We start from the raw sequence: 64400 nt of genomic DNA, 5'->3' as shown, positions 1-64400 counted from the left end.
CATGAGAAGACTGCCCTCTTATCCCATGATGGCTTACTTTTCAAAAGTCAATTTAAATTAAGTACATTTTTTTAATTTTTTTTTTTTTTTAGAAATCTAGATCTGTTATATGTTTTGGTGTAACTTGCATTTTCCTTACTTTAAATTTGCATAATCCTAACAAAACATTTACTTTATTCATATCTCTTTTATATATCTCATTGGACCTGACACCCCCCCTGTAAATTCGAACACCCCCCCTAATTTCAATTCCTGGGGAAGCCACTGGAAAGGACCTCAACCCAGTTCATGGCTGTGGGAGAGTAATGTTTCCCAGTCTGCTTCTAATGGCCCTGGGCTGCTCCAAACTATCTTGCAGGTGGATGTCTGCAGTTGAGCTGACTCTGTGTGAACAAGTAGCGACCCCCTTGCTCATGAGGAAGAACTGACAGCTCCATAACATGAGGCGCTGTGTTCAGTGACCTAATCTCAGATTTGACAGTGATTTATTGTGACCTTATTACTCAATTTCCTCTCTTGTAAAATGGTGAAATGAGCTACCTTACTATCTTCCATAACTACATGTTATGCTGAAAAGTACTGGAGACTGCATGAGTTATAAACCTTGTTGAGATTGATGGGTGTGAACAGACACTTCAATTAACATAACTGTAAGAATAAGTTAATCACAAGTCCCTCCCTAAGACAAGACAAAAGGAGTATGTGAGCCCACCCAGCAGCTTTGGACTGAATGGCTGGAGGGGCTTTGTTCAATATTGATTGGGTAAGGATTGTGGGGGATTGTGAGTGGGCAACCCTCAAAGAATCAGAGAGCAAGACAGGAGCAGCTGAAAGCAAGGTGTGTGTTTGGTTTTGTTCAGGAAGAAAGTAGAAGAAGAAAACTACAACAAAGACTGGGCAGAATAACTAACTATAGAAATGTTAATGAAAATAATGGTCACAAATGGACTGCTAATAGCTCCATCTCCAGCCAAGGGTGTTTGAGAAGGAACTGAGGGGGGTTAGTCTGTGTATGCTGGCTAGCCTTGTGGCAGGGCACGAGGAGAGACAGCTCACGTGTGGGCCTAATGGATGCTGTTGCTGAAGTTGTCCAATCAGCAGCACAGGAACACAAGCACACCTACAGTGTCAGACCCATAGGGACACTAGCCAAAGAAGAATTATTCCTTACACCAGGGATCGGCAACCTTTGACACGCGGCTCGCCAGGGTAGGCACCCTGGTGGGCCGGGCGGGTTTGCTTACCTGCTGCATTCGCAGGTTCAGCAGATCGTGGCTCCCACTGGCCACGGTTCACCACTCCAGGCCAATGGAGGCGGCAGGAAGCAGCGCAGGCCAAGGGATGTGTGTAGGATGTTCAGAAAATTGGGTCACTTACGCCTCTGTTTATGTAACTGCTGAATTTGGTCCAGAGACTTCTAGAGTAAGCAGGTAAAATTTCTATGGACCTGAATTTGGCTCCAAGGGTATGTCTACACTGGAAGCTGGGCGTGTCAGGCTCCTGAAGACGCACTTGTGCTAGCTCTTGTCAAGCCAGCATGCTAACAAAATATTGTAGCTGCAGTAGTATGGGCAATGGCGGGAGGGGCTAGCAGCCCAGAGTACAAACCTGTTCAGACTGGACCCCATGCATCTGTTCTTTGTGTGGCTAGCCCAAGCCTCTGCCTGCACCACTGTGGGTGCCTGGATATTTTTAGTACGCTAGCTGGATGTGAGCTGACATTAGTATGTCTCCTCAAGCTGGGAATCACACCTCCAACTCCAAGTGTAGACATATCCCGAATGTTAATCTCTTGCTTTGCACACACAAGAATGAAATCTGCTTCAGCACATTGTCCCCTTGGAATGAGGGTACAAGTCTCGTAAACTGTACACCCTGAAAGGGCTTAGTTGAAACAAAGTGCTAGATAATAGCTATCTGAATTGTACATGTTTACTTACATTTAAACCATGCCAGTTAACCCAATCAGTGCTCTGGCTGTTTCAGCTGCTCACGCAAAAGCCACAATGAGCAAGACAATAGACCTTCAAGATGCTGAAACGGCATTGGAGTTGGTCCAGGTTGCTTCCTTCAAGAAGGTGAAATGGTAGTATTCTAATACAATTAACTTTTAGTTTAGAAATTAGATGGAATGACTAGAAATTTTTAAATTATCTTAAAGGTCTTGGAGAACCAGAAAAAAAAGAAAAGTAAATAGAGAACGTGGATGAGGAGTCAAGCCAAGAAGCGCTTAGTCAATGTGGCATCAGATAAAACCAAAACAAACAACAACAAAAAGCCCTAGCTTCTGTGGAGCAGGTTAATTTTCTTAATGTTCTCTTGAAGGACAAGCTCCAGACATAAGAAAAGTCATGAACTGAAAGCACTTCAGGACTCCTACTTTTCACCCGTAAAGATTGTACCCAGCTAGGTGAGCTGGAACAATTTGTACAGTGTGGGGGCTGAGAGCCATTGAACCAAACTGCAAACCCTGTATATAACAGAAACCATTCGAAGCCAGGGGATACTGCAGCACTCCAGCACCCCTAGTTCCAGCACCTATGTACCGAATCAAGTGTGTAATAATCTTAATAAAATATATCCAGTTGTTTTCTTCCTTTTTTAAAGTCATGAGCCAGTGTGGGATGTCTAGTTTACTCATGCCTGATCTGTACATTAACGGTAACACCTTGATGTGTCTTGGATGGTGTCAAGCATCAGAGTGGTAGCCGTGTTAGTCTGGATCTGTAAAAGCAGCAAAGAATCCTGTGGCACCTTATAGACTAACAGACGTTTTGGAGCATGAGCTTTCGTGGATGCATCCGATGAAGTGGATATTCACCCACGAAAGCTCATGCTCCAAAACGTCTGTTAGTCTATAAGGTGCCACAGGATTCTTTGCTGCTTTTACCTTGTTGTGTGTTTACTGACAAAGTATTAATTAACAGCTTGAAATGTGGTCACTTCCTTCCAAGATTTGTTTTAGCTCATCTAAAAACTTAAAATGTTTCACTAAACACGATAGACCCAGTGCTAGAACTTCTGTAGGGAAATTTTCATTCTGAGACAACATGAGTTAGGTCTTTGAGAAGGCTATATAAGGCCAGATCTTGATATATCTTCAGTGCTGGTTTTACTAGAAATGGTCATATTGCAGTTCAACTTCATCCCGTCAAATCAGAACTCCAAGGCAAGTTCCTGTTGACAGTGAAGACATTCCCAAAATGCAGCACTTTAATCATCCAACCCAGGTATGTTTTTTTTTTAATTCCCCACCCTATTTGTATAGAAAAATAGTATCACAACAGTTGGTTAAGCTCTGAATTGTGTGTTTTGATTGTTATCCCTCCTGGTAAAAAAGCACCTCTAGTCTCCTAATTTTATGCAGTCTTCATTGATTGCTATTTGAAGTCAGCGGAACTTAGTGTATGATTAAGTGTTTGATTGAATGGGGCCTTGGTCAGCGGAGTACTAGATACCTTAAGCTTTCTTGCTCTAATGATAGAGCTAGTCATGTTAGAGTTCGGGTGTCACTTTTATTTACAGGCCTCTTAAGAATAAATTGGATAAACTTCTGACTTAAAAAAATATTATGTCTGAAGTCCCACATCTTGTAGTTTGTTTAAAATTATGGAAGGCTGTTTGTTTACAACATTCCATTCTTAAATATTTTTAGCCAGAGCTAGTTGAAGCATATAAAATCATAAGACTTTTTTGTGTGTCTGCTGTTACATAAATCCATGCAAATCCACTCTAAATATTGTAACAGTTGGGGTGGTTTTGACTATTTACATGCAAATTGATCAGTGAGGTGCCTCAGACAAGGGAAGTTTATTTCAAGTCAGATACAATACGATACAGATATATATTTTCAATCCACCCTGCATATTGCCTCCAATCACCCTTATTAGTTTTTCCTGACTGGTCTCTGTAGTCTTCAGCTCCAACACAGGCTAATAGAAAATGGCTAAAAATGCTTTAAAAATATTAGCTGTGTTTTCAGACAATGTTGTTGAAATGCCTTGATCACAGAGCCGATGGGGAAATGGTAACTATTTTACACACAAAAAAATCTAAAGAAATGAAAATTTTTGGATTATGATTTTTGAGTAGAATTTTTCATTTTTCAATTGTTCAGGGCAGTAAGTTCTGTTTTTTAGTAATTTGTCAGTTTTCAACATTTTCCATCTTTTTTTTTTGACAAGTTGTATTTGCTATTATGTTAATACTTTTTTTCAAGTGCTTGGTATCTAAAATTAATGTGAAATGTGTATTGGTGAATTGCCTACAGAGCTGCAAAATCTCTTGGCACATTCTTTGTAGAAAGTTACCCCTCTGGGCACTGTACATCCAAATCTACATGATCCAGTAGATCACTAATTTCTAGTGCTCAATCTGATTAGGCCCAGAGATGAAGGATGTCCTAATAGCTGGAGTGCTAGCCTGGAACTGGAGAGACCAAAGTTCAGATCCTCTTCTACCAAAGTCTTCCTGTGTGACCTTGGTTTAGTTGTTCAGCTCTGTTTGCCTCAGTTTCACATCTATAACATGGGGATAATGCTTTCCTACCTCGAGGGGTTGTGAGGATACATTGAGATTGTGAGGTGCCCAAATACTGCCATAGTGGGAGTCATATAAATACCGTAGACACAAGACCTAGTACTGCTGATGTGCTGTGTTGCCCTATTACGAATATTGTTTTATGGAACTTCCCAGGGTCTCTGTATCCATCTGTCTCTTGCCTTATATTGAGACTGTCCCTACCCCAAGGAGTTTAATCATGTTCTGTGTTTGTACACCACATAGCACATTGGGGTCCTGATCCATGACTGTGGCTCCTAGGTGCTACGGTAATATAAATTAAATATAAGAAATTTCAAATGATGTGGAATTTAGCATAAATCCTGTTTCCTGATGTAGGATGTATATTTGATACAATAAAAATAAATAACAGCCTTGTGTAGGATGCAGGTAACTGGCAAAGTAAAATGAAGAATGTCTATCGCTGAAGGACATATGAAAGACCATTTTGATCTAAAAAAAAAATTAAATACAAACATATTCCAGGAGCTATAGTGAATATGCTGAATAATAGTAATTGTCTGAGCATGTCAGTGTTTAAAATTTATTTAAAGAATTACAGGTGATACTATCACTAATACACACCATCATTAACACACTATTTGAAAATATAGTCAGAGATGTGTTTTCTGTGAAGCAAGTACTCTGGAACTTGAGTGTTCTAAAAAGTCTGTCCTTTTTCTTTAAAACTGTTCTCACTTTTGCTGGACGTAAAGAGGTTAAAGCAGCTCTTCTGAAAACATTGAGAGCAACTTGCTCACAATATATCCCTGTTCCTCAGTTTGTTCACTCTATAAAGAGTGGAAATAATCAGCCTTTTGAATCTAAGGAAGTGTGGCATCTCTTGGACAAGATGCAAAAAGACAGTCAAGTCATGGTGTCAGATAATGTTGAATTTATCATTTAGTGCTTAGCTACTGTTATGTACTCAGATCTTTGATGTTAGTCTTGTTTTGAATGTTTTGTATAATAAAAATATGCAGCTGCCAGCAACATCTCATGAATCAGTTCATGAAAAGGCACCAGGAGCACTTAGTAAGTGTGTATATTTACTTGGATTTGTATGCCAAGTTGAGGTGCCAGCAGCACAATGAGACAGTGTCTCATTGTTGTCTTGGTAAAATAGATAATCTAGTCTGTCTTTGTTCTGTATATCTTCTTCATGTTCAGGAAGACTTAAAGCGAATGTCAGACATCTCACACAATGACACATTTCCATGTACAATGAGTAGAAGTCTTAGGCCTACCAATTTCAGACACTTTATTGGTCTTGTCATAGTGCACAGACTTTATCTAAGATGATGCTTAATTCTTCATTCTTAACAGATTTTAGCAGGATGGCTAAGATGAATGATAACTGTAAAATAATTGTGTGGTTGAGGCATCCAGGTGACTTCAAACACTGATCTCTTGGTCATTGGTTTTTATGTCTCAGATTTCATTCATTTTATGTCACAGATGTCTATTCTGTTAAATGAAGAAAATGCATATTATCACTAAGGGAAATGCCAAAACTTGAATGACTCTAGAAACACAAGCAACATTAAACAGTGTAATTTGAGTGCAGATCAAGAGAAGGTAAGAGAAAGAAATTTTAGGGGGAAGCAAATCTTTGTCAGTATGCTGTTGGAAGACTCATACTGCATTATTGCTGGTCTCTACATTTACAGGGTACTTCCGTGCCTTGCTATGGATGCTGGGATTAGCCAGTTCTTCATCCTCGCTGTATTTTGAGGTTTCATCTTGTTGATCAGATTGGAATAAAGAGTTTTCTCAGTTTTAGACTACATATGTAGAACTCCCTGCCTCAAGAAGACTGCCAGAGACCCTGTTTTATTCAAGGTTCAGTGAAGGCCACCTGATTTGGTGATTCTGGTTTTTAAAACCGTTTTAACCTGCTCTTTTCTTTATTGTTAATTATTTTTATTATTTTAACACATTATATCAAAAAACGTTTATTTTCAAAAGGAACAGCCATTGGGCAGAGATGCTTGTCGTCCTGTGCAGTAACCGAGATGTTTTAAGATTATCATTTAATAAAAATAGTAGAAAATGCAGTAGCAGATCAGATGTTTTAAGTTTTTGGCAATGACTGAGGACAGAGGAGATGAGGACAGTTACCAGTTGGAAATCCGGTTTACACAGGGCCGGCGCTTCCATTTAGGTGGCCTACGCAATCGCCTAGGGCGCCAGGATTATTGGGGGGCGGCAGGCGGCTCCAGTGGACCTGTCGCAGTCGTGCCTGCGGAGGGTCCCCTGGTCCCGCGGCTCCAGTGGAGCTGCTGCAGGCATTCCTGCGGACGGTCCACTGCTCCCGCGGCCTCCGGTGGACCAATGGAGCCCCAGGACCAGCGCACGGGGCGTTGAAATGGCCGTGCGCCTAGGGCACTAAAAACGCTAGTGCCAGTCCTGGGTTTACAACAGTGAGAGACAGTGAGAGGGTTGTGTGTGTGTAATATATAATCCTGGCTTCAATGGAGTCTGTGGCAAAACCGCCATTAACTTCAATGAGGTGAGGATTTCACCCATCACGACTCAATGTGTTTTCCTTCACTTTTTAGGTTAACTTTAATTGCTACTTTACACAGGGATGAGTTGGAATCAAATAACTTTAACGGTGGATATCTGAAAAACATTCTCTTATCATAGAATGGTGTATACCTTCGGGGGAAGCCGTATACACATTTTTTGGATGTGTAATACAGAAAGTCGGTGTGTGTGTGCATGCACACGTGTACATACACAGCCTGTGGCAGTGAGCTGCCCAGCCTGGGTTCACAGACCCAGGCTTGCACTAGCACACTAAAATAGCTGCACAGACGGCACTTTGAAATTGCAGCTTGGACTCTGGAGCCCACCCCACTCCCTCAGCTAGAGCTTGGGCAGGGAAGTCTGAGTCACAACTTCAAAATGCTGTCTATACCGCTCTTTTCAGCATGCTTGCGTGAGTCTGTCTACACAGGGTGGAAGGCTTACCATTGTGGGTGTGTAGGCATACTGATACAGGTTATATAAGCTACTGGCATTAGCTGCAGGGATTGGCTTTAGATATCAATACTATTTAGAGTGGAGGAAAGGAAGTATCCCTTCAGATAAAGGGATTGAAACCTTGCCACCTTGTTTAGTAAGTTCCAGGCTTTTTATTTTATCTTTAAGTATCAAGCCAGAGTGTCCTGGACATCATCTTTTTTCCCTGACATTTGTTCAGCTCCTGTTCATTAAGTTCACTTTTCTTAACGTAACTATATCACCTATTCAGCACACAATTCTTTTGCAAAAAGGCCTTGTTTAGAAAATACCCGAGTCTTTTAACTAAAAAGACAATACTTACGTTTTCTAAAATCCAAGCTTCTTTGTTTTTTATAATTTCTTGCTGGTATTTCTTCCTCATGCAACATATGCTTATAATAGTGACAAGCAGCATAATGACAAACACAGCAATCGTTGCAGAAACAGCTATTATCATATTTTCTTTAGTTGAGCCTCTCTTCTCACACTTTTCTCCCATATACCACCAGTCATCACCTGCGGGACATCTATAAAATAAGAGCAACACCTATTCAACAGCTAACAAAAATTAAAGAAAGATACACTTCTGTAAACTCTAGGTTTGTTATTAGCATACACGAAACCTTCCTGATACAATCAAACTCTGAATTAAAGTTGCTCTGTGGGGTATTCCCCTCTGTATATACACACTACTTGACCTGCCACCTTGCTGCTGTTGCCCTTTCCTCTCCTGTTCCAGATGGAGCCACTCTAGTTGAGAGCCTTCTAGGGAAAGTCTAAAGGCCAGACTGGTTGATCATTCTGATTACTTTAGCCATTGTCTTGGTTGTATGTGGCCCTATTTAAAAAAAAAAAAAAAAAAAACCACTGAAAGGGCACCACCTATGAGGAGAATTCAGTGTCCTTGGACCTCTCCACCCTCTGGCTGCTGTTTAGCTCTTCTTTTCCCCCTTGAACTGATGGCATTCCTGGTAATACAAAATTAATTTTCTACTCCTGGAAACTGGTGCTACTACCAGCAGAGCTGTTATTCGGTTTGCCTGTGTTACTGTTAATTCATCATACTGACCTGCTTCAGTTCTGCCCCCCTGCCATGCTCATCTCCTCTCTGTTGCACTTCTGTTTCCTTCAGCCAATCACTTCAAAAGAGTGTGTGGATGGGAGCAGAGGGTTATCAACAAAAGCAGCTCAACCAACCCACCTGGTGGAACCATCCAGATGCCTTACTCTATCCTTACAATTCAAAAGAACTCAATTAGCATGTTCGAGCAACCCTCTTCTTCTGCACCCTCACCTCTCCCTCATTATCAATTAATCTCATCTATCAATTTTTAAACTGGAAGACAATCAGGACAGGAACTATGGGCCAAATTCTCAGGTCTGACCAAGTAGTGTTTGGCACAGGAGCTGGGGCCAAGGAAGCAAAGTACTCCCAATTCTGTGTCTGGCCCAACTGAAGATGCTTCAGTCATGTCCCCTTTCCTTGGCCAGGCCTCCTCACCCAGTAGCTGAGTGGGATGTTGGTGTAGGGCTGCCACCTGGGGATTTTCCTTATGCTCGGGCAATGACAAAACAAATTGGAAAGACTCAAACAGAGCTGGACAAATCCCACCAAAAAGTAGAAATTGCTTTCTGTTCTAAAGAACTACTTCCTTCTCCTTAGCCAGGGCTGCTGGTGTCCCCAGGAGATATAAGTTCCAGCACATGGAGCAGGTGTTCCTGAGGTCGTTATGGAAAAATATTACTGTAAATTTATAATACTACTGAGTTTACAACTGCCACTTTCCTTCTTATCCATAAGCCTGGCAGCCCTGTAGGCTGCAGTTTGTGGCTGTCTGGCCCCTTTAAACTCCCTGTCTATTAAATTATGGCCACAGTTCTAGAAAGGATCCACTTGCATAGAAACTGAGCTTACATGAAGTGCATTGGCTTCAATGAGATTTTGCATGATCAAGGCTTAAATTAAAAGCTTGATGCATTTTGCTTTCAGAATTCTGCCTCGCAGAAGTCCCAAGGTGTGCATGCTCAGGCATGACATTGCTGTATTACTAACCAACCGAAAGGATGATGATACTGAGCTCTGGAACAATGTTAACCAATGAGATTGCATATGTAAATGAATCCACCTTGCTTAGCTGTAATAAATTCCACAAATGCTGCTATTCACTTCCTTGAAGGCAAAAACCTAGTTTAGTCTGCAAACTTCATGTCCCCTTTAGTTTCAAAGGCAAACTGTTACACTTTTCAAATTCAGAGCCATAATCAGGACCACCTAATATTTCTGAAGACGCTGTTCAGATGTAACAATACATGTGTTGACTTCTTGTTTCAAAAATATCAGTTCCCTTGAGATTACATTTAACTTCTGTTTCATCTCCATTAATATTTAACTCTCAGAATAGGATGAGGTAATACTTAATTACGACAACATATTAACAAATCTTTTAAAAATAAATATTAACTAAAATAAATTAAAAACAGAATAGTTTAAAGTAGGAAAAGCTGTGTTGCCCAAACTGGTCACAAATCTAGTCACCTGGATTTGTGATGTTGGAAATTCACTGTATTAAAACCTGCCAGTCTTCTCTAAGAGTAAAAAGTTTAGTTTATTTTCTTGAATGATAAACTCTACTACATTTTTTTTTCTGATCATAAAATTAATCTTGGGATTGAATTAAGTCAGTTACCTGCATGCTGGTTTTTCGTCTACAACAATGGAGATACCACCATTTACACAGAAATTTGGAGTTGCTGTCACTGGTACTGTTGTGGAACTGGTGACGGTATTGGAGATAGTGCTTGCAAAGTTTTGTTCAGTTGATATCAGATGTGAGATATCTAAAGGAAAAAAAAAAAGAGCACAAGGTTTTCATGCCATACTATTTTTTAATAGACCAGCTATAAGACTTTTCCATTACTCTGTTTTTTGAAACACTCTGATTTTCTGCAAATGGACACAACTTTTGCCTACATTAAAATGAGAATACATAAAACACACAAGTCTGCACTACTGATGAATGCTAAAAGTGAATTGCAATAATACACTGGCTGTGACACAACCTAAGCAATTTTCAGCTGTTATAAATAAATAACTGGTATTTTCACCTTTCAGCAGCATGAAATGCCTCTGCCATGTTTTGCAGTTTACATTCAGAAACAGACAAGAGACCAGAAGTGGTCTAGCTAAAAAGTTTTGCATAGGAATAGCGTCACATATTGTATAATTAGATTTTTAACCTCGTAATGAGCTAGGTAGATGATTATACAGTGAATATAGCTATCCATACATTTAGTCAAGCACATGATTAACTTTAACCACGTGGGTAAACCCACTGATTCCCAGGCTACTCATGCATAAAATTAATCACGTGCATATATGTTTGTAGGAGTGGAGCCTTATGTAGTACTAAAAACATCATACTGCATGCTTACTGCATTATAAAGAGTAACTTTATATAGCTACCATCAATGCTTACATACCTTCCATTGTTAAAAGAATGTAAACACCATCTTCTTTGATGAAGTTGAGGCTTCTAAGCCTTTCATGAGTTAGAAATCCACTAGTTCCAAGTCCTGGCCCTCTCATGAATTGAGTCCCATTAGCGAAATTAGCAGGCGATCCTACTTTGTCTGGCCTGTCCCAAAAATAAGATGAGGAATCTGCAAGGGGGAAAAAAATGTGTGTGTGTGTGTGTGTCTCCTGAATATTTAAACAGGAAGTCACTCAAAACTCCAATAAGGAGTTATATTGGTTGTAGGATTGTGTACATTACTGTCTCTCTCCCCTCTACATTTCCTGGGCCTGAGAATCAGCTCAAGTGTGCTGTGTCCCTCAGGAGGCTATATCAAGAAAGTCTTCCAGTGGCTTGTTAAATAGATTTTTCTCTTGCGATGGGAGCAGAGGAACATGAGGCCTATTCTGCGTGTCAGCCAAAAAAAAAACTGTTGTGAAATCTTTTTTGGAATAAAGTTGGAATAAAAATTGGTAACAGGATTAGTTTTTAAAATACACTAGTTTAGTGGTTCTCAAAGTGAAGCATTTGTTGGTAGTCTGTGGAGAACTGGCTGATCACAATTGCTGGCTCCTCCTCCAGATACATATGCCAGCTTGACATCACACGGCAGAGATCAAACACCTGTGAAAGTAGCTGGTAACGTAAAGGAGCCAGCCTAGCTGCCTGTATTTGGGGCTTCCACTACCTAGAAGGAGCAGAATCAAGAGTTGCCCTCAGGGATTGGAGAGGTCAGCAGGACACGAATGACCAAGAGAAAAAAGAAGGAAAGTGAGTTGCATGTGCATGGGTGCAGAGAACCAAGGGAGGTGAACAGTATGTCCAGGTGTGTAGGGTAGAAGGGAACGAAGTGGCAAGAACCAGAATGTACAGGGCAAGAAGATGATTATCAGCAGGAAATCTTGTGTAGTGTTGTTTTAATTTATTAAAAGGGGATCCTATTCTGTCATTCTAGAATATTTATATCACTTACTTTCCCTATTAGGAAGTTTAATGTGTGTGTGCATCACAGAACATTTGTACTTAAAAAAATATATATATATATTGTGACTTTTCGACAATTTTTAATGTCTTTCAGACCCTAGCATTGCTAAAGTCTGGGAATCCACACAGCTAGATGTGTTTCCATGCAAAGCAAGAACTTAAAGATTGTGATACTGGTAGCTGTCTTTTATAGCAAAATCCTTACTACACTAATATATAGAAAGTGTCTCAGGCCTATATCCAATGTACTTTAAAATAAAATCCTATAATTTACCTCCCCATAGAAATTCTTACTCTCTTCTGTTTTCAGTTTTTACTTTTTCATTCAATTTTCTCCTTTTAAAATGACTCTGATCTGTCACCATTTCTTCTCTTCTCTTCCCTCTCCCCCGCTCTAGCTGCAGGTTATTGAATCTGAATTATTAGTCCTTTGTCCGCTTGAAGATTAGGTTTGACACCAATGCTCCCTTCATCATGGACTGTGGTTAATGATGGCACTCTTGTCTTGTATTAAATCATGCCTAATAGCTGGTCACCTCTGCATTTCTATTTTTAAGAGGGCTGGAAGGCAGATGTAAAGGCTATTGCATGGATCATATGAAAGGAATCTTCAGAGTGGATGCCATTCCTGCTCTTGAGCATGCTGTCTTTAAAATATATATATACACTCATACACACACATGTATAATATATAAAGGATGCCATCCCTGTTCAACCCTATTATCCTGCTCCGGGACACACAATTCCCCTATGTCACTGCTTCCTTCCATTGCATCAAATTCCCTACTAATGTAAATAGATGAAACTCCACTGAAGACAATGGAGCTGTATCCACTTGTACCAGGAGAGAATGTGACCCATTGTTTTTTTGTTCTGTTCTTACAAAAGCAAGACAATGTGTTGGGTAAACAGGACAGTGTAGTCATCAGTTTTTAACTAACCTGTTAATACAGATAGATCTGTTGTTACACTTCTTTGATTTGACATGCTTTGACGAATATCAGGATTTTGATCCAACAGCATCATAGTAGCTTGTTGCCATTCACAAGGCCACTGCAGATGATCATCATTTACTCCAGAGATTAAGTGCAAATATATCGCTAAGTTAAATGGGTTGCTACTGGTACCATTCGCATACAAGCCAACCTGAAAAGCATATCCTTTGCTAGAGTAAAAAGGCGGACTGTATATTTTACTCCCTGCAGGACTTGTATTGAGGAGATGCGTGAAATTTCTTATATGCCAGACATGATGGGGACACTGTGTTTCTGAAAGGTTAATGTCATCAATAGAGAGGCCTCCATTTGATGAACCATTTCCTTTTACGCCTTCAAATACAATTCTGAATTTCCTTGTGGCCTTCAAAGGAACATGGTAAAGCTGCCAATATTCCAGAGGTGAATCTGAAAAAGAGGGCAAACAGAGCAGTCAAATACTGTACAGTATTCAGGACCTGTTACAACATTACACAAAAATTTATTAATTCCACTAGAGTTGAAGTTGTGTCAATATCTCTCATAAATGTTGCTTTTCATGAAATTTAAATATGCATACAGAAGCACATTATTTTCCCTTCTAATTTTCTAACATATGTTTAGTTCTTTAACATGCATAATATTTACTGAATTTAATAGTGGAAAAAAGTTATTGTTCTTAGAGATTTCTTTTTCTTGATTATATATTTTCCAAAGAATTTGGCAGTGAGTTAATCCAAATGTTGTGATAACTGGACATGCACAAAATCCTACCTAGTATCTCTGTAACAAACCCCTCCTAAACAACACAATTCACCTCTGCCACCACCAAAACACAGCCCATGCATGTGAACAGTTACATATCTCAAAACCAGAAAAGGATGAATTGATTTTAAATAGATCTATTTAAATTATCGATTTTAATCATGATGTAAATCAGCAAGCAAGAAGCCTTGATTTAAATACATTTTATTTGTATTTTCCCTTTGTACCATTTAGTTATTTTCTTAAAGAAAGACTGATTCTTGTTGGCTGGTAACCATTAAAACATGTTGATTTGCAACTAAATATAACTTTTGCACTAAATTTGGTGCTTCTTTTTTGCTAATCGGGATAATATGCTATATCTGAACATATTTATTTAAGTAGTTATATCGCTTAATTTATACATAGATTCTTAATTTTTACATTTTTATATTAGAAAATGGTAAATGATGCATTTCTTGTTTACTAGATTAATTTTTATTTGTGGTTTGTGTCAAGTTCTATTTGTATGGAAATTCAAATCAATTAAAATGCACAAGACCAGCATTTTATTTTTTTTAATTAAATAAAAAATAGCTGTGTGTACCTTAAATATTCTAGATGCATAAGGAAAAAAAGTTCATCAAACATTTTGTATTGAAAACTATCTGATCTATTAAGCAAATAAAATATCTGTATTTAGTGAATTGAACAGATTATTTCCTCTCACCATGTTCTCCAGGATTTTGCAACTAGCAGATCTCATCCTCTCATACCTATTTTTTTGGTTGCCAACTGCTTTCTTAACTTTAAATTAATTAATCATTGAACTGAACTAGTTGAATAAACTGAAATGCAGAAAATATTCTCTGCAGCTTCAAAAGAGACTGCTGCTATCAAAATCTGGTTTAGCGTGTCGTCAAACTCTGGTTCCAGGTGCTTAGCCAGTGACTTCCACCAGTTCAGTGGTTTGACTTCCTTTAAAACTTGGCAGCAAATGTGTACTGCTTAAGGGTTTTTTTATTGTTGTTGTTTTTGTATTTAGTTTAAATGATTAATAGATAATAAATTTAGGCCTTAACATGGGATTTCAATTTCAAATTTAATTTTAAACAGCTTTATTTAAAAAAAAACTCTCTACTTAATTTTTATTTTTTTAAAAATCTGATTTAAATATATATTTTTTTAAATTCTTTGACTTATCCACCCTGTCCTGCAACCAAATATCCATGAGATAGATTTCAAGAAGTAGGCTAAAGTATAGAGAGAGTAAACTTTGTGTCAGGATAGGTTTAGTGAGAGTTAGGGGTTCCCTTTAAATTAACCTGAGATCTACACAGGCCCTGAGAAGCCCTGATACCAGTTTGTATGAGAGGAATCTGATAGTGTATAGGGATGCCAAAAGCACCAGAGCAACCAGCTGGTGAGGTTCATGGGGCGGTCAAGCACGCAGGAAAGAAAGATGTAGAGGATTTGATATTTGCTACAGGGAAGACCTTGCAAACAAACAGGTCTAATTAGACATAGGCTATCTCTACACTATGCAGACTATACCCACAAAACCATGTCAGCATAACTATGCTGGGCATAACCCTGTAGTCACAGCCTGCATTGACAGTTTTTTTCTTTTAGTGTGGGAATACCGTCTCCTTAAATGATTGATAGCTACGATTCTTTCCTCAACATAGCTATGCTGATCTAACACCCCCCTCCTCCCATGTAGATGCAGCTAAGTCCATGGATGTGTGGTGTTTTTCACACCCTTGGTCAACACAGCTATATTGACTAACTTTTAAATGTAGAATAAACCTTAGTTGTAAAGGGGAACAAGTGTATTTATTATTATTTAGTATTTATTATTCTTCAGTCTAAAAGAGTGAGCATAGGGATAACTGGGTACTCTATGTATAATTATTATGCATTTACCTTTTCTAATGGGATCCGTTCTGACTTATTAACAATGACAAAAGATCTTGTGCCTGATCCAAAACCTGATGAATCATTGAAAAAACTTCTGTAGATTTCAATGCATTTTAATTAGTCCTTATATGGGGAATACACTATTGTAGACTGGTCCTGTAAACCTGGAGATTGGTGGGATTTTTATCAGTTTTAAAGTTTATTATATGTTCAAAAAAGAGGGAGAAAAGAAACAGGAAAGAAACTTGCATATAGATTAAATTTTTCAAAGTACTCAAATGACTAAGCCCTGTTGATTTCCAATAGGAGTTAGGTGTCTAAGTCTCTTTAAATCTATTTACAGTTGAAAGCTCACAGAATATATCAAGCTACGTGTCAAATGCAAATTGTGATATGTTATTCACATACTTCTGTGAAGTGAATCCAAACACTGTTAAATAAATGTCTGGAAATATTTTTTTCCAACTTGATAAGATCCCTCAAATCAGGGCACTCGGCTAATCTTTTAAATTCACTCCAACTTTTCCACTTTTGTAATATTAATATCTTAATATTAATTTGCTCTGCAACTTTTTATGTTGTCGAAGACACATCTACCTGCTGTGACGTTGCACCCCGTAAGGCTTTATGGAAATATGCTTATGAATATATATATAACTGGAATATGTTTTATGCTACATATGCCATGTAACATATCTCTGTAAAGGTTATGATCTACTGAATCTATTCATCCTATTTGTATGCATGTGTCATTTTTGTGTCGAAGTTATGAATATTGGCTGTGTACTTACTTGATTTCTAAGTAGCCTTAGTAAAGCATTTCGTCAGCTTCTTGAGAAAGGAATGTGCAAGTTAAATGCCCAGTCAAGAAGCACTTGTAGCATCACAGAATCATAGAATATCAGGGTTGAAAGGGACCTCAAGAGGTCATCTAGTCCAACCCCCTGCTCAAAGCAGGACCAATCCCCAGACAGATTTTTGCCCCAGATCCCTAAATGGCCCCCTCAAGGATTGAACTCACATCCCTAGATTTAGCAGGCCAGTGCTCTTGGAAGGCTCCAATCCACATAAGAAGTCTACTTGAGGATGTTCAAGGCAGCAGGTAAATTGTGACTTGCCCATCCAAAACTCCATCTTGGAGCTGGACTTTGCATAGGAGAGAGGAGGGAGTCTCCACTCACAAGAGAGAGTCTATTTAAACCCTTGGGAGACCCTCCATTTTGTCTTCAGCTGGCTCAAGAGATAGCCTCTCCACCCCCAAGGATACCTGAGAGAAACTGGAACAAAGGACAGTAACTACAGGGGGTGTGAGTGATTGCTGGACCATACTAGAAGGAGGCTAGTCTGTAAAAGGAAGCTTACTGGAACACCTCTGAGGGTAAGGTTTTATCTGTATTCAGTTTGCTTACTGTATTAGACATAGAATTGCGTATTCTACTTTATTTTGCTTGGTAATTCACTTTGTTCTGTCTGTTACTACTTGGAATCACTTAAATCCTACTTTCTGTATTTAATAAAATCACTTTTTAGTTATTAACCCAGAGTATGTATTCATACCTGGGGCGGGGAGGGGGCAATCAGCTGTGCCTACCTCTCTATCAGTGTTATAGAGGGTGAACAATTTGAGTTTACCCTTTATACAGGGTAACATGGATTTATTTAGAGTTTAGACCCCATTGGAAGCTGAGCATCTGAGTGTTAAAGACAGGAACACTTCTTAACCTGCTTTCAATTAACCCTACAGCTGTTAGGGGACATGCTTCAGATTTGGGTCTGGGTTTGCAGCAGGCTAGCGGGTCTGGCTCAAACCAGGCAGGACACTGACGTCCCAAGCTGCCAGGGTAGGAAAGCATGGACAGAAGTAGTCTTGACACATCAGTTGGCAGTTTCCAAGGGGTTTCTGTGATCCAACCCATCACACCTGCAATTTTAGATCAGCTACCATGAATGTTTGTGGATCTTTAGCTATGTTAGGTGAGAGAACCTTATTGATAAGTGCAAGTCAGTTGTAGTAACTGACTATATTACTGGAAAATGACTGAGGTTGCATCACCTATTATATCCTCAGCTAATATAGAAGCACTGCAATAACAAGAGAGAAGAAAGCAAATAATGAAACTACAGAGAACAGAAGTTAAAAGATGAACAACGATGAAGGAAAAATGCCACTTCACTATACTATGCTTTTCCCTTCCAGCAGTCTGTTAAGCATATTGAATATATATCCAACCAGAAGGCACACATATAAAAAGCAACTTTATTTCATACCTTGTATCCTTTCAACGAGCCTTAAAGCACTAGTGGAGTTGGCTAAATCATACTCCCTGACTAAGATGTTCAGCTTATCACTTTCATGACCACTGTTGTAATAATAGAATTGTAAGCACTGAAATCCTCTTTTAGGATATAAAATTCGGCTCTCCAGAGTAGCTGTGTTTCCCATGCTGCCAGCACTGGTATTAAAATGCATGAAGTACCCAGTATCTGTCAAAAGTGCATGAGAAATGCAAAAGAAAAAGAAAGTACAGTTTTCTGGTTACATTTTTATTAATATTATTTACCATTATATTGTGATAATGCCTAGGGGACTCAGCGTGTTAGGCCCGGTATAAATGTAGTAAATGACAGTCCTTACCTCAAAGGGCTTAAAGTCTCTGGGGATACGGTATCAGAGTAAAGAGAATTTTTCTCTTTTGCTGGCTATTTTCCCCATTTGCCTGACTCTTAGTATTGATGTTCCAAAGCATAGGCGTTTCTGGTCTAGCCATTTAGGGACATAGGATTCAGGAGTGGATTTACAACAAAACAAACCGTTCAGTAGCATGAGGCCCCTGATGACAGGGGGCCACCAAAATGCAGGACAAATCTCATCTGACAATCTTCCCCCGTGTCTCAGCAAGTAGTGCAGCAGGGCTCAGACAGGCAGGTAGCCTGCATTCTGTGGCCCATTGCCCCATGCTGCTCCCAGAACCAGCCGGCTGCTGGCATGTCTCTGTGCATTCCTGGTGGGGTGGGGGGAGACGGCTCCACATGCTGTCCCTGCGCTGCACAGCACACGGAAACCTGCTGCCCTCCTCCCCCCAAGGGGCACGCAGAGATGTGCCAGCAGCAGGGCTAAGGTGGCTCCCTGCCTGCTCTGTCTTCCTCCATCCACGCCATGCTGCTCCCAGAAGTGGACAGCCTGTTCCTGTGGCGCTCCAAGTGCCAACTCTGCAGCTCCCATTAGTCGGGAACTGCACTTGCGGGTAGCGATGCCTGGAGACCCACTGTTCCCCCTGCCTAGGAGCCGCTGCCGGCGAAGTGTGTGTGCCAGTCACTTTGGGAGCCACGCCACCCAAGGTAAGCACTGCCCTCTCCTGCACTCCTGCCCCAGCCCAGAGCCCGCACCCAAACTTCCTCCCAGAACCTGCACCCCTCACCCCCTCCCACACCACAATCCCCTGCCCCAGCCCAACCCCAGGACCCAAACTCCCTCCCAGAGCCCAACTCCCACACCTCCTCCTTCACCCTACCCCCCTGCCCCAATCAAGATACCTCACTTTATTTTCATTTACTTTCCATTACTCATAGGAGGAGGATAAAGAACAAAGAATGAAAAGGGGTGGGGAGGGGAGATAAGAAAGAATGTTTTTTCTTGGCTGGGTCCTGAGGGGTGGGCCCTGAAAGTGAAGCTGTGCACAGAGCCCCACTAATTCTAAATCCATCACTGATCGGACTGCAAGGGGGCCTCCTGATCTCTGAGTCTAATCCCCTGCTATCTCAGGCAACCCCATCATAGAATCCCATTAATAAACTATTAAACTCTATCTTAAAATTAGTCAAGTTGTTTGCCCCAATGACTCCTTTCCAGATGGCCCATTATTTGCTTGCATACACTACCTGGTGTGTTGGCTGACGCTGTTGAACCAAAACTCATGATGATTGTTTTGGCAGGCTCAAAACAATCAGTTTTTATTTCCAATGAACTGTTTACCCAGCCCAAATAATATATATTCTCAAATCCCAACCCTTTCCAGATTTTCTACTGAGCAGTTAAACACAAACAAGAATTTATGGTAATAGCAGAAATATTTTTCATCTATCTGAACTACAATGGTTTGTAAATCTTTTTTTAAGCCAATTAATACATCTTGTATAGTTCTCTTGTTTTATTACTATACCAAAGGCCAGAAAGTACAGGAAAGAGATTAGAACTTTCAACCTTCATTAATATCTACAGTAAAAATAACAAGTGTTCCTGATAATTTTATGCTACTTGGTTAAAAATTCATCCTCAGGTGCACTCTGGAGAAGGTCAAAGTCACAATTCTGTCCTAGCAGAAAACATTTTCAAAAGATAAGAATTCCTTGACATTACCTTTGCAGTGTCCCATATTGGTATGATCAGTGTGTGGGCCAGCAGGTACCTGAGACACACGTTGCCAGTCACTGTTATCTTCTGAACTTTGAATTATGCCACACACATTTTCAAGTTCAAAACTGCATGTGTCCATAAAGCTTAGTGAGGAGGCTGCAAGATACAAAAGCAAGTAAGTGGTACATCTGAATTTTAGTCTTCCGAAGCTGGTGTTAGAGAGAATACTAAGACATTAGGCTCCTATGGAATCCTATGCATCCACCAATCTCATCAAAGTCGATATGAGTTGCATGTTTAGCACTTCACATGAGTGGGCCTGTAATTAGCTGTGATATACTGGAGTGGAACTGACTAATGCAAAGTTTGGGTTCTTTTTCAGCAATCGTGAACATCAAGTGACTCCATCATACCTGAGAGATCCATTAATCGTCTTCTGCATCTCTTAAGTGTTGTATTGATATTGTGCAATAGACAGTTGTTTATAAAAATGATAGCCCAGATCCTCCAGTCCTTACTCAATCAAAATGATGATGGACTCTCCTTCCCCTTCAGATCTCCATCTCCTCCAGTTATCCCAGGCATGGCCACTGGCTTTACCAAAATTTCCCTGATGTCTTTGTTAGACTACTAATTTTGGAATATCAGTTGAATGTAACACTAAAGAGCAGTCAGGAGGACATGATTTAGATGGAATTAAAAAAAAATGTAACACACAAACTTGTTTGCATTTGAAACGTATGATTGCATCAGCCCATGGAAATTTTGAACGTTTTGTCTGTCTCATATAAAAATAAACTAAAAGCATACTGAGTGAATGCACAACATATAGTTTAATACAGGGAAGGTAGAGGCCAGATTTAGGTCTCTGTCTAAGCTAGGAGGGAGACTGGTTGAAATCCTGGCCCTGATTAAATCAATAGCAAAACACACATTAACTTCAATAGGCCTGTGATTTCTCCCACTGTTTGGATGTGAATGGAGATAAGGATAAGAAATATAGAATGACACTTATGTAGTGAGGAAATAATAGAATGTGGGGGAAAGACAAAGAAAGTGATTGTATACACTTTACAAAAGGGGAAACAGAGTTGCAAGAGATAAGGGGAGGACCAGCTATGACCCCAATTCAACAAAGAATTTAAGGACACGCTTAAATTTTAAGCACATATGTAAGTCCCACTGACCTCAAGTGCTTTATGTGCCTAAAGTGTGTTGCTGACCTGGGACCTAAGCAAGCAAAGGGATTTTTACTAGGAGCTTGTAGAATTTTAATGCTCATACTTATTGTAAAATGTTTTTTGAAACCATAATTGATTTTTTTAAAACATAATGTCTAATGATGCATGATTGCTTATTGTTGAAGTGAGGTTACCAAAAAAATTATGATCTGCATGCCAGTGTATACTTATCTGAACTGGTTTAGCCAATCACAATTACAGATTTTTAATCCCTTTGATAATGAAACCATATATTATAATTCTCTCTCCCTTATTTTCATTCTTCCTCTTGAATTAGCTGGCCTACATGCAGAGGTACTGGTCTCACACTATCACCATACTGTATCTAGACTGGATTTGGAAGGGCTTTAAAAAAAACACCATATTTTCTTCAGAGAACCCCCCCCCCCCCCCCGCAGTGTAATTGGATGACACACATCCTGTATCTCCCAAATTGTGATAGGTAAGGGTACAGCCAGTGCAGATATAATAAAGACAGCAGAGATGTGAATTTTGCAAGTGCCTACCACAACTGCAGGGGAACCAAAAAACTTTGTACAGTAAAGCATGTCTTAAAGAAACCACCCAAGGGATGAACACAAATCAGCTGCCTAGTAAAAGCGTTCTTTAACTTAAGATCAAATAAAATTTCATTGGAAGCTTTGCATTGCCTTCTACACAGCAGGACTCCTGCAGGCGTGGTCTGTTATTTCTAACTGTCTTAATTGTACTGATATTTCTGTTGCTCTTAACACACCCACTTTTCTAAACCGTTAGCTTCTCTTTCACCTGTGCTGGGTAAATATTTCTTGATTTCTTCCATATAATGGACAGAAAAAGCAACAATGATTCAAGAGAACTTGAAAAACATACTGCAATTGTATAGGCGATTTAGTTTCTGGAGATCATAATCACTGAAATCCATTCGTTGCCCAATCACATCCATGAATTCTGGTATGTTAGTTACTATGGTTGGTTCAGTTCCATTCATGAATGCTGTTTTACTATAGTGCATCACAGAAGTGTAATCGTAAGGAACGTTCAGGGCGCTTGATGTTTTATCATCGTATGTATTGAAATTGTGTTCTCTACCTAATGAAGAAAATGAAGGGAGGGATAACTGATCAATCAGGATATAAAAGTTATCTAAAATACATATATGTACAGTCTGCTTTTAAATTAAGAAAACTGCGTAATTTAAGAGTTCAAGGACTGAGTCATAGATTTTTAAGGGCAAAAGGGAGCACTATGATTTTTTTAGTCTGCCCTGCTGCATAACACTGACCACAGAATTTTACCACATGATTCCTGTATCAAACCTACAACTTCTCATTAAACTATAGCATATCTTTTGGACCTCCAGTCTTGATTTTAAGACTTCAGGTGCTGAAGACTCCACCACAATCCTAAGTTGTTTCAATGATTATTTACCATCACTGTAAAAATTAAAAAAAAAACCACCTTATTTCTGGTCCGAAATGTTTGTAGCTTCAGCTTCTGACCATTGAAACTTGACTTTGGATGGTTTAATATAAAACATCTGGTAACTCCCAGTTCACATCTTGCACCAATAGCATATGCACAGGATGTCTGTTCTGTTTTCAGTTTGCAATGTGTGAACACATGGTGGTAGTTTGCTGTGAACTGATGGAATAGCATTCTTGGGGCAGAGATATATGGTCCTTTGCTTCAGAGCAGGGGAGGAATTGGGATACATTATTGCAGGCATGACTGGGGCTGGCTCTTCAACTGGCTGGCATCAAGGTCCTGGATCCCCAACAGATCCTGCCTCTTAGGGGACAGCTCCTCTCTAGCATAGGCACTGATTACATGAGTGCTCTGGGGCTGAAGCACCCATGGGAAAAAAATAGTGGGTGCTCAGTATCCACGGATGATCCTGCTGATGTGCTTCTCCCCTTCTCCTTCCCCTCCCATGCCTCCCGCGATCAGCAATTCAGTAGCATGCAGGAGGTGCTGGTGGGAGAGGGGAAGAGTAGGGCCTTGGGGGAAGGGGTGGAGTGGGGGAGGGGTCTGGGGCAGAGCAGGGGTCAAGCACCCCCTGCAGAACTCAGAAAGTCAACGCCTCTGTTCTCTAGTATCCTCCCACTCATCCTCTAGTGGACCTTGCTGATTGTCCTCAGTGTGGGGGGAGAGTGCAGCCAGCAGGCTCCATGTGGTGTCTTGGATGGGTAGTGCTATAATTGTGTAGGACAGGGATGGCCAACCTGTGGCTCCAGAACCACAAGCGGCTCTGCAGAAGTTAATATGTGGCTCCTTGTATAGGCACTGACTCTGAGGCTGGAGCTACAGGCATCAACTTTCCAATGTGCCGGGGGGTGCTCACTGCTCAACCCCTGCCCCCATTCCACCCCTTCCCACCCCCTCCCCTGAGCCATCCGTGCCCTCGCTACTCCCCTCCTGCATACCACAAAACAGCTGATTGGGAGGGGCTGCTGGTGGGAGGGAGGGGCTGAGAATGGGGGGAGCAAATGGGGAGCTGCTGATATATTACTGTGGGTCTTTGGCAATGTACATTGGTAAATTCTGGCTCCTTCTCAGGCTCAGGTTGGCCACCCCAGTGTAGGATCTTGTTCAGTTCACCATAAAATGGACAGGTTGCATATTCCTTTTGTCCATTACTTACTCCTGAGCTCCTTATCTGGCACTGGTTGGCATCCTGGTTGTGGCTCCTCTCAGACATCTGCTTAGCAATGTACACAAAAAAATCTTTCTTCCAGTGGCTGGCCACAAGAGCTTCCTGCACTGACACTTCTCCCCAGATGGCAATGAGATCCAGGGTTTCAGCACAGCTGCAAGGAGCTGTGTGAGACATGTTGTGGGACAGCTGGAGTGCTATCATGGTTGTATTGCAAGAATACTGATACACTCAGATCCAGGAGTAAATGGGCAAATTCTAACTCCACACCAGCTATCAAAGGAGATGTCCTGAGAACTGAACACCAGAGCAGGGGCAGGCACACAGGTGAATGGACAAGTCCATAATGGTAAACCTGTAAAGTCACTGTGGGATAGCTGTTGGAAGCATGGAAAAAGTGGTGCGCAGCAATTACATCCACAAAAATAGTAGACTGCACTAATTCAATTTGAAGCAAACCTAGTTGGCAAGAGGACTCCAGAGTTCACAGCACAATGATTGAGTGCATCGTGTATGCAACTGTTTTCAAATCAGTCTAACTCAGTTTGATCCACTTTAAACACCACCCCTGCTATAAACCCTTTGTGTGATAAATTCGAGTCCTCCTCTATCAGAAATCTTCTCCCCATGTAGGTACTTAGATTGTCATCACCGTACCTCTTAAGGTTCCTTTTTGTTAACCTAAATAGGCTGAGCTTCTTTTCTTTTCTCTTTTATTGTAAGGCAAAAAATAATTAAATACAGATCCAAAAAACAGATACAGTTTAAATTAAGTCATTCTCTACAATATATTTTTACATCTGCAGCTCCTGGCTGATCATCCATAAATAAGATGTATTTGATCTAATAATTATGTCTTTTAGTGTTGGATTTTGTAGATGTTCTTGAGTTAGGAAGGAATGAGTTCATATCCAGTACCATGACCTTCATGTTGCCTGACAAACACAGCTCATAATGAGCCAAAGAAATAGAGACCAATAAGATTCCTGAGACGGCCTCAGTTGTGGAAGAAGCTCCTACCCTTGCCTGTAATAGTCCAGAATTGTTGAACTCACATGCTACATGGCTCATATTTTTACCCAGGTGACTGCTGAAGGGGGTTAGAACCCTTAGTGGGGAAAAAGTCCCACAGGTTGGGAGGTGTCAGCGAGTTGTAGTTTTGCTGGGATTTTCCATGGTTTGCTCCTGCTTTTGATTTGGTTGCACTGGGTTTTTGGTTTTTTTAAATAATGTCAAAAGCTTCTAGAGAAGTAGGTGGCACCACTGTAAATTACAATAAATGAATCCAATTATTGTACTGTGCTCCTAAGTGCTCTCTTACTCTGGGTATTGCACCTGGCACAATGAGGCCCCAATCCTGCACTGAGGCCTCCAGGAAATGCCTTGATACAGATGATGATGATAATAATTGAGGTTTAGTGCCCTCATTATAGGTCCCTTAACATTTATCTCTTCGGTGTGGGTAGTTGTTAAAATAAATAAATTTGAGGTGAAGGAATTATATTTTTAAAATCCTACTGTAGCTATATGAGATGTTACGCAGATTAGCCTTCTCCATTGACTTAAATGAAAAGAACGCCAATGAAAATGGTTTACCAGACTGAATTCTGTCCCACATTATGGAGACATAATCATCCCGGTCAGATCGTGATTGCTCATGCCAGAATCCAAGTGCATGAAGGAACTCATGTTGAATAGTCCCAATTCTGTCACAGTTGGCTCCAATTGAGAGTTGCTGCTTCCCTTGTTGGCGGTTCCCTACATAGGACCAGCAACTAATAATAAAATAAAATGCAGGACAGATCTGAGAAATACATAACTGATGTCCCCCAGTAATCTTTTTAATCAGTCTGTTCTGACAGATACAGTTTAAATGTAGGCGTTACAAAGTTTTATGAAATAATGTGTTTGATACATAGCGAACGCATTTCTTTTTTTCTATAAATTATTCTGGTTTAATATATTTGGAGTTAGTTCTTCAGACTTGTCCCTTCCTCTAATATTCAGTTTAGTGGTTTTCACTATGTTTGTCTGTCTGGAACTTGTTTTGTTTCTATTAGTTTATTTCTTTAACAGGAAAATGTCACAATACTAATGACAGAAAGGATTGATGAGATTTTCATTGATACTGCAAAAAACCCAGAAATGAGGAGCCACATAAAATTTTGCCAGAAAGGTGATTCCTCTGGAAAATTTTAAGAGACAACATTCAGGCCATCTAATTAATTTTTTAATTAAGGATTTTTCCCTCCTTAGTGAAATTAGTTGCTTGGGGAAGATGCTGGCATTGGCAGCCCTGAAGAATGAAGCCATCTGTACAGCCTTAAAAATAGGGAGACAAGTTGAGTCAGGTCATATCTTTTATTAGACCAACTTCTGTTGGTGAGAGAGACAGACTTTTTGGTTCTGAAGGAACTCAAATATGAAATTGTAAAACTAATTGTGGTAGGTAACCTAGCACTTAAATCAGCTTCTGTACCAGGTGACCTGAGGATAGCTAATGCAACACCATTTTTTTTTAAAAGGCTCCAGAGGCACTCCTGGCAATTACAGGCTGGTAAGCCTAACTTCAGTACCAGGCAAATTGGTTGAAACGATAGTAAAGAACAGAATTGTGTTCAACGTATTTTGTTCCACACAGCTTTTATAAAGGAGAATCATCCCTCACCAATTTATTAGAATTCTTTGAAGGAGTCAACAAACATGTGGACAAGGGCAATCCAGTGGATATAGTGTACTTGGACTTTCAGAAAGCCTTTGGCAAGGTCCCCCACAGAAGGGAAACTAAACAGTTTTATGCAAACTAAACAGTCTGGGAGAAGAGGGTAGGTCCTTTTATAGATCAGTAATGGATTAAAACATAGGAAACAAAAGGTAGGAATAAATGGTCAAATGGATGCAGGATGCTACCTGCCACTCTTAAAATGGAGAGAGGTAGGTAGAATGTTTGCTAGGGATCTGTACTGGAACCAGTGCTGGTCAATGTATTCATAAATGATCTGGAAAAAAGGGGATGATAAAGTTTTATGGATCTGTTTGTCATCCCCATGAATTTTACGCTGCTGCCCAAACTACACCCTTTAGACTAGGGTTATTTAATCTAGAGACATAGGAGACTTGACTGTAACAATCAACGTTATATAGGACAGAGTGAAAAGTGATCAGTTCTTGCCTTTTTTACCCCATCCTATCACAACAAAACATGGGCACACAGGGAAACAAAGGGTAGTAAGGATGGAACCAATTTGAAAAAAGTACCTGTTGAAACTTGCTAGCCAAGAGGCTGTAAAGTCATATACTTCAGCTGCATTTTTTAAAGTTTATGACTATTAATAACTTTTACTGATAAGCTAGTCAAGATGACAAGGGTAATGAAACTGTAAGCATATAAGGAAGGAATTTCTCCTTAAGCACGGCTTTGTATAACTTAGCAATGAAGGCTAGATACATTACCAGAGTAGATGGGCCAATGCTTTTGTCTGCTATGGCAAATTCACCTCTAACAGAGGTACAAAACGGAACATAATGATGATTGAACGTCTAACATAGTGAATGCCAGTGAAAATGAGGTAGGATCTGAGTCTAAAATAGGGAAAGAACAACTCAAAAATTACTTAGACAAGTTAGATGTCTTCAAATCACCAGGGCCTGATGAAATACATCCTAGAATACTCAAGGAGCTGACTGAGGAGATATCTGAGCCATTAGCAATTATCTTTGAAAAGTCATGGAAGACAGGAGACATTCCAGAAGACTGGAAAAGGGAAAATATAGTGCTCATCTATGAAAAGGGAAATAAGGACAACCCGGGGAATTACAGACCAGTCAGCTTAACTTCTGTACCCGGAAAGATAATGGAGCAAATAATTAAACAATCAATTTGCAAACACCTAGAAGATAATAAGGGGATAAATAACAATTGACATGGATTTTTCAAGAACAAATTTTGTCAAACCAATCTGATCGCTTTCTTTGACAGAGTAACAAGCCTTGTGGATAGGGCGGAAGCAGTAGATGTGGTATATCTTAACTTTAGTAAAGCTTTTGATAATGTCTTGCATGATTATCTCATAAACAAACTAGAGAAATACAACCTAGATGGAGCTACTATAAGGTGGGTGCATAACTGGTTGGAAAATTGTTCCCAGAGAGTAGTTATCAGTGGTTCATAGTCAAGCTGGAAGGGCATAATGAGTGAGGTACTGCAGAGATCAGTTCTGGGTCCTGTTCCATATCTTCATCAATGATTTAAATAATGGCATAGAAAGTACACTTATAAAGTTTGAGGATGATACCAAGCTAGGAGGGGTTGCAAGTGCTTTGGAGAATAGGACTAAAATTCAAAATGATCTGGAGAAATTGTCTGAAGGAAATAGGATGAAATTCAATAAGGACAAATGCAAAGTGCTCCACTTAGGAAGGAACAATCAGTTGCACACATACAAAATGGGAAATGACTGCCTAGGAAGGAGAACTGTGGAAATGGATCTGGGGGTCATAGTGGATCACAAACTAAAGATGAGTCAACAGTGTAACGCTGTATCATTACTGGGATTATTTAGCAGAAGTATTCTAGAAGACGTGAGAAGCTAATTCTTTCCTGCACTGCGCGCTGATTAGCTCACTGGAGTATTGGTCCAGCTCTGGGCACCGACATTTCAGGAAAGATGCAGACAAATTGGAGAAAGTCCAGAAAAGTGCACAAAAATGATTAAAGTCTAGAAAACAGACCTAATGAAAGGAAGATTGATTTGTTTAGTCTGGAGAAGAGAAGACTGAGGGGACATGATAACAGTTTTCAAGTACATAAAAGGTTGTTACAAGGAGGAGGGACAAAAATTGTTCTTAACATCTGAGGACAAGACAAGAAGCAATGGGCTTAAATTTCAGCAAGGGTGGTTTAGGTTGGACATTAGGAAAAACTTCCTAACTGTCAGAGTAGTTAAGAACTGGAATAAATGGCCAAGAGAGGTTGTGGAATCTCCATCACTGGGGATTTTTAAGAGCAGGTTGAACAAACACCTGTCAGGGGTGGTCTAGATAATACTTAGTTCTGCGTTGAGTGCAAGGGACTAGACTAGATGACCTCTTGAGGTCCCTTCCAGTTCTATGATTCTATGATAATGATGAGGTTTATTAAACACCATTGGCTAAATCTTGCAATTCTTACTGTTGAAGTCAGTGGGAGTTCAGAAGTCTAGGATTTAGTCCTATATGGTCTTTTTGACCTGGCTGCTAAAACACCTGGATTTATTAGGATGGAAGATTCATAGGTTAGGGTCAGCCTTTCAATGCCTAATGTTTAGATGTTCTGCCAACTAGCGGAGTCCAAAACCCTGAGTTAGGTGTCCAGGCTCCCAGTACCTATATAATGCATGAGGAGAGTCAGGTGCCAAGAATAGGATCCACCAAAGCCCAGCATGGTACTGAGTGGAGAGCCGCCTAAGCTAACAAGTAGAAAAAGAAGAGGAGAGGAGTAGTTGGCCTAAGCCCCGCTCCTCAAAAGGAGATAGACATCTAAAATAATACCTGTTCCACTTTGTATCAATAGTCATTAGAACAGGGCCTGGAACTTGGACCTCACACATCCCAGCTGGGATGGGTAGTTCCAAGAGTCATTGTCATTGTCTCTCTGGCCCAATGCCTTAAGTATTTCATACAAGGTGGAAGAGATTCAACAGGAGAGACTGGCATCCCTGAATACTTTTTAGTGCAGTGGTTAGGGCAGTCACCTGTCAGGTGGGAGACCTGACTTCAGATTCTTGCTCCACATCAGACAGAGGTGGGATTTGAACCTGACTCTCCCTCCTCCTGGGTGCATGTGCTAACCATTGGGGTAAAAGTTACAAGGAGGTGGCACTACCACCACTAATAACATTTCATGTGAAGCCAGATCTACTAGTCATGCTCTCAATATGCCTACTGGAATGGGCCCCACAAGCAAGATAGATGGGGCAATGCCTAGTTTGAAGATCTTACTGGGGCATGGATGTGAGCTGGGTATGACAACTGAAGTGGCTGTGGGCTTGTCTAGTGGCTGAAATTTAGGTAACTACAGGGTTAGGTGGCAGATGAGTGGAGGTTTTGAGGCTCTATATTTTGGAGTTACATGCCTAAATCCCTTTGTGGTTCTAGCCCATAGCATTCAGATCACACTTGCACGTTGGTGGTTTACAATTAGTACACAGGTCTATAAAGTAAAATATTTATAGTGACAAATAGCCTGGGGCTGACTTTGTATCATTTTCCAGGCTCAGGTAGGATTCAACACAACCCTGCTATGTCACTATCCATATCTAATTCCTTTTATTATGGTTGGAAAAATTGCAGTCCTGCAGTCTAGACTATGGCATTTCCATTGTGGGGATTTTATAAGGCAAATTTAGTATGAGAACATGAGAATAGAACTTCATATGCCCAAAGGCCAAACAAGAAAAAATGATTTGATCAAATAGCTTGATTTACCATGAAAGGTAAGGTACCATGTCTGTTAAGGATTCAGTTCTGTACTCAGTTGCATCGTTACAACTTCCATTGGGTCCTAGAGTGTTTGTTTGCAAACAAGTATAATAAGGGAAAACTTAACCTTTACCAAGTTCATTCCAGGTTATGGACTATTATAGTTTCCAATGTGTAAAATCGGAGAATGACTAGGTTGAGATAAGGAATTATATTCAGTTCCCTGTTTTTGGAGAACATACTAATTAGTGCACATAAAAACTGGCCATATAGCCAAATGGAATGAGAATTTGTCACATTTTTCCTCTTACCCACTGCCCTTGAACACTGATATATAATTTTTTTCTCCTTCCCAAGGTTTGAAGTCGATACAGGTTTTTAGGCGATACCGTTCAAATGCTTTGAGGATAAGTCCTTTAGCATTCATTTCTGTAAGGGAAACAAATAGAATTGTTATAAATAGAAAGCCAAATCCTGAGGTCCTTGCTGAGCTTTTATAGACCTCACTCTGACAAGCTGCTATTAAAATCTTGGAGTTTTGACAGATTAAGGATTGGGCAAAAATTCAGTAAAGGCCTAAGAATCTAGACTGCTGGAAAATTGGATTCTACCTTTGTTTTGTTTAAACATAATACAATATGTTTCATGTGGGATTTTCATGTATACAATATAAGATGAGTACATAATGCTTGATCCTGACAGTTGCTGAGTGCTCTCAACTGCTACTGACTTCAGTAGAGTTTATAGGACCAAGGATTGAATAAAAACTGAGTAACACCTCAGATTCACCCAGAGCAAGTAAAGGGTTATAAACACTGCAGTGGCATTGTTCAGATCCTTGAATGCTAGCAATACGTCTGGGTCATCTCCTCTAGGAGACTTGCTTGGCTTAAATTGGTTAATCTTTCCCTTCATCTATTCATATCCAAACTTTTGGAGACTGAACCGTGCAAATGGAAAGGTGAGATTCACTAAATTAAAAAGATCCCCAAATAAGTTTTTCTTTTCACTTAATGCAGTGTCATACCTTAGGCAGATGACTTTAAAAACAAACTTGTATTTAAAACTAGTGCAAATTTTCAACCGAAGCAGACACTATTATATCTTTCTATCTATCTATTTATTTATTTCAAAGGCAAATACGGTACCGAGGCTATCCTCAAGGACATATGGAATGGTGAGGGGCCACCGATAGTTGTCACCAATAATGGAGTTTCGTTCCTGTATTTGAGAAGAAAAATAAATGTAAAGAGTTCAGTGAGGGATGACATAGGAGTAAAAAGAAAATTTAGTAGCTCTAACCTGCTACCTGTAACCATAGGTACCGACTCTATGAATTCTCACACCCATGGGAAAAAAATGGTGGGTACTGAGCACCCACTGGCAGCCCCCTTATCAGTGCCTCCTTCTCCCCCAGCACCTCCTGCACACCGTCATCAGCTGTTCCATGGTGTACAAGTGGCGCTGTGGGCATGAAGGAGTGAGGTTGGGGTGTGCTCAGTGGATGGAGCAGAACGGGGCAAGGCAGGGGCGAGAAGAGGCGAGGTGGGGATGAGATCTTGGGGGAAGAGGTGGAGTGGGGGTGAGGCCTATTAGAACATTAGAAAGTCAACGCTTATTCTAGAGACTTCCCAGGACCAGAGTTTCAAATCCCAGCAGGGTCAGCTAAATCCTAAGTTCCTTGCCATTTATGAGGGTCTATCTTTCAGTATATCATTATAATATAAAGTCCTATCTACTCTGCCTGAACATTAACAATCCCATGACTCTTGTCATAAGTGTAGGAATTTGTTCTATTGGCCTTGACTAAAACTTCCTTTACTGTCACTGATGTACCATGTGCAGATTGATTTCCATCCTCCATCCCAGAAGTAATTCAGTAGTGACTAATAATCATCTGCTCCCATTGAATTAGATGGCAAAATTGCTATTGATTTCAAAGGAATTAGGCTAAAGTAGATTGTCAGGCATTCCCACTGGGATTCTTTGAGATATAATGCATTATATAATGCAGTGATTTTTTGAGGTGAATAGGGATACTAGAGGGATGTTCTAAGATGAGATGCTAATCAAGGACCTAAACTTGAATGAGGAGTCAACTCACATGAGGAGGAAGGGTATGCAGGGAAGAGTGTGAGGTTTCATATGCTGACAAATATTGTGCAGAATTGCAGATAAACTAAGGATATCTTAAGCACACCTGTCTGCATGTGATTAATGCCAATACTCTTAAAACTACAAGTCTAAATCACAGTAAGGGAAATAAGAAATTTTATTACATTGATCTAATGGCTGAACTGATTTTTATTCTAGATAATGCTTCTGTAAATGTACATGACTCGTTCATTATCTGACATTTTGTACAAATACATTCCCAAATTATTTCAATTTATTGTAACATAAACAACATTTGTGGCTAGTTCAAGCTGGATGGGCTGAGCATGTTCAGATCAGCCATGCTTTTATATTACATAAGTCAACGACACATTTCTGGTTTTATATTTTATGTTTGAACTCACCCTATCAAGTTTGATGTCTCCCTCAAAAAGGTTCAGTCCTAAAGCTAAAAAGTAACAGCTGATTAACATTCAGACATTGTACTGATCTCTCATTGTTACAATGAAACTTTCAAAATATGAAAAAGAAAATTAAAAATAACCTTCATTGATGTCCAAGATATCTTGATCACTTCCACCATCTACATCTACTTCTGAAAAACAAGAGACAAGTGAGATAGCACATTAGTCTTTGCAATTATCTTTATGAAGTGTGAAAGTTAATGTAATTAATTATAAATCTGTCCCTGCTGTGTTTATGAGCAGCTGTTTTTGTTGGCTGCCTTCAGTGCACTCATATAGAACTCTAAACAGAACTCACCAAATGACACTGGAGTGGGCTAGCAAGGGAGAAAAAAAAAGAGATTATCAGGATACACAAAATGAAATCCTATGAACATTATTCTTTTAATAATATTGCAGATCCAGCTTGAGCTCAACTAACAGCATTTATTGCTGGCCACTTGGAGTATGTGTTTATAGGCTACAATCAGGTTGCACTGGGAACCGTTTGGCTGTTTGTGTGTGCATGCACTCAGATGTTCCAGTACAGAGTATAGACTAGATAAGCCAAGAGATCCTTTTCAGCCCAATCTTCCCCGATTCTAGAATATCAATAGCCCTCCATTAAGTACTAAAGTTTTATGACATTTATGTGCAACAATCTCATAAATCTACCTTTAAAAAAAATGTTATTCCATAGTACAATGTCTAACAGATACACGTATGCCGTGGGAATGATATCAAAGATTTTTACAGACACTATCTACTTTTGAAAAATCTGATCTTGTAAACTCCTACACATGTAGCCCTCACTTACATGGGTAAAGATTACCCATTCACAAGTAAGGGTTGGCAGGCTCCAACCCAGCTTGCATAGAATACATAGTTGTCATCGTGTTCATTTTCCTAGGCTTATTTAATTTTTTTTTTAAGTGGAGGCTGATCCAATGTCCAGTGAAGTCAGTAGGAGACTTTCTAGTGTCTTCAATGGGCTTCAGATCAGGCTCTTAAGTGGCCAAATCAGAGCAGTTTCACTGAGAGGAGTAAATGAGTGCAAGGTAAGGATGAATATAGGGAAATTAAAAAACCAACCCCTACTAATAGGAAGTGTTCCATGTATTGGTTTAGAGGCCAGAGACTGGTAATGAAAGAGTGTAATTTGCAGCTGAACTGAATACACAGAGAAGCCAATTTATTTCCAAACAGCAAAAAAGTCTCATAATTCAATTAATGGTGATCTGGTTTGGAAGTAATTAATAATTGCCTTGACAGTTAATCTGACTAAAATTAATCCCCCAAGAATGATTTAATATTGTCAGTTTCATAATGGTTTATCCAAAAATTTCTATAAACATAAATAAAAAAATAAAAGCTTTATCCAAAGTGCTGAATACCTTTAGTACCATTAATGAAAGGTAAAGCATTTCTGTGGTCGCTGTGATTACAATCACAATGCCTCCAGGCTTCAAAATCCATCATGCAAACAACACATACATCACAAACCTAATTTTTTTTCAGTCCCTGGACAAGATTCTCCAGCTGCATCAAAACTTTCATAAGTAGAACCATAAAACAATTTAATTGATTCCAACCTATACACTCCTAGTGAGTAAGAAAAAGCATGAGTGTGAGATTATTCAAATACCAAATGATTTCTAATTCCTCATGTAATCAAATCCAGCCCAGGTCAGTAGTGACTGAAAACTGTCACCAACTGATGGCTTCAATGTTGAAGGAGCTGGTAATTTCCTGCTACATAGGGTCTAATCCTTACTCATGGCTATGGAATCCAACAAGTCCCAGTGAGATTACTTATTTTAGTGGGAATACTTGTGCGTGTAAAGATTACTCAGGGGAGCATCAGCTGCAGGATCAAGCTGCAGATATCCATAGCCTCAAAGCCAACACAATTTACCAGAATGCCAGCACCTACTATTTTAGGAATAGCTACAATTTTGTACATTTATAACAAATTCACAATTAAGAATAACACTGCCAGCTAACACTAATTAAGAGTGTGTCAAGGAGAAATCCAGTTAGTCCACTGAATTACTATTTTAAAATCTACCCGGCAGACATTTCCTCTTTTCCGAATAATTTACCGTTTGTGGTTAATTCGGCCTAACTATGGGAAACACTTTGAGGCACGTGAATGATGTTACCTACATTAAAATGTAAGGCAGCTATATTCGGCCACCTTAACTCATATTAAGTAATACATTGCTCCATGAGTTGTCCCAGTGATACCAACATGAGAAAAGGTACCAGATCCTGGCAAAGTAATAGCAGTGTAATCAGACTCCACTTCCATTCACACAGTGTTTGTCTGACCCACAGATTCAGAATATTGTGTGCTCCAAATTCTTGCAAATCACACTGAGTCTCATTCACAGAAGTGGGAAAATACTACATTTCTCTGGAAAAACATAAGGCAGTATACAATTTCAAAGTTGCTATTGTTGAACGTTGTCATAAAATAGCTCACCACAGGTTGGGGAAGCTGCTGGTACAGCCAAAGAAAAGCATGTCCAGCTTGACTAAGAGGGCATTCACTTCATTGACATATTTATTATATTAAACAAAATACTTGATATGACTATCTGTATTCCAAATAGTGGAATAGATGTTACCACTTAGCCTTGTCCCAGTGCTAGACTATGTATGCAGCCAAATTGCTATAGAAAAATCAGTGGTAGTTCTGCCTGAGTAAGGAGTGTAGGATCAGGCCCTCTAGATATAGAGCTGGACTGATTATAAGTAGCAGCAATAAGAAATCTACTCAGAAACAAAATGTTCTTAATTGGAGAGAAACCATCATTTGCAGGAACTATATGCATCAGTTTTTCTTTTTTTTTCGTAAGCTTGTCATGACATATAACACACTTCAAAATGTAAAGATTGTCTCTGTTTTCTTACCAGACCACAGCCAACCTGAAGAAGACACCAAGTCAGGAGCAAAGGCATAGATAACATACCCATCTTGCTTTACTCTGCGAAAGGTTATGGACTCAATTTCAGAGCAACTTTCTAATTAAGGACATAAATTTTATACTTCAGAACCTTTGCCCTGGTATCTGTAGCTAGTTGTTTTGTATCTTTATCTTAAATTGTCCAATGAGTAAAGTCTATTTCTTTTATCAGATTTATTACCACCTGTGGCAAATTGCCAGTACTGTTCTGCTGGGTCTCACACTTTCTCTTCTCTGGGGTAGGTTCAGGGCGCTATTGCTTGCCTCTGAACCAGTTCTTAATCACTCCCCTAGTGTCCTTGGAGGAGGGGAGTGGAGAGGGAGGGACCTCCCTGGGTTGTGTGAACCACTTGACTAGCTTTTCTTCCGCTGGCTTACTTCCCTCTCATCCCATCAGCTGTGAGGGCTTCTACGGCCTCCCTTCTATAAAGCCTGGGCCTACTAGGGGTTTTCTGTTGGCTTCCCAATCCACCGCAGCACTCCTCCAAACCTTCTATTTCTCTCTGGACAAACTCTTCTCTTCTGCAATCTGCTCCAATCCAACCTTTCTCCTTCAACTACCACCCCCTGTCTGACTGAAGCAGGGGTTTATATCCCATGACTAGAGTCAGGTGCTCTGACTGGAGTCAGGTGCTCTAATTGGCCACAGCTGTTCTAGCTAATCTAAAGCAAACCTTCCTCCCTTGCCAGGGAATAAGGCCCCCCTGCTAACACTCTTATGCTGCCCTCTGGCTATGCTGTATCACACACCATACAGATCATTAATGCATATTTTACAAGTAACTTTTCCTTATGAAAAATAGGAGTAATAATACTTAGCATTTAATTTTGGAAACTAATCACAAGACTCTTGTGAGGCAGAGAAATTATTATTAATATACCTATTTTACAGAAAGGGAAACTGAGAGAGAAAGTTTGTGACTTTCCTAAGGCCATATAAGAGGACTTGTCAGAGCCAATACTCAAATTTGAGACCATGCTTCTCTATATAATGCCTTTCTCTAACTTGAAGTACTGCATTTGTCAGTAAGTTGAATCATGGTATCCTGCTGGATCATTTACAAGTTTCCTCAGATTGAATTTGTTCATTTTGTCATTACCATTTTGTTATCTTTGATCACAGTTCTACTTCTGTCTAGATTTTGTTTAGTATCTTGGAAGCTTCAGTTAAGCCTTCTACTATTTTGCATATAGAGTGATCACCATTTGCCAACACAAATGATTACCACAAATGTTCCTTATACTTAGAATAAAAGGTACCTATATTTGGTAAAATTAGGTAACCATGAGTTTAATGTGCTGCATCTGATCAAGATTCCTCAAAAATGTAATGATTACAATTTTTCTGTATTAGACATTAGATTTATATATATACTGCCCCAATTTTGGATAGTGGGATCTCAAAGCTGAGCAAACTTGAATTAATAAAATGTCCCATAAATTTGAGTATCAGCACTGCTGAAGAAGAACTGGCTGATGGTAGATAATGGGGACAATGGAATATTTTCTAGCTGTTCAGGAACATGATGCTTTTCTCATATCTTTGGGAATAATTCTGGAGGTAGGCAGAATCTTTGGGAATAATTATGGAATTGGTCTCTATTGTTTCATATGTGGGTACCAGATTGGCAGCCCTGAGGATGGTCATTCTCTGCCTACAAATAATGATCTTGTCGGGTGTCACCTAGTCAGTGCTCTTTGGAAGCTGTGAGGTTACTATGTTGTGTGTCTCTGGAATCTTCTGAGGGTTTTTTATGTGGATTTATCACATTGCAATCCTTTTTGTAGGTTGTCTGGTTGGAATTATATTCTGATTATAATGGAATCTAAGTGCTTTGTTGAGATATGTGACGGGACAAGGCCAGAAGGCTATAGGAAAGTAGTGAGAAACAGGTATGTTAGCCCCAGGCTAAACAATTCCCTGGTACTATGGTAACCAAATGGCAGTTACTCCAGGTTAATCAAGACACCTGGGGCCAATCAAGATCCTTCTAGAAAGCAGTGGAGATAGCTAGGTTGATTGGGACACCTGAAGCCAATCAAGGGCAGGGCCGGATTAACCTTTTGTGGGCCTGCTGCCAAACATATTTGTGGGCCCCCATGGAGACAATGGACCATGGTGCAGGGAGGTCAGTCCCCAGAGTGAGGGGCCAGGCAGAGGCAAAGGGGCATGGCAGTGCAGGGGCAGCCCTGCTCGGGCCAATGTGAGGACACTATTTGCAAACCAGCAGGTGCCATATGCACAGTGACCTGGCCAGCCCTGTGCTGCCAGCATGCCCCTTCCCCTCTGGGGCAGGCCCATGCCACACCACACAGCTCCCCCTGCCTGACACCCCCGACTGCCTATGGCCAGAGGCCCCCTGAACCCACTATTCCCAGTGGCACCCCCCCCCAGAGCCAGCCACAAATGCACAGCGCCCCTGCCCACAGCCCCACCACAAATGCCCAGCACCCCCCACTCCCTCGTGCCCCAAAACACACAGATCTTCCCCGCCCCTTCACAGCCCAGCACCCCCCACACTTCCCACAGACCCACTCCCCCACACCCTGCCTCTTGGCCACTCTCACCAGCCCTTCTGGGAAGCAACTGTGTCTGCCGGGCTGAGCCAGCAGCGTAGCCAGAGCTGGTCCCAGGGCCGGGAATCACTCCGGCCCCTTGGGAGTGGCGTGACCAGCCAGGCCAGGGCCTGCCCCGGAGGGGCTCCCTCAAGACACACTTGCCTGGAGGGACCCACCCAAGCCCTTCTCACTGTCTCCACCCCACACCTAGCTGAGACCGGCCAGGCTTCTGCACCAGTACAAGACGGCTCAGCTCTGGGGAGACAGGTGGGGCCCCACAGGTGGTGGGAAGCAGAGACTGCCCAGAGCCGGAGGTGCACTGGGATCCAGCCAGGGGGCTGAGAGGAGCAGGGGGTGGGGCCAGGGGGTGGAGAGGAGCCCTTGGCCATCCAGGAGGTAGGCCAAGAGGAGCAAATGGTGGGCGGAGGCGAATCAGCGGGGTCTCAGGGCACAGTGCAAGTGGAGCAGGCTGGGGCCCCTTCTCAGCATGGGCTGAGCTCCATGGAGTCGCTGAAGCCATTATAAACCTGGCACTGGGAACTAGTTAAAGCCTCCCAGTTAGTCAGTGAGGTGCGCATTTCAGGAGCTGTAGAAGAAACTGGGCAGTACAAACCCTATCAGGCACAAGGAAGGAGGGCCTGAGGTAAGGGTGAAGTAGATATTGAGGAAGTGGGGGCAGCTGTGGGGAAGTGGCCCAGGGAATTGTACTCATCCTGTTTCAAAAGGTCAGCTACCAATAGCTTCTACTATTAGGGTCCCTGGACTCAGATTCCCCGGAATCGGGCCCCGTGCCCGCACCTAAGAGGACCCCGCGCCTTAGGCGCCTTTTTAATTTTTTTTTTACATATGCTAGGGGCAGTCCAGGTCTTCAGTGGCACTTTGGCGGCGGGGGGTCCTTCACTCGCTCCGGGTCTTCGGCGGCATTTTGGTGGCATGGGGTCCGAAGTGAGTGAGGGACCCCTCGCCGCCAAAGTGCCACTGAAGACCCAGATCGCCACCAGGCTCCACCCCCATCCCTTATCCCCCACTCTCCCTGATTAATCACAGAGACTGTGAGACAACAGAGACTGTGCGAGGGAGGGTTGCCTCTTCCCACCTCTCTTGCTGGCTTATGATGAAAATGGCTCAGTAGGCTGTGACCCTTGCCTCTAGAGAGAGAAGGGGGCTATGTGGAGGGTCACAGTGAGCCTCTGAGGCTAGCGAAAATCTGCCTGGAAGCGCGGGACCCACTGAGACAAGGTCAGGGCTTTGTCACAGATAGTAATGTTGATAATCTTGCATGAGCCCTTGGCTAAGGCCTTGCCTTACACTACAAAATTAAGTCGACTTAAGTTACTTCGAAGTATAGCTGCTGCAGTAATTAAACAGCTGCTATATGTCCACACTATGATCCTTGTGTCACCGGTGTGCATCCATATTAGCAGCACTTGCATCAACACAGAGAGCAGAGCACTGTGGGTTAGCTATCTCACTGCGCAACTCGCCACCATCTAGTGCAGGATGTTTGGGGAAGAGTTTGCAATGCCTCATAGACACAAACCAGGGCTTAAATTCAATTGGAGCCATACAGAGCAGAGCTCCAGTAAATATCTTCAAACCTGCAGGAGCCCTGGCCTTGCCTCTGTGGGCACTGGCGGCAGGTTTGTATAAATTTTGGTTGTGCCCAGAATGCCCAGAGCCTGCCCCTCCAACTCCTCCCCCCAAACTCTAACCCCCCCACCTGCCTAAGGCTCTGGAAGGGAGTTTGGGTGGGAGAGGGGGGTCTGGGATGCAGGCACTGGGACAGAGTTTGGGTGCTGGGTGCAGGCTCTAGGCTGGATAGGGAGGGTGTAAGCTCTGAGATGGAGTTTGGGTGTAGACTCTGGGCTGGGGCAAGGGGTGGGGGGTGAGAGGTGCAAGCTCTGGGAGGGAGTTTGGGTGCAGACTTTGGGAGGGAGTGCGCAGGGCTGGGATGCAGGCTCTGGGACGGGGGTTGGGTGCTGCGTGCAGGCTCTGGGCTGGGGATGGGTGTGCAGGAGAGAGTTTGGGTTCAGGCTCTGGGATGGAGTTTGGGTACAGGCTCTGGGAGGGAGTTTGGGGATGGGGAGGTGCGGAGGGAGGGGGTGCAGGCTCTGGAATGGAGTTTGAGTGCAGGCTCTGGGCTGGGGAAAGGGGTGGGAGTGTAGAAGGGGGTGAGGGGTGCAGGATCTGGGAGGGAGTTGGGGGCAGGAGGGGATGTGTGGGAAAGGGGTGGGGGTACAGGCTCTGGGAGGGAGTTTGGGGATGGGAGGGGGTGCGGAGGGAGGTGATGCAGGCGCTGGGGGGGGGAGTTGGGAATGGGATCATAGAATATTAGTGTTGGAAGAAACCTCAGGAGGTCATCTAGTCCAATCCCCTGCTCAAAACAGGACCAACACCTACTAAATCAGGTGGGGTTGTGTGGGAAAAGAGTGAGGGGTTAAGATTGTGGGAAGGAGTTGGGGGTGGGAAGGGGTGTGTGGGAAAGGGGTGGGGGTGTAGGCTCTGGTAGGGGTGGTGTAGTACTTACCTGGGGCTCTTAGGCAGGGCAGATCAGGGGGCCTCCGTGTGCTGCTACTCCCAGGCACTGCCCCCGGAGCTTCCTATTGGCCACAGGGGTGCTTGGCACGGGACACAGACCCACCCCATCCAGGGCCTGCAGGAAGGGGCTGGCTGCCACATCAAGTGAGCAAGCAAGAAGCTGCTCAGCTCCGCTACGCTGCTGGTGGTGAGTGGGGGCCTAGAGCCATTTTAAATCACCCAGGTGACACGCAGTAGGAAGTGCCTGGGGTCAGAAGGTGGGGCTGAGGGAGAGACCTGGCTCAGACATTGCTGGCGCTGGGCCCCAGGCCAGGAATATTCCTGGTCCCCAGGCACCACTGGCCCATAGAACTTGCTGCCCATGCCTGTGGGACAGAAGCCTCAGTCCATGGCGCCCTTCCGCCCTCCGTGGGGCTGAAGCCCCTAGAGATCCCCCCCCCACCCAGGAGCCCTGAAGGGAGGGGAACTGGGGGACTCTGGGAAATTGTCTCTGAGTATTTAAGCCCTAGTGCAAAGGAGTTGTGCAAAGGTGGCTGGGAACCCATGATGCAGTTTTCTCCATCCCGTCATTCGATGGCAATTCTATTAGATTTCATGCTGCTTTTCAGAAGCCCCACTAACTGCACGTCTGCCATTTCTGTAAGAAGCATAGATCCTGCACCGCTCTTCAGTATTGCACCAAGCATTAGAAACACAATGTGCCTGATTCTGCAGTACTTCCTAAGCTGCGAGTCTGATGATGATGACTTGGTGGCTGCCTTGCAGTGTGCCATGGAAAGAAACATGTTAGCATTCACTGAGCAGCTGCACATGGTGGACCGCTAGTTCTGGGCCTGAGAAACAAGCATGAACTGATTGATAGGATAGCATCATTTTGCAGATATTAGATGACAAGCAGTGGCTGCAGAACTCTCAGACGCGCAAGGCCACATTCCTGAAACTGTATGCAGAGCTTGCCCCAGCCTGCCAGTGCAGCAACACCACAAGGAGACCTGCGCTCACAATGAAGCAAGTGGTGATCGCTGTGTGGATGCTGGCAATGCCGGATTGCTACTGATCAGTGAGGAATCTATTTGGAGATGGTAAATCCTCTGTGGAGGTTGCTGTGATGCAAGTGTGCAGGGCCATTAATTGCATCCTGCTACGAAGGACTGACCCTGGGCAATGTGTGGGTAATAGCGGATGGTTTTTCCGCAACGAGGTTCCCAAACTGCAGTGGGACGATAGATGGCATGCATATCTCTATTTTGGCACCAGACCACCTTGCAGTGGAGTACATCAACAGAAAGGATTGCTTTTCTATGGTGTTGCAAGTGCCAGTGGATCACTAGAGACATGTCACTGACATCAATGCGGACTGGTTAGGCAAGGTGCATGATGCATGCATCTTTAGGAACATAGGCCTGTACAGAAAGTTGCACACAGGGACTTTCTTTCCGGATCAGAGGATTCCCACTGGGGATGTTGAAATGCCAACAGTGATCCTTGCCTACCCTTTACTCCCATGGCCACCTCAATAGCATCAAGTAGTGCTTCAACAACAGGCTCAGCAGGTACAGAGTGACTGTTAAATATATGCCTTTGGTGGTTTGAAGGGCTGCTGGTGCTGTCTGCTCAGGATATTAGACCTCTGTTGTGACTAGAATCCCAGGAGAGCCAGCTGAGGTCACTCAATTAGGGTGAACTGCAAAGAATGGGGCAGGCAATCCCCAAAGCTGGTGGATATTCCAATGCTTAGATTTACCAAGCCAGCACAAAACAGCTTCTTTTGTACCTCACTGGTTACTCAGAAATCAACAGCATAGTTCCCCTAAAGTAACCCAGCCTCAAGCCTCTACTTAGACACCCAAGTCAAATATGATGAAGATTAATGAAAATCTTATTCATCATATAAAAAAGGTTCTACCAATCCCAAAGGATTGGACACATTACCTCCCAGGTTAATGAATATTCCAGATCTTACCCAAATACACGCTTACAGCCAATTCTTATTAACTAAACTAAAATTTATTAAAAAAGAAAAGAGAGAGAGAGTATTGGTTAAAAGAAGAGAAAGTTACTCACCTTGCAGTAACTGAGGTTCTTTGAGCTGTGTGTCCCTGTGGGTCCTCCACTCCAGGTGATGGTGTGTCCCGGCGCCATTAATCACAGATCTTTGATAGCAGTGCCTGGTCGGGACGCACACGCTCAGCTGCTGTCTCATGACATCGTGAGGGTCTCCCTGAGCGTGTGTGTCCCACACTCCCCTCAGTTCCTTCTCTACCATATATTAGGTAGTCCATTGATTCAATGATGACAAATCTGTGCAGATCATCTATTGTTTGTCTCATAGTGTGCCCTCTGATGACTATAAAAGCCAATTCTAGAGGTGCACATTTTGCTGCAGATGGTGCATGAGAAGTTCGCAGTCAGTGGGTTGTGCGCTGCTGGTGCTCTGTAACGTCGTTCACGTGCATCTTGTAGACCCTGGCAGCGGACTTCCTCAAAGGCAATGCAGGTATTTCTGACTGTTGCACGCCACTGTGTTCTGTTGTTGGCAGCATCCTCAAGGTTCCTAGATTTTGATACTGCTGTACTGCAGATTGGCTTTGATGGTGTCCCTTTAACGTTTCAGGGGATGACCTATATGCCGGATGCCCTGGGAGAGCTCACCATACAGAAGCTGGTGGGGGATTCTGTTCGCATCCATGCGCCTGACGTGACCAGTCCAACGTAGCTGTGACTTCATGATCATCATTTCAATGCTTGTCATCTGGGCTTTCTCTCGAGGACCTCAAGATTGGCACTTTATCTTGCCAGCGGATCTTCATGATGTTGCAGAGGCAGCGCATGTAGAATGCTTTGAGCTGCTTGATGTGACCATATAGTTGTCTGATTATTACTCCAAAGTAGAGAGGAGGAGGGTGGGTGGTAGAGCACCCACAGGGACACACAGCTCAAAGAACCTCAGTTACTGCAAGGTGAGTAACTTTCTCTTCTTTGAGTGCTGTCCCTGTGGGTGCTCTGCTCCAGGTGAATGTGAAGCAGTACCCACTATGGTTGGTGGGATTTTGGAGTTGTATGAGCGATAATGGTAGACAGTACCTTATGGCCGACTATGGTGTCTGCTGTGGTATCTGATGTGATAGCATAAATTTTGGCAAAAGTGTGGTCAGATGTCCATGTGGCTGCCTTGAATATGTCTCTAATAGGTACGTTGTGGAGGATGGATGTTGACATTGCTCTAGTAGAATGAATTCTAACACTCTCTGGTGGTTGAACATTCTGGCTCTGATAGCAGGATCTGATGCAGTCCGAGATCCACTTAGAGAGTCTTTGCTTAGAGATAGCCTCTCCCTTTGATCTCTCGGTAGTAGAAACAAATAGCTTATGGGATTTGCAAAATGGTTTAGTTCTGTCAAGATAGAATGCAAGAACCTGTTGGACATCACCCACCGCTTCCTGTGGAGTTGTGTGAGGCTTGGGATGGAATACAGGTAAGTGTATTGGCTGGTTAAGGTGGAAAGTAGACACCATCTTGTGGAGGAATTTGGGGTGGGGTCACATAATAACCTTGTCTTTAGAGAAAATGGTGTACAGAGGGTAGCCCATCAGGATGCTTATTTCACCAACCCTTCTCATTGACATTATGGCAAACAAGAAAGCCACTTTGATAGACAGACATGTGGAGCAGTGATGAGGTAGCCAGGGGCTTGAAATGAGGTTTCATAAGAGTGTGTAGAACTAGGTGGAGACCAGGAGGCTACTGGTGAATGATTTTACAGGCCCGTGAGGAAGCATTTCATGATGGGGTAGGCAAAAAGTGAATAGCCGTCCAAAGGGTCATGGAAGGTGGTAAGGGCTGCAAAGTGTACTCTGACAGAACTGAGCGAAAGCCCGTCCTGTTTTAGTTCGAAAAGATAGTCTCAGATGTCAGGGAGGGTTGTGGTCTGGGTTGACAAGTGTCTGTGGAAGCACCAGGTAGAGATGCATTTCCTCTTTTGCAGGTAAGTCTTACGAGTGGAGTCCCTTCTAGTGTGCAGGAGGATGTATTGGTCCTGTTCTGAGCAGGCTAATTCGTGGGATTGAAACCATGAAGGAACCATGTCGTCAGGTGGAGTTTCCGGAGCTGTGGATGAAGAAGCCAACCACAGTTCTGGAGAGGAGATCTGGTCTGTCGGGGAGAGTCCTTAGAGGACGAATGGACATGCGTAGCAGGTAAGGATACCATGTCTGACTGGGCCAAGCTGTGGCAATATGTATGACCCGGACCTTGTCCTCTGTGATCTTGCATAGAACCCTGTGTACAAGTGGAACTGGTGGAAAAGCATACATGAGAGAGTTGTTCCAAGGAATGAGGAACGCATGCCTTAGAATCCCAGTCTGGAGCAAAATAGATGGTATTTGCAGTTTTGAGGAGTGGCAAACACGGCTATCTATGGAGTGCCGCAGTGGAAGAAGAGCTGTTGGAGTATCGTGGGATGTAATTCTTATTTATATTCCTCGGAGAAGTGTCTACTAAGTGCGTTTGAGGTAGTGTTGTGACACCCAGGCATGTAGGAAGCGGTGATTTCTATGTGATGTTGTATGCACCAATTCCTTAATCGGATGGTTTCTGTGCATAGGGAGTGAGATCGTGCTCTCCCCTGCCTGCTAATGTAGAACATACATGCTATATTGTCCATCAGAACTCAGATGGACTTGTTCTTTATGGTGGGAAGAAAGTGAAGGCAAGCGTACCTGATGGCTCTGAGTTCTAGAAGATTGATGTGCAGACGCGTCTCTGAGAGGGACCAGTGGCCTTGCACCTTGTGGTCTTCTGGGTGCACTCCCCAATCTATCAGGGAAGAGTCCATGGTGAGCATGAATACTGGGGAGTGTGGATGGAAGGGAACACCCGTGCATAGGTTCTCTGGTTTTGTCCACCAATGTAGGAAGGCCAATACGTTTGGTGGCAGAGTCAGTGCTATGCAAAAACTGTGTCTGCTAGGTTTGTAGTTGGAGTTCAGCCAGCCCTGAAGGCATCTCATGTGCAGTCTGGTGTATTTGACCACAAAAATAGTGGCTGCCATGTGACCAAGAAGCTGTAGGCAGGTCTGTGCCTGTATTCTGTGGCGAACAGAGATCGTGCATATGAGATGCATAATAGTGAGGAATCTGTTGTGTGGAAGTGAGGCTCTGGTTCAAATCGAGTGCAGGTGAGCTCCAATTAACTCTATCTGCTGTGTAGGTATCAGGGTGGATTTTGGGAAATTTATTTGCAAGGAGAGACTGTGGAAGGGGGATATGGTAAAGTTTGTCACTTTTAACGTTTATTGTAGGAGTTGGCTTTGACAAGGCAGTCGTCTAAGTAGGGGACAAGTGTAATCCCACATGTGCAGAGCTGGGCTACAAGTACAGCTAGGGTCTTGGAGAATGGAGGAAGCGTTTTCCCCAGGCATGGGCGGTCCACAGGCAGGACTGCTGTAAATGGACTGGGGAACCAGTGAAAATAGAAGGACCAGCGGTCCCCCCAACAGAAACAGTATCCTATCCCCACTGTGGCACACCGGGCTGTAGCGGAGATAGTCAGGGAGCTGGAAGGACAGGGAGTAGTGAAAAGAACGACTTCCCCCTTTAACTCCCCCATATGGCCTGTGAGGAAAACTGATGGTGTCTCATGGAGACTGACTGTCGACTAGGCTGGCGTGCTGCGGAGCATGAAATGTGAGCGGTGGCCCAGAGTGATTTTTGTTTCACTTCTGTAGGAGCCGCGAGAAGTTTGTGAGAACCCCGCAGGGAGTCTGAATCTGCTCCATGGGTGGCAGGCAGGCTCGGTGCCGATGTTATTGTCGGCACCGGGGTGGAACTTGGTGCCAGCAGGACTGGTGCCGAGGAGAGCTTCCTGCTGTGGGAAGTCGAGTCCCTGCTTTTGCGCCCCGCGTGAAGTGCTGGGGCAGTGAGAGTTGCCTGCTCTCAGCGCTGTCAGCACCATGAGTAAAGACCTTGCGGGAGATCCTTTACCCTTTTGAGTGTCTCTGAGAGGAGACATTAAGGCTTCCTGCCTCTTCGCATGAGAAGGTGAATCTACACTTCTGGTCAGTTCTGACTTGGCAGGGGCAGGGCCGGCTCTAGGCAGCAGCAAACCAAGCATGTGCTTGGGATGACACAATTTCAGGGGTGGCATTCCGGCCAATTTTTTTTTTTTCCCACTTGGGGCTGCAAAAAACCTAGAGCCAACCCTGGGCAGGCAAGTGTGAGGGAGAGGGTTTACTGCCCTTCTCCATAGGTGGCTACAGAGCTTTTTCCATGAGGAGCATTTTTAGCCACAAGTTTCTGTCATGGCAATCTCTAGTTTTTAAGTTGGTACAGTGGAGACACTTTGCAGGGACGTGTGTCTCATCAAGGCATTTCACACAGAGTGAGTGCCCATCAGACCGCGGCATAGACTCTTTGCAGGAGTCACATTCTTAAAGCCTGGCGACCCCAGCAAAATGAAAGTATGAGCGGCTGGGGAAGTCTCAGCAAGAGACTAACTTGAAGAAAAAAAAATTGGTGTTTTTTTTTTTAAACTAATGAACTATGCTAAAGGAAAGGGAGAACTGGGAAATGACTAGCTAACTCTTTCTATTTTTCTCTACTTATTTCCTACAATAACCAGGGAAGAGATGAGCACTGTCCCAAAGAGGAGATTTTAGAATTAATTGATAAACTTAACAATAACAGGTCGCCGGGACCAGACGGCATTCACCAAAGAGTTCTGAAAGAACTCAAATGTGAAGTTGCGGAACTATTAACTATGGTTTGTAACCTGTCCTTTAAATTGGCTTCTGTACCCAATGACTGGAAGATAGCTAATGTACGCCAATATTTAAAAAGGGCTCTAGAGGTGATCCCAGAAATTACAGACCAGTAAGTCTAACGTCAGTACCAGGCAAATTAGCTGAAACAATAGTAAAGAATAAAATTGTCAGACACACAGAAGAACACAATAGTTGGGCAAAATCACATTGGGTTCCGTAAAGGGAAATCGTGTCTTCCTAATCTATTAAGAGTTCTTTGAAGGGGTCAACAAACATGTGGCAAGGGGAACATCCATGACATTAGTACTGGAGATTCCAGAAAGCCTTTGACAAGGTCCCTCACCAAAGGCCTACATAAATTTAAGTTGTCATGGGAAAGGGAAGGTCCTTTCACGGGATTGAGAACTGTTAAAAGACAAGGAACAAAGGATAGGAAATAAATTGGTAAATTCTCAGAATGGAGAGGGGAACTAATGGTTGTTCTCAAGGTCAGTTCCTGACCAATCCTATTCAACTTATTCAGTAAATGATCTGGAGAAAGGGGTAAAAAGTTGAGATGGCAAAGTTTGCAGACATATAAACCTGGCCAAGTATAAGACCAAAGGTAGACTGTGAAGAACTTCAAAAAGATCTCACAAAACTAAGTGATTGGGCAACAAAATGGCAAATGAAATTTAATGTGGATAAATGTAAAGTAATTCACATTGGAAAAAATAACCCCAGCTATACATACAATATGCAGGGGGCTACTTTAGCTACAACGAATCAGGAGAAAGATCTTGGAGTCATCGTGGATAGTTCTCTTTCTGAGGCCCCCCCAACCTGCTATAAAAATTCCACAGCCCACCTGTGCCACAACTGTCTTTCCCTATATAAAAAATTGGGCAGTGTTAGGGGATATCAAGCAGGGCAATTGTCCATAGCCCCATGCCAAAGGAGGCCCCATAACGCTAAATTGCTTGGGCTTGGGCTTGGGCTTGAGCCCCACTGCAGTGAGGCTCCAGCTTCAGCTTTCTACCCTGGGTCCCAGTGAGTATAATGCTGACCCTGCTTGGTGGACCGCCCGAAACCTGGTTGCAGCCCCTAAAGGGCCCTGGATCCCCAGTTGAGAACTGCTGGCATAGAGCACGGTGGCAGTCCCAGCCATGAAGAGTACAGCTGGAGGGGAGGGAGGGCGTTGGGACAATAAGAGGGGATAGCACTTTGACATCAGTACAAGAGGATGGGGCAATTAAACACAACTACTCAGAAATCAAAAATAGGTCTTGGTCACCTGTCCCCCATACTACTCCTCCTCTTCCTTGTCCAGTGGCCTCATCCTCAGGTGCTGGCCTGTGACTCCAACTCCCCCAAAGTATCCATGGAGCACTTGGCGGTAGAGGTGGGGTCGCTGCCAAGGATGGCATGCAGCTCCTTGTAGAAGTGGCATATCTGCAGACTGACTGTTTGCATCCCTTGCCTTCTGGTATGCCTGCTGCAGCTCCTTGATTTCCATGTGGCGCGGCTGCGTGTCTCTGTCATAGCTAGGGTTATCACCCAGCCAGTATTTGACCGGCCTGGCTGGGAGTTTTAAGGATTTGCCAGTTGCCAGAAAAATAATTTAATCTTCCAGGGTTTTTTTTTTCCATGAGTCTAAAGACTTGCATTATTATCACAATACACTGGGATATGTAATGTTAAAAGTTTTTGTGTCCAGCTGAAGATGCTGCAGTGTTCCCACTTCTACCACTTAAGGGATACTGGATCAAAACTGTTGAAAATACAGCAGCTGTCTCCTCACAAAATGCAAGGGAATCATATATATGCAAGAGAGAGTTTGAGTCAAGAGTGAGGGGACATGCAATGTTATCTTATCTATATGTGTTATTTCTCTAGATACTATAAGAGGCTGTTGAAGCTGCGGGAGAGGGGGGTGGAGATTTGCTAAGTTGCCTTGTGTATGGGTTGCTGTGGGCTTGCCTTGTGGGGAGGGGGTGCCGGTTTTTTGCATTGCAAAGGTGGTAACCCTAGTTGTAGCCCTTCTCCCCCATGCCCAGAACAAACTGGCTATCGATCTCGAAGTTCCTACAGCTGGATTGGAGCGGTGACTGCATGGTCTCCTCTCCCCCAGACCCAGGAGATCCACTACCTCCAGTGTACTCCAGGCAGGAGCACTTTTGCTGCATGGGGAAAGTATGGTCAGCTGGGCAGTTGTCATGTTAGCTCTTCATTCCAAGCAAACAGGAAATGGAATTTCAAAAGTTCCCAGGGCTTTAAAAGGGGAGAGGCGAGTACCTGTGTACCTGGCTGCTGGGCAGCAGAGTTCAAAAGGGTGACCAGGGCAGTCAGTGTGGGCCATTGTGGGACACTGTAAGTAATGCAGCATCTATACTGACACCACATCGCCCTAACTATGTTAACCTAACGCTATGCCTCTTGCCAAGATGGATTTATTAGGTTGGCATAACGGGTGAGTTAAAGCAGCGGGCGGAACATTGTAGTGTAGATGCTTACACAATTAGGTCACTGTAAGCTGCCTTCCGCTGACTAACTCTGTAGTGTTGACTAGGCCTTTGTAATGTCAGCTCCTGAGTCTAAACAGCTGGTATCGGGTGTGACTCTGGAGACCTATTTCCCTTCCCACTCAAACTTCCCATACATACACCTGTATGAGACAACCCCTTTCTATATGGTCTCTCTCTCTCTGGCTGGCTACCAGAGACATCTAGCAGTCAGGAAAGACCAACTTCCCTAAAGAAACAAAGGGGATCCATTCCCCAACTGCCTTACCAGCAAAGAGAACCCATCCCCAACCATTCTACAGCTAGAGACAGTAGGATGTCTTGTTTATCACCACTACTGCAAGCAGATACTGCATGACAGCCCACCTGTCATGTCTGCAGCTATTGTAAGAAGCAGCCTCCAGGTAGGTGAGCAACCTAAAAAAGAGTCCATAATGTGCTGGGAAGAGGGAAGAAGAGATACTGAGCCATATGGAAGGAAGGAATCATATTTAGTAGAGTTTGTAGCATTTCCATGTATTCCATATAGTTGGTTTTCCCCAATTATTTATCCCAAATCAAGTTAATCAATGCTGGGTTTGACATTGCACCCAACCAGTCTGCATATGTAGGACTTGCTTCAGACTTCCATCTTCTCAGCAGGATGTATTTTGCTACTATCGACACAATAGCAAGCACCATCCCCATAATACAGGCAGCTTCTTGGTGTGCCACTTGGGCAGACTGCCAAGCTAGGCCCTCAACAGAGACAAAACTAAACACGACTAAAGCTATAAACCAGCTAATTAAACAAATCCCTAACTAAGAAACAGCTGAGTGGTTATACACAATTACCTACCAGATGTCAAGTGCTATTATTGCTTATAATAATTTACTACATTTATACCTCTTCTTTTCTCCGAAAGAAAAGTGCTCTCCTTTTTTATTGCCCTCTCTCAACATCCCTATCCAGCACAGATCTTAGAGGAAAAGAAAACACAACCAATTTTCCCTTTTCTAGTACTCCTCCTTTATAGAATAGGCTGGATAGTTTGGCAGAGAAATAACCAGGGTAGCCAATAACTCTCATCAATCAGTTACTTCCACTTTAACTCAATTAAACTGCTGTATTCAAGGAACTAGTAAATGTGACCGTGAAAGAGAAAATGAAAATAGAGGCACATGTAAACACTTGTCTGCATACCTAAATTATCATAACAAAACCAGTCAAATCACAGGGAACTAAATAAAAAAGCAATATGTTAATCACAGAATCTCAGGACACTGAGTGAAAGATCTTAGAGCAACAGTAACTCTGTCCCCCAAGAAGAGTATACATGAATTAATTAATCTTTAGATTCAGGTCTGGCAGGTGGCCCATTCAGGAGAAGGAAAACTGATTTCAAAAACAGCAAGAATGTGAGGCCTGGCCAGCTGGTTCATAAAAGTTGTGCCAATCACACATGCTGTATGGGTCTGCGCCACCAACCCCAGCAAACAGGACAAGATGAAGCAAGCATTAAGGTGATGAGTAAATACTTAATGGTCATACTGGACTGTGAAGACAAAAATGATATTATTTAAATTCTAAATGTTATAATGAGTTCTATTATATGATCACACACCTGGGCAATGAGCTCCGAAACTAACTTGCTTTGTGACTTCAGGAACGTCACTTAACCCTTATCTCCTTTAAAATGTGAATAGAATAATAGTCACTTAATTCATAGGATATACAGCACTATGTGCCAAACTATGTTTTAAGGCAATGGTCCACATTGGGGTAATCCTTCCCTGAATTCCATGGTTGACATCACCTGAAATCTAACCTTAGATTTAAAAAAAACCCAACTTTAAGGTAGAAGTAACACCATATACACTTTAAAAGTATCTCTGCTGGAGGGATGGAAACAAGTTCTGCCTCTGAAATGTGAGTATGAGGAACTGGATGAGTGCACTGTCAGTGGAACTGAAAGTGAATTTGTTATAGAGGTGATTACATTGAGTGGTAAAGCATGTGCACTGTCATCAGTGTGGTGGTTGATATTGATTTAATCAGTTACTGCCTTGAGTTTTAGTGATTGCATTGGTAGGAAATATACTTGAGCAAACTTAATTGTAAATTAACAAAGAGGAGTGTGTGTGTGTGTGCGCACACATGCACTCGCACGCTACTGTTTTGTGGCTAATGTAGCAGAATAAGATATAGTTTTAAACATAAATCACAAGCACTTAAACTGAGGATTCTTAAAGTAATATTGAAGAGGCATTAACAAAAGACATCTTGGTATTCCCATATATATCTAATGTATTTTAAACTGTACAAAACAATGCTATTCAATCTGCAATTCAATTTTTCCCCCTATGATGAGAGAGGTGTTAACAGTACACTTCACTTTATGTAGTCCTTTGAAATTTGTGTAAACTACTTTTGTTAAACAATCTTTTCCACCTAGTATGTAACTTTGACACTCAGTACACTTCCCAGACCTGAAGATGATCTCTGTATAAACTCAAAAGTTTGTCTCTCTTACCAACAGAAGTTGGTCCTATATAAGATATTACCTCACCCACCTTGTCTCTCATTTAATCTGACAGTCTCAGACTTTCTTCCTCAATCAGCGCTGCATAAGACAGCCAAAAGTAGCCTGGACCCGTTCTTTGCTCATGCCAGGAACTCAGTGGAATATAATAGTACAACTCAACACAATGGAAAATACACTATCACCCCACTGATCTGCCAGTGGTGTCCATAAATACGGTTCAGAGTCATTGACTTGAGGAGGAGATTCTTGTTGGGGTCTGTCGAAGCCATGAACGTCTTCAGTTTTCCCAGTCTGTAGTACTTGTACATTTTGAAAAAATAATTACATTAACTAAAAGCTTAGGGCTTTATCTTAGTTCTTCTCCTTGCAATTTGTTCTCTTGGATAGGAGTGACAACCTGAATGAGGGCAAAACTGCTTAAAGAGTCCTGGGCAGCTATGAGAGATGCTGCAAACTCTGATCCTTGCCAACTAATTAGACAGATGCCTCTTTTTTTTTTTTTTCATAAGCCCAAATGCTTTCCCTCCTTTACCAAGACAAGGAGAGAGGAGTAAAACCCAGCAAAAAGTGAAGCGTGATATAGGCCTATTACAGTAACTCTTCAGTCTCACTCTGTACATTCACATCCCCATAGTTGCAGGGGGGGGGGCATGTTGGGAGAGCAACATAAGCTCTTCTCGGTAGGGACCATCACTTTGACGTATGTTTGTACAGCACCAAACACTCTGGGGCCCGGATCTCTAGGTGATATGGTAGCATGAACAATTATTAATAATATCGAGACTATTATCCTTTCAACAAACTGAGGATTTCCCTACAGCAAGTGATGTTGACTCTGTCAGAGTTCCTGCTCCATCATATACCCACATCATCTTGGAAGATTTTCTGAATCAGCTGCTATACAAAACATAAAAATGTCTATATTCACAATACAAGCCATAAAAATGGGTGGGGAAGAGTGGACAAAGTCAGGGGGCGAAAGAAAAACAGAAAACCTCAAAGGACAAAGATGGAAATATAATCAGAGATGGAAGGGCAAAAAATATTTAAAGAACTTGAAGCTATTTGGGGAGCTAAAGAACAAGAAAGGGGCTGGACTTATGGGTGAGGGATAATACTCTACAGATGGGGAAAGAGACAGTAACAGGGGCATACAGGATAAATGTGGGAGGGGAACAGATAAGCAGGAGGAAATGTTGTTCGCATTGTTTGCGAATACTGTTACCATAAACTACAGAAATTTAATCCCCAAATGTAACTTGAGCTAACTACTGAAAGCTGTGAAATGACTGAAAGTGAAAGAGCCAGTTTTGCCTTGTTTTTGACCTATCTTTTTTTGTTTGTAGCTATTCTGGATATAAGGACAAATGCATGGGTAGTTTTGTGAGGGGAATGCTGCTTAAAGGACAAGGGTAATGGATGATTGTGTATTGACTGCTGGATGGGGCCAAGTGATTAGGATGCCAGCTTGAAATGTGTGAGGCCAGGGTTCGTGTTCTGCTCTACCACAGGCTTCCGGAAAGGAAAAACATAGTCACTTAGGCCCAGATCTTCAAAGGTTTTAAGCACCACTGTGAGCCACAAAACCTCCGCTTGACTGCCACCCCTTTTGTCACCTAAAGTCACTCTGTGACCTAAGTTTTTCAGGGTAAAAGTTCCCTAAGCCTCTACTTTTCTGCCTCTGTGGAAGCACACCAGTGTCGGCCTCTAGGCATCCTGATGCCTGTCTCATACCTAAGCCCCAGCACAGTCCATGAATTGGGGGAAGATAAGCATTCCTCTGCCTAACTCACCTGCAGATTGTGATTTGGTAGGTGGGATCAGAGCAAACATGGTAACATGTTATGATTCAGGGTTATCAAGAACTAATGCAATCAGCCTTCAGTTTTCTCCTACTGCTCAGCCATAGTTAAATGGGCACAGAGCATGAGCTTGGGCCTGCAGGATTTCATTCCCCATCATCCTCCCTGCCCCCAAATTCTCTCTCTTTCTCTTTCAATCAATCACACATATGTACATGTTACCTTTAGGAATGACTGTAAAAAATGCTTTTTCATATGTTTTGATAATTATTTCAAATGATTTTTTTTCAACTAGAATTGGGGCCCATGTCTGACATACTTTTACACTATTTTTTTTTTTAAGTAAAGCTCATCTGTTGGGCAGATTTTGCACGGTGGTGTAGTACAGCTGCTTTAGGCTCCTCTGCTGGCACAAAGTGGACGCCGGCCACCAACGTAATTCCAATAAAGGCCATCTCCCAAAGGTTCAGATCCAGCATAACAGTTGTTCTGCCACTCCTGTCCCAGCTGCCACAGTAGGAGACATGGCTTGAGAAAAGGGGAAAAAGCTTGTGCCCCAGAAATCCCTAGCTGCTATATCAGTCCTTTGGCACTATTGGCAGGCAGTGCACACCCAGTCCTGCTTCAAAAGAGTGCCAATGTGAGCAGGTGCTATAGCTTTGGGCTCCCCAAGGGAAGGATTCTCCTTCTGATCTCAGATTTTCTCTCTGCACCACGTATGTACTCAGGCTGTGAACAGTCCAGAGGATTTCTCCTTAGCAAATAAGCTATGTGTGGCTGAGGTGTTTGCAGTTTATAAGGAAAGAAATCTAAATTCAACACAATTCAGCTATGCCCACTTCTCTTCACTACTGTATAATGTAATTATCCTCACATGCTCCCTTGTGCTTCTTATTTGTACATCATCATTTTAGTTTTAAAGGTGACCTCCAAAGGGTGGGGAAAAGTTGGATTTGTACCTCTTTTTTTTTTTTCCCCCCTCCTTAATGTTTAAATTTGGCCTGACATGGTTTTTTAATTTCTTTATTTTCTGTTTCAGTTCATGGGAGTTGAGCACTCTGCCTCTTCCATGTTGGAGCTTTTAGTGAACACACAGCTATTAATCTCTTTGCCAAACATAACAAAGTAAATAGAGAAATCTGGACATGTCAGCCTTTAACTAATAGCAAATCAATCAGTAACACAATTAATGTAGACTTGGAACAGTTACAACAAGTCTATTACTGCAGATCCATTTTTAGAGGTGAAATATTTCAGTAGAGATGTCCCACCCAGGAATAGGATAACTGCTCAATGAATTATCATCTCTAAATGGAACAAATATAAAAATATTTAATTCAAAGGTGAAACCTTTCCATGCACTTTGTTTTTTTGGATTTAGACAACTAAAAATACTTCGTGCCTTGTTGTGGTTTAGTGATAGACAAGGAAAGTTTTTCCAGAGGGGAAAAAAGGCCTGGATAAAAAGACTTTACAAAAGATTTTCTAGACTTACACACAAAAAAAATGCAGTTACCCTCTTGGATGCTGCTACTGCCAGAACAGAATCAAAGTTTGTGTTTAAAAGACCCATCCAATTGACCTTCTTGTTAATTTACATTTTTTAGCGACACCTACAGAAATAAAAAGCCTAGTGTCAGACTCCTGGCCTTCCTTGATGTATTTATGTGGTCTGTATGGCACGTTCAAATTCTGCTGAAATTAAGCTTTCATTTAAAAAAAATTCTAGCTATCATTGCAAAGAAAACTTTGCTAATGTAAACCAAGTATTACTGATGTAGTGCTCACTTCATGAATCTGCAATCAGTCTCAAGCAAGAACTGAGGGGTGTAACTCTCCTGTCCACAACACTATAGTAGGAGTGTTGACTCTTACGGCTAGTGATGATATTTTTAATGTAAATGTAGCTATTTAACTGCTGATCACTTTAGCAGTAGGGAAGTGGGTAAAAGTGAAGTCTATGGGTGTGAGGAATGGGGATTTGCTGTGGGAAAGGAAATGTGAAGCGGGGCGGGGGGGAGAGGAAGACACATGAAAACAAACATGAGAACCAGAAGATAGGAAACAAAGGCCATAAATAAGGAGACTAATGGGGAGTATGCCCACTTAGTGATGCTGAATGTGACTAACAAATAACCAAAGATTAATAGATACATAAAGGCAATATTCCATTCTTGATCTTTGTGCAAACCTCCCATTGATATTCATGGAACAAAAGAATGGCCATACTGGGTCAGACCAAAGGTCTAGCTAGCCCAGTAGCCTATCTTCTGACAGTGGCCAATGCCAGGTGCCCCAGAGGGAATGAACAGAACAGGCGATCATCAAGTGATCCATACCGTCATCCATTCCCAGCTTCTGGCAAATAGAGGCTAGGGACACCATCCCTGCCCATTCTGGCTAATAATAACCACTGATAGACCTACCCTCCACTAATTTTTCTAGTTCTTTTTTGACCCTTGCTATAGTCTTGGCCTTCACATCCTCTGTCAAGGAGTTCCACAAGTTGATTGTGCACTATGTGAAAAAATACTTACTTTTGTTGTTTTAAACCTGCTGCCTATTAATTTCATTTGTTCTTGTGTTATGAGGAGTAAATAACACTTCCTTATTTACTTTCTCCACACCAGTCATGATTTTATACACCGCTATAATATCCCCCCTTAGTCATCTCTTTTCCAAGATGAAAAGTCCCAGATTTATTAAGCTCACCTCATACGCCAGCCATTCCATACCTCTAATAATTTTTGTTATCCTTTTCTGAACCTTTTCCAAGTCCAATGTATCTTTTTTGAGATGGGGTGACCACATCTGCACGCAGTATTCAAGATGTGGGCATACCATGGATTTATATAGCGGCCATATGATATTTTCTGCTTTATCATCTAACCCCGGGGTTGGCAACCTTTCAGAAGTGGTGTGCTGAGTCTTCATTTATTCACTTTAATTTAAGGTTTCACATGCTGGTAATACATTTTAATGTTTTTCAGAAGGTTTCTCTCTACAAGTCTACATATTATATAACTAAACTAGTGTTATATTGTAAAATAAACAAGGTTTTCAAAACGCTTCGTTTAAAATTAAAATTAAATTAAAATATTGATCTTACACTGCTGGCCCACTCAGCCCGCGCCTGGTCTGGGGGTTCTGTTCATCTAGGCCAGCAGAAGGCTGAGCGGGGCCTGCGGCTGGTACCCCGGCTCGCAAAGGTCCGGCAGCCAGAACCCCAGCCTGGCAGCAGGCTCTGTGGGACCAGCAACCAGGACCCTAGACCAGCAGAGGGCTGAGCAGCTCAGCTCACTACTGGCCAGAGGTTCCATCCGCCGGCTCCTGCCAGCTGGGATCCTGGACCCACTCAGCCCGTTGCCAGTCTGGGGTCTCGGCTCTGCCCACATATAGTGGGTACCTACCTTCTCCCTGGTTCTGGCCCATTCTCTTCCTCCCTCTGCACTGAGCTGAGGGTGGGAGTGCACTGAGCACAGGGCTGGGGGTGAAGGGTCTGGCCAGGAGCTAGAATGAGGGAGGGGGCTCAGGGTTGGGGCAGGAAGTTTGGGTGTGGGGCACTTACCTGGGCAGCTCCCATTTGATGGAAGGGGTGCAGGGTGGGAATGTGGGGTGGGGGTGCAGGAGCTCCTGTTTGGTGCTTGGGGATAGGGGATGTGGGAGTTGCAAGAGTCAGGAAGTGGGGGTTTTGTGGGGGGTTGGGTATGGGGGGGTGCAACAGTCAGGGCAGAGGGTGGGGGCACGTGAGAGGGCGCAGGTGTCAGAGTGTGGGAGTGCCAGAGTTAGGGCTGGGGTGGGGGTGGAGTCAAGCAGTGGGCTGGGTATGAGGGGGGTACAGGGCTCAGGGCAGAGGGCTGGGCGGTGTGTGGGCAGGGGGACGGGTAGGGGGCTGGAGGAGATATACCCCTATTCCACCCACCCACTCCTTCCCCCAGGGCCTGCCCCTGCTTCTTCTCTGCCTCCGCCAGGAGCAGCGAGCACACTGACTCTGCTCCTTCCCGAACCCCTGCCTTGTAAGGGCCATCAGCTGATCGGCCGGCAGGGAAGCAAGGACAGAGAGGCAGAGGAGGGGCAGGAACCCAGCACACTCCCTGAAGAGGCAGGGAAGCTGGCAGGACCAAGCTTCTGCCCATAGGCATGCGCAGAACATTTCATTAGGGTGTGCACCCAGGGAGCCCTGCCCTAGTCCTGCCCCCATCCACTCCCTCCTACTTCTGCCCGATGATACCCCAGACCCAACCCCGCTCCTTGATCCTCCTGGGACTCTTGCCTAACTGCCCTCAGACTCCAAATCCCCCACCCTGCTTCACTACTCCCTCCTGGGACCCACCCATCTAAGCTCCCTGCTCCTTGTCCCCTGACTGCCCTAGGACTGTACCCTACCTGTCCGACTGCCCTGACTCTAATCCACACCAACCCAGACAGACCCAGGTCTCCCATGTCTATCCAACCACCCTGCCCCTGAAGAACCCCCCAAACTAACCCATAAACCACCCGTCCCTGCCTGAGCCAACCCTCTCCACACCCTGCTCTGACAGCCCCAACCCCAACAGCTCTTGCCCAACCCCCCAGAGATACCCCCCGACTTCCTTGCTCTTGTCTCAGATGCCTGCCCATCCACTCCCTGCCACCTGACAGACCTGGGACTCCCAATGGCCCCCATCCAACACGCCGTGACTGGCCCCAGAACCCACCTGAACCACCCCCCCAGGATCCCACCCACGCTGAGAGTGACCTGGGTGAGAAGGGCATGGTCCAGCAATGCAATCAACCATATCTTTCCTTATGAAATGTTGCCTTGTTTAAGTAGATATATGGCTTGTCAACACAGTTACTCCTGATCAGGTCCATCTGTAAACAAGCCCTTAAGATATCTCTTCAGCAACCAGATTTGCCATCTTCGCTAATGGCTGCAAGGCCACTCATACCCCTCCCTTTAATACATTCTGGTTTTACCGGTGATGACCCAGGGGACAGCTGTAGTTGAATCTGCAAGTAGACTTCGAAGCATGTACCTCTCTGCACTGCTGGAACCAGTCTTGTGCTTCTAGCCCCAAAGGTGAATGAAGAACATAAGGCCTCTGTCACTATATTGATATTGACCAGCTCAGAACGGATCATACTGTCAAACCAATATTAACTCACAGGACAGGTTATTAGTAATGTGCATGCTTAAATATTTATCATCATTTAAACTGTGATGCCACTAGAAGTAGGTATAGAGTTCCTGAATTAGAATCTCAAAGGACAAATAATTCCCAGCCTTATGACAAGATCCTCCTTGTTAGAGAGTGAAGACACACAGAAAATAAAGTGTTTTAATAGAAAACCAAGAAGGTACAATTCAAGCATCAGACACCTGTCTTCAACATCAGTACATTAGAATGTGTTAATAAAATGGTTTCTCAACAGCACACTTCCAATAAAATGTGTACACTTTGTGCAATCATCACCCATTACTAATATACAGCCTCCTCCTGGGTACATTTGAGATGCAGAGTAGGAAAGAGAATGACAATGGCAGTATAATATCTGACCAAACTGTTTATTTTCTTGTCATTCATCTGTGATCTAAAAAAATGTAGTTGGAGGCTGTCTCACTATAATAAAAATATAAAAACTTACACAAGGAAGATTTGCCAATATAAAGTTTACCATATGCAAAATAGGGAAAACATACCAGGCATTAAGGATTTTTATACTGCATTTAAATACACAAGATAGAATGCAGAAATGAAAATTACTGTTCAAAAGATTAAATTCCTTGTAACATACTGCAAAAGGATCTGTTATTTTTAAAATATGAATTCAAGTCTCAAAACATTTAAACTCCACTAAAATTTTATTTCAATAATCACATCAAATGTGAATTATTAATTATTGCTGTAACAGTAGAAGTATTTGTGTCTCTGAGTTAGTGTTTCAAAACGTAAGTAATTTAAACTAGAGTTTTCAAGACATGTTCAGGTAGCTGAAATGACTGGTTCAGAGTCAATCAGGTGTTGATCTCAGAATGATTCAAAATAATCTGTATTGGCTCTATGCATTTATTGCCATCTCCACTATATTAGTATTTTGTTGATTGAGAACAAATGTATTCATAACTGAACTTTGAAAAATAAACAAATTCTATAAGAAGTGTACACAGTAGAAGAGTTAGCATGTTCTGAGCTTTTATTTTTTTTTTTTAAAAATTACCAACTTTTTAGCAGAAGAATACCTTGAAATTTAATCCCCTCCCTCACATTTTAAGATATTGTAAACAGGCTAGAACTTTAGGGGATCTGTGAAATAGCCCATTCCGCTACATTTTTGGCAATTTAAGCCAGCAGGAGAGATAGTATCCGTTTACACTTTCAAATAAAAAATAAACATTTCAAATAATTCATATATATCAAGCATTATAGCTCTATATACCTCCCTCTCTCCCCCACCCACTGTAGGTTCTGGTTTTTACATACATTCCAGTCTGGACAGATCTGGAATACGAAGCACTTAAGGAAAATGCATTGCATTCTCCAGATTACTTCGTTTGGAAGTAGAGGTTTTCCAAAGGCACAAATGAGTTAGCCACCTGAATGCCATTTGTACTGTTGCTTGTGCTTAGACAATACCATTACTCAGATCACTAGCTGCACAGCAAAATTACTGGATGTTCTCTTTATGTACACAACACCTATGTACAATAATGACAGTTAGGGATATGGGTTAGGGGAAAAATATTGTGTCCCAATTGACTAGACCTCTACCCTGATATAAACACGACCCAATATAACACGAATTCAGATATTATGCGGTAAAACAGTGCTCTGGGGGAACAGGGCTGCGCACTCTGGCGGATCAAAGCAAGGTCGATATAACGTGGTTTCACCTATAACGCGGTAAGATTTTTTGGCTCCCGAGAACAGCGTTATATCAGAGTAGAGGTGTATTTGGAAACATCCTATATCTCCCAGCCTTGGGAATTCTCCATACACCTGATAAAGCCATTTCTTAAGCGGCATGCAAGGGAACAAAACAGGGCTTTTTGGTTCTTATATATAAAGGTCCAAACTTAAAAATAAAAGTTTTTGTTTTTAAAATTGTGGGAATATCAAGTCTTGCCTTCCCTGTTTTTGTTGGAGGTCATCTCGGAGGGAGAACTAGAACAGGAACTTTTGCAGCCCTTAGTGCACGGTATGGAGGTAGTGAATCTTCTCAGCAAGATTTTTTTTCCTCTCAACTGCTTAGTCAGGTTTACAACACAAGTTAAAGTTTTAAACGACTGACAAAACATATATCAATGCCTTGATACCAATTATGTCCTAATCCTACCAGTTTTCAAGTTTAATGTCTTCCCTGTTTTTCATGGTAGACACAACCCGGATTTCTAATGTAACTAAGAAAAATTATGTAAATTATGTAAAGTTATGCAAAACACTCTGGCCTTTTTATCAAAAAGACACACACTTTTTTCTTTGCATGTTATCTTTAAATTATTCACAAGGCACTCAGTCAAGTGACACAAAGCACTTCCTCTCCCCACCAGTTTGCAGGGTGCATGGGAAGAGCTCACAGCCTCTCCACCCAGGAAGCAAGATGTCCTATTTTAGTGATACACCAGAGAAACAACAAAATAGAAATAATTTCCTTCAGGCCATGATATAGCATTCTTTCTTAGTGATGTAAGTGAAACCAATCTGCTCTAAAATGCTGCACTATTGAAAAGAACTATTTCAAACTTTCCAAATTGGCCATTTTCACTTTTATTATTAGAAATTATGGTAGTAAAAATATCACTTCAGCTTTAAACAAAAGTTATACACAAATATTCTCCCGAAGATATAATTTTGTAAATGAAACCCTGACTATAAAAAGCAAAGTGCAAAACAGCATCTTTGCATCTGATTCCCATCCCCTGCCCCAAATTTGGCATTAACAAAAATATAACTGCAAGATCAACAAAACCAAGAAAATGTACACAGAAATCAAAAGACACCAGTGAATAGCTCCAGCAAGGTCCCCACTAAAAGTAAAAGAACTCTACTCAGTAAAATGACTTAACATCTTTCCAATAGCTGTACGATCAATTATGCAGAATTAAGAAATATAGTAATAAAATTTACTCCATTTTTTTTCTAATCAAAAAGCATTTTAAAAACTCTTGTTCTTGGAAAAGATATTTAACCTGAAAGAAAAAAAAAAAAGATACTGAATTCCCTTTTTATTAATATACATTTCAGATTACTGATTGGATTCATGTAGCTTTTCCCTCAGAGTGCGGTAAGATGCAGAGGACCTACACTTTAAATATTCACATGACAAGATTCTTCAACAGCATTTTGGTACTGGGTTTCTTCATCAAGCTGAAGATTCTAAACACAATAAGACATTTGATCAAAAACTGAGAAACGCTATACACGCTTATCAAACTGTTTGACTCCATCTTGTTCTTTGTATTATTTGTTGCTCACATATGGTACTGTAAATGGCACCTAGATAGAGAATCTCTTGTGTTACAATATATGCATCAAGAACAGGATGAATAAAAATCAATGAATTTAAAAAAAAAAATGTTTTACTTAAATTGGATTTCTGAGATAAAATGTTTTTTTTGAGGAAAAAAACCTATCTAAAGATAGTTTTAATTAAGATACATTATAGCTCAAAGATATCTCATCATGGAATAGGGATTATAAATTCTAATTCTATAGTATGAGAATATATTCATGTAATGTTTAACAAAAGTTTTGTAAACGAATTCCAATAGTTCATGGATTAGGGATCCAATCGTATGGGGCTCCAGGTGTTTCTGTATAGATTAATCTTTCTATCTACCCAATGGGACTCAGTGCTCAGTATAGAAGCAACCGTCAGAGATGCTTACTTTTTCAGTTCTCAAACTGTGGACTGTGTCTCCAGAGATAATATGCTGCTTAACAGCAAAAATGTTTTTAAATAAATAAATAAATAAAATATAGAGGTGAGAAATAACAGACTTCAACCCTATTGTCCCTCTGTAAATTTGTGTACACAGAGTCAGTCCATTACGTCTCTCAAAGTGCAAAGTTTCAAAAAGTTCAGTGAAAAAAAGATTGTTGGGGGTGGAATAGATCTGGACAAGGAGAAGAAGTCTGGAGATAAATCTGAGAAGGGAGGGACAGGCAATAGAAGCAAAAGTGAAACTATTTGAGCAGCGTACTCCAGGAGTCTTGAGGTCTTTCTGAGTGTAGCCTTCATTGATTTAAGATCTACCATATCATTTTCTCACTAGAAGGGAAAACCTATAATAGCAGCAGGCTGTAGGAGAGACCCAGTTTGGGTCTCATCTATCTCTGAGTTGTGAAGAATATGTATTCAGGTTATAACAACCAACAAGAATGCCCTTGTATGTAGAAATCCATGATTAAATCGAGTCTTCCTGATTTCCTGATTTAAAATCAATTTGATTTAAATCAAATCCACCCTGATCAAGAAGGTTGGCTAAACACTCAGTACTATATCTTACACAGATACCAAAGAGAGATGAAAGCAGAGGTGTAGAACTCTTCAGCCGAATGAACCCAATCCATCTCCTCTCCCTGATTTTATTATGGACTAGTTAGCTACGGAGAGGGATTCTCTACCATATAATTCTTATGAGAGGGTTTCCAGTCAGCCAATATACCTCTAGGACATCAAAGGTGCACCCTAAAACCGCATTTCCAAGGCCTCTGATTGTTCTCTCTTTTGGTTGGCAAAGCAACAGACACCATAAAGATGGCAGTCTAGAGTCTGTCACACTTCCCTTGAGAATAGGGGTAGTCTTGGGCA

The 64400-nt window shown here is 42.2% G+C and overlaps 2 protein-coding genes across 8 annotated transcripts in view; both read right to left on the bottom strand.

The window, feature by feature from the left end:
* Positions 1-6022: 6022 nt before the first annotated feature.
* On the bottom strand, positions 6023-35929 carry MEP1B (meprin A subunit beta). Its single transcript, XM_032765270.2, has 15 exons — positions 35867-35929; positions 33270-33288; positions 33052-33102; positions 32912-32955; positions 31541-31613; positions 30704-30821; positions 25530-25708; positions 22151-22369; positions 20061-20213; positions 17972-18187; positions 13007-13468; positions 11050-11229; positions 10257-10407; positions 7892-8096; positions 6023-6085 (listed from the first exon to the last, which is right to left on the bottom strand). The coding sequence occupies exons 1-15, from the start codon at positions 35927-35929 to the stop codon at positions 6023-6025; spliced, it is 2196 nt and encodes a 731-aa protein (XP_032621161.2).
* A 23983-nt stretch (positions 35930-59912) lies between these two features.
* RNF138 (ring finger protein 138) overlaps positions 59913-64400 on the bottom strand; it is an 11735-nt gene continuing 7247 nt past the window's right edge. For all 7 annotated transcript variants that reach the window (XM_032765260.2, XM_075062984.1, XM_032765263.2 and 4 more), the window contains one exon: positions 59913-62962. In XM_032765260.2, coding sequence (XP_032621151.1) covers positions 62894-62962 — 69 coding nt within the window. In that variant the 3' untranslated portion in view covers positions 59913-62893. The remainder of the gene's footprint in view (positions 62963-64400) is intronic.

Source organism: Chelonoidis abingdonii, chromosome 2, assembly GCF_003597395.2.
Source record: "Chelonoidis abingdonii isolate Lonesome George chromosome 2, CheloAbing_2.0, whole genome shotgun sequence".
Taxonomy (NCBI): domain Eukaryota; kingdom Metazoa; phylum Chordata; order Testudines; family Testudinidae; genus Chelonoidis; species Chelonoidis abingdonii.
Note: the sequence above shows the minus strand (reverse complement) of the source record. Positions and strands in the feature narration are given on the sequence as shown.

Coding starts and splice junctions, on each gene's coding strand:
- MEP1B (XM_032765270.2), bottom strand. CDS start 35,929: ATGGGTATGTTATCTATGCCTTTGCTCCTGACTTGGTGTCTTCTTCAG. Junction 11,230..13,006: donor AGATCTATCTGTATTAACAG/GTTAGTTAAAAA, acceptor TCCCCCTTGCAG/ATTCCTCATCTTATTTTTGG. Junction 10,408..11,049: donor CATTCTTTTAACAATGGAAG/GTATGTAAGCAT, acceptor TTTTTCCTTTAG/ATATCTCACATCTGATATCA.